The sequence below is a fragment of the Staurois parvus genome, unplaced genomic scaffold (assembly GCF_062004578.1).
Source record: "Staurois parvus isolate SC_StPar_1 unplaced genomic scaffold, SC_StPar_1.0 ptg000454l, whole genome shotgun sequence".
Lineage (NCBI taxonomy): Eukaryota > Metazoa > Chordata > Amphibia > Anura > Ranidae > Staurois > Staurois parvus.
In genome coordinates, this window is record NW_028318250.1 from 1,173,102 (window position 1) to 1,245,190 (window position 72,089).

General features: G+C 41.1%; 1 protein-coding gene across 1 annotated transcript; it reads left to right on the top strand.

Annotated features, from left to right (window-relative positions):
• The first annotated feature begins 6,141 nt into the window (after positions 1 to 6,141).
• On the top strand, positions 6,142 to 47,611 carry RRAGC (Ras related GTP binding C). Its single transcript, XM_089688784.1, has 7 exons — positions 6,142 to 6,594; positions 19,430 to 19,633; positions 23,529 to 23,728; positions 27,523 to 27,637; positions 35,074 to 35,216; positions 40,473 to 40,621; positions 43,292 to 47,611. Exons 1-7 carry the CDS (start codon positions 6,415 to 6,417, stop codon positions 43,441 to 43,443), a joined length of 1,143 nt encoding a protein of 380 aa, XP_089544910.1. The 5' UTR covers positions 6,142 to 6,414; the 3' UTR covers positions 43,444 to 47,611.
• Positions 47,612 to 72,089: the final 24,478 nt, after the last annotated feature.

Here is a 72,089-nt window from a genome sequence, read left to right on the forward strand (position 1 = left end):
ATGCCTTTCTGCAAAATCCTTGGGGTGTCTACTTTCCAATAAGGGGTCATTTGGAGGGGGGGGGTGGGGTTGTACTCCGCTGGTGTACCTCAAGAAATGTGATAAGCAGTCAGAAAGCAAAAGCTGCGTAAATTCCATTATCTATATAAACACGGGTTAACATACTAATTAGAGGTTAATGTCCCACATCTGTGGCTTTTTAAATTGTAATTAGTGTCAGTGTATAAATAGTCAATGAGTTTGTTAGCTCTTACATAGAAGCACTGACTAGGCTAGATACTGAGCCATGGGGATCAGAAAAGAACTGTCAAAAGTCCTGAGTAACAAGGTAATTGAACTTTATAAAGATGGAAAAGGACATAAAAAGATGTCCAAAGCTTTGAATATGCCAAACAGTACTGTTTAATCACCTATTAAGAAGTGGAAAGTTCGGGGATCTCTTGATACCAAGCCAAGGTCAGATAGACCAAGAAAGATTGCAGCCATAACTGACAGAAGAATTGTTTGGGATTCAAAGAAAAACCCACAGGCAACCTCAAAAGAAATACAGGCTGCTCTGGAAAAAGACAGTGTGGTTGTTTTGAAGGAGCACAATATTATGACACTTGAACAAAAATGAGCTGCATGGTCGAGGTGCCAGAAAGAAGCCTTTACTGCATCAATGACACAAAAAGGCCTGGTTAGACATGTCAAGGTGTTGTCAGGCATATTGTAACTGGGCTTTTTTGTGGCATTGGTGCAGTAAAAGCTTCTTTCTGGCACCTCGACCAAACAGCTCATTTTTGTACTTCTTAAAAACAACCACACCATCTTTTTCCAGAGCAGCCTGTTTTTCTTTTGAGGTTGCCTGTGGGTTTTTCTTTAAATCCCAAACAATTCTTCTGGCAGTTGTGGCTGCAATCTTTCTTGGTCTACCTGACCTTGGCTTGGTATCAAGAGATCCCCAAACTTTCCACTTCTTAATAGGTGATTTAACAGTACTGATTGGCATATTTAAAGCTTTGGACATCTTTTTATGTCCTTTTCCATCTTTATAAAGTTCCATTACCTTTGTACGCAGGACTTTTTACAGTTCTTTTCTGATCCCCATGGCTCAGTATCTAGCCTAGTCAGTGCTTCCAAGTAAGAGCTAACAAACTCATTGACTATTTATACACTGACACTAATTGCAATTTAAAGAGCCACAGATGTGGGACATTAACCTCTAATTGGCATTTTAACCCATGTGTGTCACCTTGTGTGTCTGTACCAAGGCCAAACATTCCAGGGTATGTAAACTTTTGATCATGGCCATTTGGGTGATTTCTGTTATCATTATGATTTAAAAAGGAGTCAAACAACTATTTGATAATAAATGGCTTCATATGATCATCATCCTTCAATAAAAGAACATTTTTTGGCATGATCAGTCATATTTTCAATATCAATGCCAAAATTTCACAATTTCTGCCAGGGTATGTAAACTTTTGAGCACAACTGTGTGTCAGTTCACACCTGTGCTGCATTTACTTCACATGTATTCCTCTAAAGCCAGCCATACACAGGTCAAATTCCAAAAGAATTTTCTTTTGAAAATCTTTTCTAAGAATTTTTGTTTGAATTTTGCACCATTAGCGGGCCACAAAAAGGGACGATTTTCGTGTGACCATCAAATTTGAGCGATCGGGCATGTTGGGAATTTTTTTAATAAAACAAATGAATTTCTAATCAATGATGGGAGAATCGTGCGAAAAACTGTAACTGAAAAAGAAATGAGCATGAGCTGCAACCTGGAAAGAAAAGAAAATTCTTGGCCACGAAAATTCTTTTCTGTAGCAACATGAGGTGAAATTGAAGGTTTGGCTAGTCGAATTGCGAAATCAATCGTGGCGCCATCAGATTAGAAAAGGCACAAAATTTCAGATTTTCTAAAGAAAATTCATTTGGAATTCGACCCATGTATGGCCTGCATAATTCGTTAATTTTTAAAAACATTTACAACATACCCAATCACTTAAATCCGATGGTCGCAAGAAAATCGACCATTTCTGTGGCCCATTAATGGTGTGAAATTCGAATGAAAATTCTTAGAAAAGATTTTCAAAAGAAAATTCTTTCGGAATTTGACCCGTGTATGGTCAGCTTTATGTAGGCCATACATGGGTCGAATTCTGAACAAATTTTTTTAAAATTTGAGAATTAGTGCGTTTTGTAATCCGATGGTTCCACCACTGATTTCAAAATTCAACCAACCAAGCTTTCAATTTTACCTCATGTTGCTACTGAAAAGAATTTTCTTGGCCAATAATTTTCTTTTCTTTTCCAGGTCACAGCTCATACTCATTTCTTTTTCATTTATATTTCCTGCACAATTCTGCCATCATTGATTCGAAATTCGTTCATTTTTAAAACAATTTCCAACATGCCTGATCACTCAAATTCGATGGTCATGCAGAAATTGGCCATTTCTGTGACCCACTAATGGTGTGAAATTTGAACGAAAATTCTTAGGAAAGAATTTTGAAAGAAAATTCTTTTGGAATTCGACCAGTGTATGGCTGGCTTTATGCAGACCATACATGGGTCAAGTTCCAAACTAATTTTCTTTAGAAAATCAGAAATTTCGTGCCTTTTGTAATCCCATGGCGCTACCATTGATTTTGAAATTCGACTAACCAAGCCTTAAATTTCACCTCGTGTTGCCACAGAAAATAATTTTTGTGGCCAAGAATTTTCTTTTCTTTCCACGTCACAGCTCATTTCTTTTTTTGTTTATATTTCTTGCACAATTCTGCCATCATTGATTCGAAATTCATTCGGATTTAAAAAAAAATCTCCAACATGCCGATCACTCATATTCGATGGTCGTGCAGAAATCAGCCAATAATGCGACCCACTAATGATGCGAAAGTTGAACTAAAATTCTTAGAAGAGATTTTTGAAAGAAAATTATTTCGGAATTTGTAAAGGAACCGTCCCAGTCTGCGCTTGGGTATTTGTATTATAATAATACTGCTTCCCCATCCACGGAAACCACCGGTGACCATACAAGACTAAACGAGACCAGTCTTGAAATAAATCAGGAAATAGACTGTATACAAGATATATACATTCAAGGGAACAATTCTCCCTTCCCTGCATAATGACACAGGGCGGGGCGATCCAAATCTAGCAACAAGAGACATCAGCAGACACCCCCCACCAAGCCAATACACAAACACATACATCCCATAATAGTTTGCTCCCAAGCAAGACACACAATAGAACAATGGGATATAACCACATGGCATTAACCATTAGCCGCCCGGCCAATGGCCGTTTGGCGGCTTCAGATGTGCCTCTTCATTCCGGGTGCACGCCATTTGGCGTGCTCCCGCACATGCGCCGTTTGCGGTAATGCAGAGCGGCGCAGCAGCGGGATCTGTCACGGGCCGTGCACCTCGGACACGGCCGATGACAGATCCGAGTACCGGCTCCCGTTGCTGGTACCATGTGACCTGCTGTGACCAATCACAGCAGGTCACATGACAGTTGTATACAATGGATGGCTTCATTCATGATGCCATCCATTGTATACTAGTGCCTAGCTGTGAATGGTCACAGCTAATCACATGCACATGTCATGTGATTAGCTGTGACCAAATCACAGCTAAGCACAAAAAAAAAAAAAAAAAAAAAAAAAGCTGAATGAATCGATTTCATTCAGGTAAATGCTTGCTTATAGCAAAGTAATTCTTTGCTATAAGCAAATTGTGTAAAAAAAATAAATAAATAAATAAAATACTGATCACTTCCCCAAAGTAGTACAGTGTTACTATGGTAACATGGTACTACTTTGGTCATAGTAAAATATGAAAAAAAAAATCTTAAAAAAAATAAAAAAAAATGTAATAAAAAAATTAAAAAAAAAAAATATATATTTTTTTCATACTGTCACCAGTCAGTGTCCCTGTTAACTGCCATGCCAGTTATATGATGACGCTGTACTGCACTGGTGACAGTATGTAAAAAAAAAAAAATAGTGAAAATAATTTTTTTAATTTTTTAATTTTTCGAAAAATTATGACATAAAAATACAACTTCAAAAAACTCGCCATGCCTCTTATGAAGTACGTCGGACTGTCTACTGTGCAAAAAGGGGTCATTTGTGGGATATCTGTACTGTTCTGACATTCTTGGACCTCAAGAAATTAGATTGGCTGTCAGTACTTCAGGATTGATCAATATTCAGATCTATACCATAGTTTGTGAACTCTATAACTTTCCTACAAACTAAAAAATACATCCTAATTTGGGTTATTTTCACCAAAGACATGTAGCAGAATACATCTCGGCCTAAATTTATGAAGAACAATTATTTATTTGTAAACTTTTATAACAGAAACAAAGAAAAATTTGTTTTTTTTTTTTAAATTTTTGGTCTTTTTTTGTTAATTTAGCAAAAAATAAAAACCCCAGCGGTGATTAAATACCACCAAAAGAAAGCTCTAGTTGTGTGAAGAAAATGATAAAATTTTAGTTTGGGTACAATGTTGTATGACCGCGCAATTGTCATTCAAAGTGTGAGAGTGCTGAAACCTGAAAAATGGCCTGGGCAGGAAGGTGTAAAATTGCCCGGTATTGAAATGGTTAAACAATGAACAACCTATCTCCTATACATGTCCACACAATATTATGACATAGCACCCTGCACCCCTAACAGGCACAGGGTGACTTACACATAGGAGGGATATGGGGAGCTGAGACAGGGGTCTCCCTCTCTAAAGCGAGCTGTGTTTCATGGGCCCCCCACCCAAAGTGACTCCCGTCACAGAATTCGACCCGTGTATGGCTGGCCATACATTGTTCAATTTTCTTGAGAATTTTGCTTTAGATTTAACAAAAACCATACAATAGGAGGTCAAACCTAAACAATACTTTCAACTGTATCCAATTAGGCAGGCCCTCACACTATTATTATTAATTCAGGTACTTATATAGCGCCGTCCATTTACGCAGCACTTTACACATATATATATATTGTACATCCACATCAGTCCCTAACCCTCAAGGGGCGTACAATCTAAGGTACATAGGTGAAGGTAAATCTAAAGGAAATTGGGCAGAAATTGGACAGAAAAGGGTAAGATAATTGTATAGCGTGTGGCCAACCTAAAGGTGCGAATACACGATTATAAAATCGACCGATTGGTCATCCGACTACCGAGAGGCGTTCATTCGTTGGTCGAAATCGTGGCCCACATTAACCAATCTAAAAAAATCGTTCGTCGAGCAATACGTAGTGTTGACGTCTTCCGTACAAGTGGAAGTGATGCAGTGTGCGTGTGACCTTGTAGCCACGCCCTTCCGGCCAGAACGAGCCATATACACAATAATTAACAGCAATGAGTATAATATAGTTTATTACATTAAATATATACATAAATAATGATACATAAAATATAATATGCAGAATTCTGGTTTCATTATCTCATTAGGCCAATCTACTTTTAACATTTGGATTTTTCGTTCGTGTTTCCTTGGACATAAACATCCGGGTCATCTTCTGTTACCACTCATGCGTGATAGCGCTTGACAGATTTTCTTTGTATGACCATCATACCACCGCATAGAAAATCATTCGTTTGTATGCGAGACCACATTTTTCCCTGTTGTTCAACCAGATTTTTTTGTTCGCAATATCTTTATCGATTAAAAAATCGTTCGATCAGGGGTTCCACTAAATTTTTCGTATGATTTTCTTGTATACAGGGCATTAGTCTCTAGGAATGTCCACTGGACTTGTTTATTTATTGCACACGTGACTATTGCTCGCCATTGTTGGTAAACCAGTAGCTCCGCTCCAAGAATCTCCCTCAGCTCTTCTTGGTGGAGAGTTTTCCTGCAGTTTGTATCAGAGGAATGCAGCGTATGATAACATAAAGCCATGTCATTGTAAAGTGAACGGCTATTTCCGCCGAGTCAGGAAATCTTCCTCCATCAGTCAGGGCACAGCTGTAGGTTAAAGGTCACATGCCACCTCCCCCCTCCTTTGCTCAGTCAGGTGACTGCTCCCCACATGACTGTGATCCAACCTACCTTGCTAGGCGCGTGTGACTGGCGAACTCGCTTCCTAGCCAATCAGAAAGCCGCAGCATTCAGCCTTCTAACCAATGAGGAGGCGTTACGCAGAAACAGGGCTGGTGCTGCAGGAAGGATTCGGTAGCTACCAGAAAGCAAAAAAAAAATAAAAAGAAGTACGGAGAAATAATCCGGCGGTGTGTAGGAGAGCTCACGGGGACCCTTCCAGGAAGAGGACGGTTGTGGAGGACTAGTGCCAGCCTGAGGGTATCAGGTGGACGCCGGGCTACTGGGGCGTCACGTGACAGATACAGCGGCAGCCGGATTATGGTGACTGGGGAATCGGTGCGGCGGTGCTAGAGACCTTCCGGCGACATGTCTATACAGTACCCCGGGGAGGAACAGCTCAGCTATGGGGTGGCCGACTCCTTCCCCAAGGACTTCGGCTACGGGGCTGACGAGTCCGAGATGGACGAGAGCTCGACCGCCTCAGATAGCAAACCCCGGATCCTGCTCATGGGGATGAGGCGCAGCGGGAAGTCTTCCATCCAGAAGGTGAGGCCACCATCCCCCCAGTGCACGTGCATTGTATCAGGGGTCGCCACCTCTTCCCTTTAAATGCGAACATATTCATTCCACAGGTTCTGGGGCTGATTTAAACTCCCCAATTGTGTTTAATGAGCACCTTAATCAGCCCCAGAACCTGTGTAATGAATATGTTCGGGTTTAAAGGGCTGAGGTGGCACCCTGCTCAGATCTCTATCATCCCTGGGCCTCCTGGTATCATCAAAGCTTGTACAGCTTCTTGTCTGATCCCTCAGCGGTCCTTGATCAATGGGGCACAGCAGGCTACAGGTGACATCCTATAGAGTGTATTGTATCCATGGCCCACCCACAGTCCATGCAGGGTGCTGGATTCCCCTCCATAGGACAAGATCCTCTGTGCACCTTCGTACTGTGATCATGTCCTGACCAGGATCTTCCAACCTCTTTTCAGTCACGGCACCCTTTAGAATCACACACAATCCTGGGGCGCAGCAGTCTAGAGGGCTCGCTCACTCAAGGAGGTGCGTCTGAGCGCGCCCTTTTTTTTTCTTTGTTGTGCTCTCACACGTTGGCTTTTTTTTAATAGGCTGCTCTATGTTTGTGAAACAGGCATCATTTTAAATCGCACCGCACCAGAATTCATAGTACCGTTATTATTATACAGTATTTATAAAGCGCCAATAGTTCGCTCAGCGCTATTGGCGCATGTGACAGAACAACAACAATGCAAAACGTGAGGGGATTGAGGGCCCTGCTCTTTCGAGCTTACAAGCTAGGAGGGAGGGGATGTTGGCACAGGAGGAGGTAGCTGTGGGGGATGGAGTGGTAGGAAGAGTGGAGGCGGTTGGCAAGTTAGCAGGGGGTGGGGTAGGCTTCCCTGAAGAGATGGGCTTTCAGGGTGCGCCGAGAGGAGAGTAGGTGATAATCTGATGGGTTGGGGCAGGGAGTTCCAGAGGATTGGTGACACCCTGGAGAAGTCCTGGAGGCGGGCACGGGAGGAGGAGACCAGGGAACTAGAGAGAAGGAGGTCTTGTGAGGAGCGGAGTGTGCGTGCTGGGCGGTACTTGGATATTAGGTCAGTGATGTAGTTCAGGGCAGTATGGTGGATGGCTTTGTACGTCAGTGTTAGGATTTTGAATTTGATCCGTTGCGTAATCGGAAGCCAGTGGAGGGATTGGCAGAGGGGGGTGGCGGAAATTGAGTGGTTGGAAAGGTGAATGAGTCTGGCAGCCGTATTCAGGATCGACTGAAGCGGGGATAGCCAGCGTCGAGGCAGGCCAGTGAGGAGGGAGTTGCAGTAGTCGAGTCGTGATATGATGAGGGAGTGGATGAGTTGTTTAGTGGTTTCTGGGGTTAGGAATGGGCGTATTTTGGCAATGTTGCGGAGGTGGAGTCTGCACGAGTTTGTTAAAGATTGGACTTGGGGCTGGAAGGATAGGTTGGAGTCCAGAATGACACCAAGTACTCTGGCCTGCGGGGCGGGTTTGATGGTGGCGTTGTTGGATGTGACGGAGAAGTCAATGGGGGGTGGTGTCCGGGCTGGGGGGAAGACAAGAAACTCGGTTTTGGAGAGGTTCAGTTTAAGGAAGTGGAGCGACATCCAGCTGATATGCATTTTAGTGGGTGCCGTTAGGAATTAATGGCACCCACATGCATCTGCAAAAGGCGGCGTTTTTTTTGTGTGATGCGGGAAAATGCTAATTTTCGCACACAGTCCCGCACTGCGAAAAAGCTCTAAGCCTTGGCTCACACCTGTGACTTTAGGTGCGACATGCGGTTTACAAACGGAACCTAAAATTGCATCTAATGTTTTTCTATGGCGCTGTCTTTAATGGTGCGATTTCAAATAGCACGATTTGAAAAATAGTTCCTGTGTTACTATTTCACCACTTCAGTGTGATTTAACCCTCATAAACTATAAGGTAAATGGCACTGAAATCACATCTGTGTCCAATTTGAAGTTGCGTTTTTAATGGGACCAAATCACACCACTTTGATATCACATTCGGTGTGAGCCAGGGCTAAAATGTAGTTTGTAAGGCAAATCCCCCACCCCCTATCCCCTGGGGGGGGGGGGGATATGTGCAGGACTCTGCAGTGTTAATTACTGCCTCCACCCATGGGACATCACAACAGGAAAATCAGTCTGTATATGCAGTAAAGTATGCTTGTTATATGAACTGTGCAACCTAAGGGGTTAATCCTCTGCATTGTGTAAAAAGGCTGTTTGATCCCGACTTCTCTGATTTTTCCTTTCTTTCAGTGCCCCCCCTCTTATCTCCTGATAAGACATGAAGACAGTTTGCACATGTTCAGTTTGGTGTGTATTGCTAGAGAGGTTTTATTTCTTGGGAGAGTGCATGTGATCAGCACAGGGCCAATCGGCTCTAGGCAGAGGTCAGGGGTCCTGCATCCTCCTAGAGCAGAAAGAAAACTCCTACTAGCTTTAACCAGTGCTTTGCTGAACACTGATAGAAGTCACAAGACTGCTCTAACTGCTAATGAGAAAGGTATTTAGCAGTTTATATTTACTAAAATAACTGCATTTCCATGTTCTGTGTACTGTGGGAGACCAGATATAGTGAATGCAGGGTCCTGGGTTTAGTAACACTTTAAGCCTAGTACACTGAATGAAAAAATCAGACCAAAGATACCGCTATCAGAGCGATTGTTCGATAGCCTGATCGTTGGTACACAGCGTTCGAGAGCTGATCATGACCGTTCATACAAAATTATCTGAAGGGATAAGCATGAACATTATTCTCGTACGATACCACAAAGACCGATTTTTGTTTAATCAGTACAGTATTCACCCAAAAATCGGCCAAGACTGCGCATGCTCAAAAAAGAGAGAATACATTACATCACTTCTGAAGTTGTAATCTGTCGTATGAGAATTTTCGTAACTTTAGTAACCTTTTCAGTTTCAATATGAGACTAGCATACAAAAAAAGCAATGGACGATGTGTACAGAGAGGAGGGAGAGAGCTCACCCTGCACCTTCTCCTGACTCTTTCCTCCTCTATGCTGTTATCTGTATTCTTGTCAGCAAAACTGAAAGCTGTACAAACCACTTGCCCGCAGTCATTGTTTGCAAAGGACTGGTCAGGCTTGCTTGTAGAGCTTTCAGTTTTGCTGGCAAGAGTACAGATGACAACATAGAGGAGGAGAGGGTCGGGAAGAGGTGCAGGGTGAGCTCTCTCCCTCCTCTCTGTACACAGATGTTAACTGAGTAACCTTCTCATGAACAGACTGTAAAGGGTCATAGGTAATTTTTCCACAGCACCCCCGGGGACTCTGTGGCACCCCAGTTGAAAGACCCTGCTTTAGGATGTATTCACACCTGCAAATGCAACCTGTCTGCAATTAGATGAGAACCCCAACAGAGGTTCTCATGATGGAGAGGCAGCCCCATTGAAAACAGTGGGAGGCTATTGACCTTGCCCTAATCACGCCCACTTGCATGTAATATCTCATGCAGTGACTACATGCAAGTGATTGACACTGGATACAGACTTCCTGTGTGAGTGGGTGCAATTAGTTGCGGGAGCCGGCATCCTCCCATTGCTTTCAATGAGGCTGCCTCTCCCAGCTAATCCTGGGAAGCCCCATGTGGGTTCTTGCATTTAATCCTAGATTGTAAGCTCCAAGGAGCAGGGCCCTCCTACCCCTCTTGTATTGTTACTGTATTGTCTCCCGTTATATTGTAAAGTGCTGAGCAAACTGTTGGCGCCATAAATCCTGTATAATAATAATCGCAGGTGGGATGCCTTTGCAGGTTTGAAAGCACCCTATGGACCTGTTTGCATTTCAATACAACCTGGTGTTGCACCTCAATGAGCTGCAGTAAAACATAGACATTTACTGCAGCGCAAGGAAAGGCTCTGCGTGCCACTGCACAGTAACACAGCTGTGCGAAGATATAGGCCTCATGCACACTGGAAGTTATAAAAACGCCAGTAGCGTTGCCATGTTAAACTTGCGAGTCTTGCAGCGCCTTGCCACTTTTTTCATTAGCATTTTTTTTCAGCAGGAAAACGCCTCTGTTGTTTTTTAAATCCTATTTTCCCACAACGCATCACTGAATAGTCATTCTGTGGTTCTTTAGTCACCATTTTCAGAGCAGAGAGAGCACTGTGTTGTTCAAAAGCTATCTTTAGTTTTTCTTGCTGCATTCCTTATGGATCCTATAATGCAGAAAATTAATGAGGCTTTGCTACTGATTCTGTTAAGGATGGTGAGGAGACAGGGACAGCTGGAGGATAGAAGCAGCCGTCGATGACTGTTCTGGATCCATCCTTTGATATCCTGTCGTGTATCCTTCATATGTCCATAAAAGGAATTTCCTATTTGCACACAGTTCTGCTAGCAGAGACAATGAAGCAGCAAAGGACATTCCTGTTTGCACAGAGTTCAGTCAGCTGAGACAATGAGGCAGCAAAGGGCACAGAAATGTTTTTGTTTGACACAGCACAGGTCAGACAATGAAAGAGCAGCAAAGCACACTGGGAAATGTAGACGTTTACTGTGGAAAAATGTCTGTGTCAAAAAATGCTCATAAATGCTGGATAGCAGGGTTTTTTAGTGTTGAAGTGTTTTTCCAGCTGAAAAACTCAGTAGTTCTGGTTTTTTTTTTCTTTCAGCCTGAAAAAGCTCCTGCATAAAAACAATGATAAAAGACCATGTGTGAATGGACACATAGGATAACATGCTGGGGAGTTTACTGGCTGAAAAAAAAAAAAACGCCTGATGCCAAAAACAGCAGCTGTAAAATCGCCCAGTGTGCATGAGACCATAAATGTGTGACTTGTGCGGTTCAAATAGTTTACAAAAAAACCCCCATAATCCCAGTGATGAGCTGAAATGCCCATCCCATCAGCCCCTCTCCTCCGCCAAAAACCAACAACTGCCCATGTATTAAAACAGAGCATAAAGCGTACACAGTGTGAACGACCCCTTAGCCTTTGTTCACACTAGGGTTTTCAGCCAGCCGTAGATCGATCAAAGTTTAGCAGGGCCTGGGCGAATTTCAATTCATGTATGGGCAGGTTGGTTGTACAGAAGTTTATCAATCAACTTGCACAGCCAGCCCGTCAGGTTTTTCCTAAATGACCAGTATCGCTGGCTATTGCCAGCATTTAACTGCACATCACGTCAGTGTTGTTGTGTCAACAAGGCGCATCGCGTTTTCTGTGTGCCCTTTCGTTGACTGGTGTTATCCAGTGTAGAAAAACGTTGGTTACCACACAGTCCTTATTTGCATGGAGCAACCTTGCAGAATCTTTAATCACTCTGACTTGATCAGGGGTCCTGCAGGGTAATGGAACATTCGCTTGTCATTTCCTCTGCTTTATGTGAATTAATGTCAAGATTATCACTAAACCAAGGTATGCTGGTAAAGATCCTTATTATTTTCCTATTTCTGATCACCCGCCATTTTGGAAAAGCTTTCATGCTGATCAGCTGTAGTAGTTGTGTTTTTTTTTTTTTTGTGTATGTAAACTCTAAAAATATATTTCAGTAAAAAATCTCCATAGGTGATACTTTAAAAGCCTTTACAGTAGGGGTGCCCAACCTACGGCCCAAGACGGCTAAGGATGCGGCCCAACACAAAATCGTTAACTTATTTAACAATGTGTTTTTTTTTTTTGTTTTTTTTTTGTAAAAATGTGTCTACGCATGCGGAAAAGTATCCCAGTCTTCACATTCACGTCTTATTCATGTCATCACTTTTCGACAGCACCTATATTTGTGGGCAACTATTTTCAAAGATGAAGCACACAAAGATTACACTAGACGGAGATTCCCAGTCGTGATATCTGAGGTCTGTTACAATCTTTATGAAGAGATTTGGGGTCTATAAGACCCCCTGACCCCTCCTCTGCCCTCCAAATCATCTGATCAAACTGAGATTGGTTTGCATAGATGCTTATCTGGCTTGTAACAACGTGTAACCTACAAACCAAAACAGAAGTGACAAAATCCTTATTGCCAGAATCATGTGTTAAAGAGGAAAGGGAGGAACAGACCTCTTTCCTTATCCTCTGTGCTCAGCTGGCCCAACAGTGTGTGGCAGTCCTGGGCTCCCTGGTTTAAGGGGAGAACCCAGGAGTAAGGGGGACGAGCGGGCACCTTCTATACTTGTAAAAGTGATCAGGCAGCTGTAGAGCTGCTTGGAGCACTTTTACAGTAAAGCTCATTGCAGAATGAAAATGTTGATACCAGGATCATGTCTGCAGTGTACAGCATATGTGCGGTGTACAGGTATGTCCTAAGGAGAACAAAATGTGAAAAAAGTTAATGCAGCCACCACATATAAGGACCAGTAAGCTGCAACACTCAATTTTTGTTCTTAATTTAGGGTTCTTCATTGCACATAAACTAAAATGAAATTATAATCTTCAACTAAGGGCCAGGTCCGATGCTGTTTACGTCATAGATAAATATTGGCCTGAGTTTTTGTCAAAGCTTAAAATGGTTGTAAATCCTGAAGGTTTTTTTCCCTAATGCATTCTATTCATTCAGGTGAAATACTTTTTCTGCCTGAGACGCTCCCCCACTTACCTGAGCCTCATCGCGATCAACAGCTGTGGATAAGAGCAGTGGCTCTCCCAGGTCTCTCCCTCCTCACATGGCAGTTCCATAACAGTGGAAGCCAGTGGCTTCTGCTGCTGTCAATCAAACTCTGTGGAAGGGCCATGCCCCACTGTCTGTGTCTATGGATGCAGGCAGTGGGGCTCGGGGGCAAGGCCGCACGACTGCCCTACAAAGGGAAGTGGCTTACTATGGGAGCACTTGCTGAAGAGGAGGAGCCAGGAGCATCGGCGAAAGACCTGGGAAGAGGAGGTTTAGCTCTGCAAAACTATTGCACAGAGCAGGTAAGTATAACATATTTATAATGCTTCAGCATTTTTTAAATTAAAAAAAAAAAAAAAAACGTTTAATGAAACAAGCTGAAGCTAGATGCTGTTTGGCTACCATACACAGCTGCACCAGCTTTTGGACTTTCCAGTTTAGTAATTCAACCCCTATGTGTCCATTCACACATAGGCGTTTACAGGTATTTAGAAGCAGAAGTAAATTCCATCACTTGTACGTTCAAGAGAGGAGCATTTTGGCAGATAAAAATGTCAAACATGCCTGATGCATGGGTAAACATGGCTAAATGCAGCCAAACGCTAGGCGTGTTTGGCGCTTGAGTGTTCATTAATTTCAGTGGCTAGCATAAATTAATATTCTGGCCAGTGAAATAATTAAACGTCCATTTGACACGCCACAACGTGCTTGTGTAAACGTGGCTTAGCCTTAAACACTTTTTGAAGCTGCTTTTCTCTTGCCAAGAGAAAAGTCATTAGAAGAGCTGGGCAAAGGCGCAGCATGCATGGGGCCATTTTGTTTTTGAAGCCACCTTTTAGTGCATCTTTTTCACGAAATTCAATTTGAAAAAACATTATTAGCTGCAAAAACTGAACTCGTCAGATGTGAACATAAACCTCCATATAAGTCAGGTGTTTCCCTAAAAAGTACAATTATTAAACGCATTTAGATTACGTTGCTAAATCTTAATCTTTATTTTGGTCTAATGCATGGACTGACGCGCTTACATCCCCTATGTAACATTGAGCCAAGAAAGATCTGTGCCCATGGGAATTTAAAGAGGTACATCTATACATTTGTTAATCATAAAATCATGGTTTTTTCAATATCAAAAGACAAAAACATTCTTCTTGTACAAGACCATATGAGATACTAAAAATATACAGAAAACTGATTTCCTTATTGTCAGTCTATTTCATGTAAGTGATCAATTGTTATATGTTTCAAAATATATTGCAAAACTCAGAATATAAAATTTACAGAATAAACATGGATATATTGTATAGAAGATCTCGAAATGCTTCATGACCAATAGTTCACTTCATCAGGAGTGGATGCTACTGAGAGGGTGTCTAAAAGGTAAAGAAACAAAGTACAAAGATGACAAAACAATAGTAAAATTTATTTATAGGGTAAGAAGCATTAGCATCATCAAAATGAGTGAGTAAACACAAATCCGATTTGAGAAATGTTTTTAAGGTCTGGAAGACTTATAGATGGTACTCGCCAAAGAGTGTTTTGGGGGCTGTGGAGAGGGGAAGGGTGAGACGACTCAGCAGGACAATGAGGGCGCAGACAGGTATGGCTTGGTGAAATCTGGTACGTGCCCCTCAACCTTGCAACAAATATTTATAATCACCTAAAACCTACAATAAATACTCTAGATTTCACTGAGCCATACCTGTCTGTGCCCTCATTGTCCTGCTGGGTCGTTGGGCAGGACAATGAGGCAGAAAAAAGAAAAACAGTGCCAACACGTTCACAAAGAGGATCTTTTGGGCATAAAAAACATTTCACATTTGTAAACTCTACACGTGCCTAAATGCTGGACATGTTTAGTACTTGACCATTCACTCCAATGGCCAGAATAAATTCTTATTTTGGCCGTAGGAATCCATTAACGATCAGGGATGTTCAACTCCCATTGCCCAGCGCCCAGAACATGCAGTTCCGAGTGGCTAACCAGCAGCTGCATCCATTTCCAACCCCCCCCCCCCCACCCTCGCTCGGGCTGCCGTCCCACCAGAACACCCAGTCAACCAGCTGACCATAGAGGTGGACAAAGTACAGAACTGCTCTGTCCGCGTCCGATATAGGAAACCGGCTGTGATGAGCGTACATCACTACTAGTTTCCCCATATGTAAATTGGCTCCATTTTAAAAATAGAAAGCATTTGATTACACCTATGTTGGTGTGATCAAATGCTTTTAAGGGCACAGGAGGGTCAATAGGAGCCCAGATCTCTCCTTAAAGGGTACCTGTCACTGCCTACTGTTGTCACAAGAGATATTTTACATAACATTTAAAGTAACAGTGTTAAAGAAAAAAAAAATTAAAGCACCCCCGTGCTCGTGCTTAAACGCGAACACACGCAACGGTCCTGCATGCATGCAGACAGTGATCGTCCCACACATACGAGGTATCACTGCAAACGTTAGATCATGGGAAGTAATTTTAGCACCAGACCTCCCGTGCAATTCTAAAGTGGTAACCTGTAAATGCTGTTAAAATGTTGCCTATGGATAGTACAATTTACGTAATTTGTTGCTATTGAACGAGCGTGCGCAATTTTAAAGCATGACATGTTTGGTATCTATTTACTCAGCGTAACATCATCTCTTTTTTTTACTGTAGAAAGAAATTGGGTTACGTATTGCGTTTTATTTGTATTAAAATTTATTGCAAACAAAATTGTGTTTGAAATCTGCTGCGCATAAAAAATTGCAACACCCACTAATATATTCTCTAGGGCCTCTGCTTTAAAAAAAAAAAATTATGTTTGGGGGGTTCTAAGAAATTTTTTAGCAAAAAAAGAAAAAACATTAAAAGTTGCCATAAAACCCCTTTCATTTTTAAAAGCCCTAGACGTTCCTAAAAGCACCTCTGCCTAATAAAAAAACATTAACCCTTATTATTTTCCATCCTGGAAAAAATGTCTTATCAGGACAAGTAGATTGGAATCCAGATTTAGTCCCTTGGACAAGTAGTTTAAAAAAAAAAAAAAAAAAAATTTCCACACCCCTGTCGCTCAAATGTTTGAGTGACCTAAAGGTGACTTTAGGCTCATTTTTTAAGCAGCTTTTCTCCTGCCAGGGGTACAGGCATTCAGGGTGTGCATGAGGCCCAAAACTGTCCACACCTGTAAAAAGAAAATTAAAATTGGCAAAGGTATAGTTTGCTGTGCAGTCTGTAATGGCACAGACATGACAATCACTGGTTTTGTCCAGTGTAATGACTAGGAAGGACAAAAGAGTGATGATGTCATTGTATCCAGGCAGACTTGTAAAGGGAAGGTTAATTACAGTTCCAAGGGTGTTGTTTAAATTGGATAGCAAGGGTCACACTTAAAACTTCTGTGTATTCCTTTAGGTAGTGTTTGGCGTAAATCCGTAAGTATAAAATATTTGTTTGAACACTTTTTTTTTTTTTTCCCACCCAGTCTCGTGTTTTACATGGATTCTTTTTGATTCTTCCTTTAAGGAAAGCTGGCAAGAACTTTGTGCACATGCCTCTTCATCTTTCATACACTGTAGAGCTTAAGAAATATACAGAGCCCTAACATGTTTGAACCATATTGCCATTTTTGGAGTTTGACCAAATGAATCCTGTTTTATTGATAAAACATTATGAACACTGTAGAACAGTGTCTCTCAACCTTTTTTCAGTCAAAGCACCCTTAAAAACGACACGCAATCTAGTGGCATCCCATTCTAACATGTAAAAAAACTAAACTTATACTTTTACATAATGCAGCAACATCCAGACACATAGGACACCCAACATAAGTGGTGATTTTATTCTTCTCCCTCAGTCAACTAGCGTAACCCCAGTACTGACGCAGAGAGGCAGGTGACAGGACCAGTGTCCATAGGTGCCCAGTGTCCTCCCTTTCAACCTACGATGTCATCGGTTGTTAGGAAGCTGCCAGCTGGCCCACACGGTGCCCAAAGTTGTAGTGGTGCATAATATAAACTTGTAGCACAGTGGCTAAATGGTTAGCACTTCCGCCTGGCAGTACTAGGGTCGTTGGTTCAATTCCCAGCCACCGCACCTCCTAACTGGAGTTTGCATGTTCTCCCTGTGCCTCCGTGGGTTTCCTCTGGGTACTCCGGTTTCCTGCCACACTCCAAAGACATGCTGGTAGGTTAATTGGATCCTGTCTAAAATTGTCCCTTGTATATGAATGTGAGTTAGGGACCTTAGATTGTACGCCCCTTGAGGGTTAGGGACTGATGTGAATGTACAATATATATATATATATATATATATATATATATATATATATAAAATGTAGAACGCTGCGTAAATTGACGGCGCTATATAAGTACCGGAAAAAAATAATAATAATTTGTGTAATGAAAAAAGGCAGGCTTCATCCACCTGCCACCAGCAATTTGTTGAAAAAGGCTGCTATAGAGATACGCTGATTAGCATGTCGGGGATCATAAGTCTTGCACATGGGAATTGCAGTATGTGGGTATATGTCAGTGTCCACGTACACCCACATAGAGCATGCAGGAGTATTTTGAATGCAGACTTTCTGCATTTCATGAGCCTTTGGTCATAAAGCTTAAAGCGGAGCTCCACCCAAAAGGGGAAGTTCTGCTATAAGCCTTTGTCCCCCGCTCCCCATTAAGGATTGGCACCTTTGGGGAGCGGGAACCCGAATTTGACAGGTTTCCACTCCCACTTCCGCTTTGATCGCCTCGGCGATCGGAAGCTGAAGTTGACCTCCCCTCCCTCCCCATAGTCTTCTGGGACATGTGACAGGTCCCAGAAAACTACAGGGCCATTCATAAAGCGCAGCTCTTCTCGCACATGTGCAGTGGGCACCTGGCTGTGAAGCAACAAGCTGTTACAGCCTTGTGCCCACACTGAAGATGCTGGCGCCAGGGAGAGAAGACGGCTGGTGAAATCAGCGGTGGTGAAGACAACGCTGGACCGAGGACAGGTAAGTGGCTGTATTTTGAAAGTCAGCAGCTACAGTTTTTGTAGCTGCTGACTTTTATTTTTTAGGTGGAACTCCGCTTTAAGTATATTAGTTCTATTATAACTGTTTATCCATCCAAAATCAATAGTATAGCTTTGATATTGACCATACAGTAGATAAATATGTACAGTATCTGTCACTTACACATTTCCCCATGTTATAAACACAGCCAGCACAGAAAAAGTGGAAAGTTGATGAGCTTGTAACTTACGTAGCACTCTGACTTTCTTGCACTGACATTTTGCTGTGCTACCAGCTTTTTCCAGCCCACCCCTATGAACTACTCCTCCCTATTTCATGGACATGTGTTGAGGTGTTCTCTGTTCGCAATCATTAGCAAGCTGCCTAGGGTGACAACCCTTCTCCTCCAAAGATAAAGTATGCGGAGGAAGCATTATCACTCTAGGACAGGAAGATTGTTTTTGGAAATACAAATAAAGGATAAACAAATAATGCAGCCTTGACATGAAATGGTTGGAAAGCTGAAATATATTACATTTTTGTTCTTATTTAACTTTAAATTGCTAAATGAATATGATTTTTAAATCTTTGTTTTGGCATAGAGTTTGTACTATGCAACGGAATCCACTTATTTGTGTTGTTTTTTTTTTTTTTTTTTTTTTAGCTTTAGACTAAAAGCATTCATGCATCAATTTAGTTGGCTTGAGCCGCATATTGTCTTGTGTAGATAAATGTTTAGGGACCCATGGGATGTTTTGTTGCATTATGATTGTATAGTGAAGCAAACTACCTTACAGGAGCACTTTTCTAAGTCCAAGCAGAAAAATATTGTGTTGACATGGTTTTTCTTGTAAATAGTTTCTTATTTGTATACAGAAGGGATTAGTCATAGTATGTGTAATTGTAGTGATTTCATTACGTACACAATTGCGCAATTTCATTACTACATGATTTGCTTATTTTAGCAGCAATTGATTTGTTTATGTGCTGTTGACCGCTTTATAGACCATTGCCGGTGCAACTGTTGAAGTCTGCATGCATTTTTTATATAGGTCTCTGGAAGGAAATCAGATTTTGCCCATATGGCATTTCAAGGTGTTTTTAATTTTAAGGCCTCTTGCACACTGGTACCTAAAACTGAGTTTTTAGGCATAGAGGCGTCGTGTGTTGTGTTTTTGTTTTTTTTGTTTTTTTTTTTATTATTAATGGCATTTAACATCTAAAAAGAGTGCTGTTTTGGCTTGTGTCATTTGTTTTCAAATTCTCTAACTTTTAACTCTTTCATTATTCTGCAGGTTGTGTTTCACAAGATGTCACCAAATGAAACTTTATTCTTGGAGAGCACCAACAAAATCTACAAAGATGACATTTCTAATAGTTCTTTTGTCAATTTTCAAATCTGGGACTTTCCAGGCCAAGTGGACTTTTTTGACTCCACCTTTGATTATGAAATGATCTTTAGAGGGACCGGAGCATTAATATATGTAATTGATGCCCAGGTAACTGCCTTTTTAAACTTCTATATCAATAAAATGAGCTTTCCCATTTAAAATTGAAAATAATTATAAAAAAGACATTCTGAGTTGTGAAATTTGTATTTTTTTTTTTCAGTTTGTATCTTTTTAAATATTTGTAAAGCGATTTATGTATGTCATCTAGACTGTTCTTTGCCGAGGTTGTGAGATAGTGAAGTCCTCCTGTATGATAGTGCTGGGTCTTCTTAGTTTTATTACCCTGAATTTCAGAGTACATAATGATGTAGATTAGTGTGTGTCTAGTATATCTTTGCAATATTTGTGCATTTTAAAATGTTTGCCCCTTTTAAATTTTTGCAAGTACAAAAATTCAGTGTGCCCTTAACTTCCTGTTTGGGCTGACAACATAGTCCTGCCTGCTGGATTACAGAACTTCTTTTCCCCACTTTTATCTTTCCCAATCCACATGCCTACACTGATTTTTGTTGCTTTGACTCCCAAGAGCCTGCCCACGCACTATGTAGGGAAAGGGTTTCTTTGAAGATGTAGTTCTTGCAGCATGTCTACATAATTAGGATGTGACTGTTCAGCTACTGCCTCTGTAAAAATTGTAAAAGTGAGAGAGTAACGAGCTTTTTCTTGCTACAGTAAAAAGGTAAAATAAGAATTATGCTGGGACAAGCTTAAAGGATAAGTTCACCTTTTTAGACAAAAATAATAAATGCAGATGTTTGTGCAGGTAAAAAAATGTGCAATTATTATTTTTGTCTATAGGAGCCTGGAAAGCATTGCAGCAGCAATCAGTAGATTGCTGATACCATGCAGGTCTCCTGCAAACCTGTCAGAATATCTGCTTGCCATACTGGATGTACAAGCAAGCAGATTTTCTGACAGGAAGCTTCAATGAACTACCATGAGGCTTCACAGCGCCATGGAAGTTCATTGAAAACTACAAGCTGACAGCCGCTAAGGCTGTCGGGACTTGCAGTTCATTCATTCACGGAAGTCTGTGAATGAATGATGTGCCCATGTGGGTGGAGCCCTGCACAGCCACGCAGGTTTCAAATTTGACAGATAGGGGGCGGCGGCTCTGGGAACATGTTACATGTTCCACCCTAAAAATGGGTGGAACATGTTCCCAAAGGTGAACTTATCCTTTAGAGAATGAGAGGGATGTATTGGTAATGCCTGGGCATACTCTTCAAGTGTCATACAATGCTGTCTCTGCATGGCTAGATAACTTATTTGCCCATTTTGAAATGTCTGATAATGCTTTATTTCCTCTCTTGGTAAACACAACCATCCAGACTCTATATGCATGGGGCAGTTGGTAAAGGCAGTTTCATGTGTTTGGCTAGTCGGGCACTACTTTATTTTGCCTGCATTACTACTTTTGAAGTTATGGGTTTGAATTCTCATTAAAGCATAGTGTATGACCAAAAAAACACCATTACCTTTTGTAAACAGTTTGGAACATAGATATTTTCTTATATGTGATATAAAATGCTACAAATTGAAAATGTAGACTATTTAAAAAGGATGGAAGAGGTAATTGTAAGTACTCTAGAAACAGGGCTCATTGCATTGCACTAGAGGTAAATTAGGGCAGTTAATTGGCTCCTCCTTGCCTTTTATCTGTCATTCGTCATTGATGCCTTTTCCATGGTGTTTAGTTTCGTGTTATGATTGGTCAGAGACACCAGTAGGAAATATACGCATTTCTGAGGCACGAACATTTTGATTCTAATTCAGGATTTCTTTTTTAAACCATCTTCAGCTGTAATGCAGCTGACTGGGTAGTCTCTCGATTGCATTCTATTGCCGTTTCTCTCTCCATGTCTACCTGGAAATTGTTAAACTATATCTAAAGCCAAAACATTTTAGGGTTAAAACATTTGTGGTTTTTTTTTTTTTGTCTTTTTAGGTTGACTTCCCTATTTTTTTTTCTGTAGATTCACCGTAAGGCGAAGGGTTCCTCTCTATTACTCTCATAGTTTGAAGAACCAGAATTTGGATTTACCATCCCTTTTATTTTTGGTGACACTGCTGGTTAGAGCTAATAAACATTCCTAACGAAGACATAGATGCTAATAAAAACAGCTGTCCTAACCCCTCACCACTCTATCCAAAACTTTGAAAAACTTTTTTTTTTTTCTTTAGCTATATCTTTTTGAAATTGGGCATTTCCCATAGTATTTAGGTGAGACAGGGGATGTAGATTGCACATCAAACCACCAGTCTTTCCCTAAGCTTACATTACATGCTGCCACAAACCAGAATAATGTTGTCAAAACTGGTAATGGAGTGATAACGGAGCAAAGGTTGCCACCATTCTCACCAAACAGGAAAGCAGAAGAACAACGAAGAAACAAATCTTTAGCCCCCAAAGCAATGTGGTGTAAAAGAATTTTGGAATACCAGTGTAATAGTCCCAGCTACACAAACTCCAGCTATGCATTTGGAGCCCTATACAGCCCTGGCCAAAAGTTTTGAGAATGACACAAATATTAATTTACCTGCAAGGAAACCCGGGCAGTCCTCATTGCTTTGCACAAAAAGGGATTCACAGGCATGGATATTGCTCCTACTAAGATTGCATTTAAATCGACCATTTATCGGATCATCAAGAACTTCAAGGAGAGAGGTTCAGTTGTTGTGAAGAAGGATTCAGGTCCCCTAAGAAAGTCCAGAAAGCGCCAGGACCGTTTCCTAAAGTTGATTCAGCTGCTGGATCCGGGGCAGCACCAGTGTAGAGCTTTCTCAGGAATGGTGGCAAGCAGCTGTGAGTGCATCTGCACGCACAGTGAGGTGAAGACTTTTGGAGAATGGCCTGATGTCAAGAAGGGCAGCAAAGAAGCCACTTCTCTCCAGGAAAAATATCTGGGATAGACTTGATATTCTACAAAAGGTACAGGAACTGGACTGCTGAGGAGGGGTAAAGTCATATTTTCTCTGACGAATCCCTTTCTGATTGTTTGCGGCATCCGAAAAAAACCTTGTCCAGAGAAGAAAAGGTGAGCGCTACTATCAGTTCTGATTCATGCTAACAGTAAAGCATCCTGAGACCATTCATGTGTAGGGTTGCTTCTCAGCCAAAAGAGTGGGCTCACTCACAATTTTTCCTAAGAACACAGCCGTGAAGAATGGTACAAAAACATCCTCCAAGAGCAACGTCTCCCAACCATCCAAGAACAGATTGGTGACAAACAATGCCTTTTCCAGCATGATGGAACACCTTGCGATAAGGCAAAAGTGATAACTAAGTGGTTTGGGGAACAAAACTTCAAAATGTTGGGTCCATGGCCAGGAAACTCCCTAGACCTTAATGTCATTGGTCAAGAGGCGGTTGAACAAAAAAAAAAACAAACCCCACATATTCTGACAAACTCCATGCATTGATTATGCAAGAATGGGCTGCCATCAGTCAGGATTTGGCCCAGAAGTTGATTGACCGCATGCCAGGGCAAATTGCAGAGGTCTTGAAAAAGAAGGGTCAATGCTGCAAATATTGACTTTGCTTAAACTTAGTGTAATTGTCGATTAAAAGCCTTTGACACTTATGAAATGCTTGTAGTTATACTTCAATCTACCATAAGAACATCTGATGAAAAGATCTAAGAACACTGAAGCAGCAGACTTTGTGAAAATTAAATTAATATTTGTGTCATTCTCAAACCTTTTGGCCAGGACTGTACTATTTCAGACTGAGTATTGGAACCTGTTGTTGCACTGTGTGGATTTTGTTTAAAACCTATTTAGTTAAATGTATTTATTACGGGTTTACTGATTAGCACGGTTTTCTGGCATGTGGCCATAGGCTGGGTAAATCTAGGTGGATAAAGTTTCGATGGGAATAGATTTTCTTATTATATTTAACAAGTTTGTGCTGTTAAAGTTTATCAATCTGTTCTTTTTGTAGGATGACTATATGGAAGCCCTAGCAAGACTTCATGTGACCGTTACCAAAGCCTACAAAGCAAATCCTGATATGAATTTTGAAGTTTTTATTCATAAAGTAGATGGTTTGTCAGATGACCATAAGATAGAAACTCAGCGAGACATTCACCAGAGAGCTAATGATGATCTTGCCGATGTTGGACTAGAAAAACTTCACCTAAGGTAGGAACCTGGCATTTTACAGTGAAGAGTTTCTGGGTTTCTTTATCCATACCTTAGGCCTTGTTCAACTGATAAACATGCATTGAAAAGTACAATGTTATGTACGTTTATGATGACATTCATTTCAATGAACCATGCATATGCACTTCAGTGCTCAGAATGTCTCTCCTTTCGCTCGCCTTTTTTAATTTTTTCTCCAGGGGTGTGGAAGGTGTGTTTTTTTTTTTTTTTATGGCTTGTCCAAGGGACTAAAGTGGTGTCCCAGTCTATTTGTCCCTCGTGAAAATCTACTTGTGCTGATAACTTTTTTTTATTTTTAACAAAAACCATATTTTAAATCCGAGACAATTTTAGGAATGTCTTTATGGCAATTTTAAACTTTTATTATTTTTAACAATGCACTGGTTATGTCCTATTCACCACCCTGCCGGTCTCCAGCACCTCACCCGGAGACTAACAGGGAGGGGAGAAACCTTGCACTGTGACTTTTTTCTTTAGAAGCCTAGAAAGCATTGCACTAGCGATCAGCAGATCGTGGGTGTAATGCAATGGTCATGCAAACTGTCAGTGTAATCTGGCTTGCCTGTACATTGTACAGTAGGCAGCCAGTTTTACACTGACAGGAAGAATCAATTAACTACCAGTGTGCTCAACAATGCCATGGTAGTTCATTGAGAGCTACAAGCCGACATCCACATAGGCTGTCAGTACTTGTAGTCGATTCATTCACAGCCCCGCACGGCCACACTTTTCAAAAAGTGACAGCGGATGCGGGAAACTTATCTCCGTACTGCTGTCATGCAGAAGGCTCAGATTGCCAAACTGCTGCAGGAGCGGGAACATGTCACTTGTTCCCAAAGGTAAACTTATCCTTTAAGCCTTTCACTGCCAGAGCAGTTTTTCAGTTTTTTGCACGTTTAAAAAAATTATTTTAGGCCTAAAGATTATATGAAACTCCAAAAATATTATATAACATTATATATTTCCAGAAAGCAGATATCCTAGAGAATAAAATAGTGGCATTTCCAATTTTGTAATGTAACACAATATCACCGGCAAGGTCTAGGAAACGCAAAATTTTAGTAAAAAAAGAAAAACACACTAAAGCAAAAATGCAATAAATTACCCAATTTTTTGGTAAAATATAAAAGATGAGCTTGTATTAAGTAGATACCAAACATGTAAAACCTTAAATTTGTGTGCTCTTGAAATGGCGACAAACTTCAATACCCTATATCTTATATAAGTGATGCTTTAAAAGCCCCCTATATGTCATCAGTTTAGCGTTACAGAGGAGGTCTGGTGCTAGAATTATTGCTTTCGTTCCTGCATGTCTCAACTGTACTCCGTTGAATGTAATGCAGTGCAGATCGCACTGCACTTTACGCACTGCATTTGTGAAGCAGCAGAGCCGCATGAATACTTCCACCTTACAAACAGGGCTAAATGTAGAAAGAAAACTACTTGCCTGGCGCCCAGAACTGCATGTCTTGGGTGTCGGGTGATAGAAATCGAGCATCCCTGTCTCTCCCCCCACCCCCATTCCCCCCCCCCCTTTTTTTTTATTTATTTCCATTCATGTTCTCTCTTCATGCTTGTAGTAAATTTTGATTGGTTGCAGTAATATATTCACTCACACTCACTCAGTTTGTTACAGTATAAAAAAAAAACTTCAATCAGGGCTTTTGTTCATGATCATCTTGCCTTGTGCCCTAGTTTAAAGTGGTTTTAAACCCTCACATATACCCAGTGAAGTAACTGGCCTCTGGTGATACACAGAGATGAAACAAATCCTCCTACATATGTTGTACCTGTTTATCTGCAGTCTTCTCTAAAGCTGTTAACATAAAAGCTGTAGTGAACACTTTGCATGAAAGATTTTGTGGTTTGAACCCAAAACCAAAAATGTTCTGTATTGTAGCATGCCAGTCTTCTGATGTGGTGGTTGTGTGTTCTATTCTCATACTTTTTTTCTGTTATTTTCACCTGGTGATTCTGCCAGTAAAATACTACATGTTCTAGTTTACAATACTCATATGCCCTGCTGTATCAGGATAACCGAAAACAAGATGGGACTATGGAACATTGCCCCTCTTGTATTTCCCATAACATAGAGGGGTGGGATTCTGTAGTTGTCTGAAAACAAGGTAATTGATACCAATCCATTTTTTTTATTTTTTTTAAAGAACAGATGTAACAAAACACTCTCGTGTGTGTAACATGCCAGATGAGAGAAGGAGTTATACATGCTTTAAGTCTTCTCTAGCATTTGTTAAGTTAATAATTATTATTATTATACAGTATTTATAAAGCGCCAATTGTTCGCTCAGTGCAGTACATTACAAAGGGGGACAGAACATGTGACAGAACAACAACAATACAATGCAAAACATGAGGGGATCGAGGGCCCTGCTCTTTTGAGCTTACAATCTAGGAGGGAGGGGATGGTGGCACAGGAGGAGATAGCTGTGGGGGATGGAGTGGTAGGAAGAGCGGAGGAGGTCGGCAAGTTAGCAGGGGGTGGGGTAGGCTTCTCTGAAGAGGTGGGTTTTCAGGGTGCGCCTAAAGGAGAGGAGAGTAGGTGATAATCTGATGGGTTGGGGCAGGGAGTTCCAGAGGATGGGTGACACCCTGGAGAAGTCCTGGAGGCGGGCATTGGAGGAGGAGACCAGGGAACTAGAGAGAAGGAGGTCTTGTGAGGAGCTGAGTGTGCGTGCTGGGTGGTACTTGGATATTAGGCCAGTGATGTAGTTCGGGGCAGTATGGTGGACAGCTTTGTACGTCAGTGTTAGGATTTTGAATTTGATCCGTTGCGCAATCGGAAGCCAGTGGAGGGATTGGCAGAGGGGGGTGGCAGAAATGGAGCGGTTGGAAAGGTCATTAAGTCTGGCAGCCGTATTCAGGATCGACTGAAGCGGGGATAGCCAGCGGCGAGGCAGGCCAGTAAGGAGGTAGTTGCAGTAGTCGAGTCGTGATATGATGAGGGAGTGGATGAGCTGTTTAGTGGTTTCTGGAGTTAGGAACGTGCGTATTTTGGCGATGTTGCGGAGGTGGAGTCTGCACAGGCTTGTTCAAGATTAGACTTTGGGCTGGAAGGATAGGTTGGAGTCCAGAATGACACCAAGTACTCTGGCCTGTGGGGCGGGTTTGATGGTGGCGTTGTTGGATGTGATGGAGAAGTCAATGGGGGGTGGTGTACGGGCTGGGGGGAAGACAAGAAACTTGGTTTTGGAGAGGTTCAGTTTAAGGAAGTGGAGCGATATCCAGTCTATGTTGCTCAGTAGGTGTGTGATTTGGGCGGAGACTGAGGTGGGGGGTTGAGAGATAGATTTGTGTGTCGTCGGCATATAGGTGGTAGTTGAAGCCGTGAGAGTGTATGAGTTGGCCAAGGGAGGAGGTGTAGATGGAGAAGAGAAGGGGCCCGAGGACGGAGCCTTGAGGAACCCCAACAGAGAGGGGGAGTGAGGGGGAGGTGGTAGCATTATAGGTAATGCTGAAAGAGCGTTGTGACAGGTAGGATGAGAGCCAGGAGAGAGCAGAATCTCTGAGGCCAAGGGAGTGTAGTTTTTTGAGGAGGAGGGGGTGGTCGACTGTGTCGAAGGCCGCAGAGAGGTCAAGGAGTAGGAGCACTGAATAGTGGCCATTAGCTTTGGCGGTTAGCAGGTCGTTAGAGAGTTTAAGTAGGGCAGTTTCGTATACATAAAATGGTGTATATTGTGTGTACTGGATACTGTATGTTCCTTTTGTGCTAATTTTGTTGTTCATGAACTTTGTCTGTTTTCTTTTCCTTGCAGCTTCTACTTGACAAGTATTTATGACCACTCTATATTTGAGGCATTCAGTAAGGTTGTGCAGAAACTTATCCCACAGTTGCCAACTTTAGAAAACTTGCTAAATATTTTTATATCTGTAAGTATTTTATTTCTGATTTGCAACTGTATTTTAGTTTTGCAGTGCGTATAAAAATGTTCTTTTGCTATGGAGAAAAAAACTTTTAGTGCTCATACCCACGGTTGTGTATTAACAACTTATTCATTTTGAATGTGCTTTTAATTCACTTTAATTGTGCTTTGGGATGCCATTCAAAATTAATGTGCATTTTTGGCCCAAAACATGACTCCACCACTGCGTTGCTGACGTCTCAGCCTTGTTGGAACAGGGTGGCCGTCCACCAACCATCCACTACTCTATCCATCTGGACCATCCAGGGTTGCACGGCACTCATCAGTGAACAGGACTGTTTGAAAATTAGTCTTCATGTATTTTTCTGCTCAATGCAGCTGGTTCTGCTTGTGAGCATTGGTTAGTGGTGGCCAAATAGGTTTATGCACAGTTGCAAGACTCTGGAGGACTCTACACCTTGATGTCCGTGGGACTCCAGAGGCACCAGCAGCTTCAAATATCTGTTTGCTGCTATGTAATGGTATTTTAGCAGCTGCTCTCTTGATCCGATGCATGGATCTGACAGAAATCTTCCTCAATGTGCCTTTATCTGCACAAACCCGTCTGTGCTCTGAATCAGCCACAAATCTCTTAGTGCGATGATCACGCTTAAGTTTTCGTGAAATATCGAATGTTTTCATACCTCGTCCAAGGCATTGAACTATTTCACTCTTTTCAGCAGCAGAGTGATCCTTTTTCTTCCCCATATTGCTTGAAAATGGTGCTCTGCTTAATAATGTGGAACACCCTCCTTTAGTAGTTTTTCCTTAAATTGGGCTCACCGGCCAATCTAATTATCACGGGTGTCCAAGATTGTTTTCAGTGATCAAAAGAGCCCTGACACACAATGCCATCCAAGAGTTACACTGAAAAACAAAATATTTAATCTTTGTGACACTTAAATAGAATTTGCATAATAATTTGGAACAGGGTGTACATTTCTCAGTACTGACCCTGATCTGCCATTTAGCTGTTATGATGCTATATCCTGTGCCAAAGTCATTTCCCTACGTTATTTGGTATCATCAGCAAATTCTGACATTGAGCCCTTAATTCCAACTTCTGTATTGATAGTAAATTAAAACAGCATTTACCAAAGATAGAACCTTGGAGCACACCACTCACAGCTTTATACCAATAAGAGAATGCGTCATTAGTCAATATTCTCTGGATCCGTTCATGTTACCAGTTTCCTATCCCTAGTCATAAGATTTCATAAACTCCCACAGACCTTATTTTGCAAATGAAACATTTATGATGTATAGTATCAAATGTCTAGATTAACTACTTATGCTGGTTGTCACTTATGATACCTTTTTTATTGCAGACAAATTTCCCTACTGTTCTCTCAGGTACCTTGATGTTAGGTTGACTGGCCTGTATCCTAGTATACATCTTAATCCTTTTTTTTTTTGTAAATTGGTATCACCTTTGCTTAACACCAGTCACTTGGCACCATGGCAATCAGTAAAGTGTCTTTAAAAACCAGAAATAGAAGCTTGGCTTGAACTATGCTATGAACTATGCTAGGTTCCCTAGGGATTCACAGATGTAAGCCATTGGGTCCTGGTGATTTGATCACTTTTAAGCTACAGAGGTACATTTTGGCCAAACATTGTTCATACTACTGTTAAGGTAATCAAGCCTGTTATTTTCATCTGTAAAAACTGAAGAGAAAAAAGTTAATATAGCTGCTTTTTCCCTGTTATGTGTGAGCTGCTTCCCATGCTCATCTGTTATGGGGTATATCTATTTTTTCATAACCTTTTTACTCATATATGTGAAACATTTTGGGGATTTGTTTTACCTGCCATATCAGTGTTTCTCCTAATCCTTCTTTTTTTTTTTTTTTTTTTTTATCCAACCTGACTACTCCTTTGTATTTCTTGTTGCTTTCCTTGTAAACCTGCATTACCACGGATGTCCCTTCTACTTTTTTACTGTTTTTTTTCTTAGGTTTTTTTTTTGTTCTTTTATGCTTGTTGCCCAGTGGAATACGGTGACTAGTGCACTTGTTTAGTGCAGTACTTTTTTTCAGTGCACCAAACAGCTGCAGTGACAGCATAGAAAACAATGCATTGTGCCTTTTCTATGCGTTGGGACTGTGCTGGAAATGTTGATTCCGTAGCTTCAATACATTTGGTGTGATCAAACTCTTCAGAGAAATTAAAAAATGTCATAAAACAATTTGTCTGTCTAGAATACTGCCAGGCAAATGGTTAAATACAGCAATGTGGTGTTGGCATTCTTAGCTTGGCTTCCAAGCATAGGCCAGAGCTTAAGCTGATCATACACTGATTGTTTGTTATCTACACTGCGCGAATGGGTGATTCACCCACTGTGCCTATTGTATCTTGAAGGCCCACAGGACCCAAATACTGGAACAGCTGATTGGGTGCCACAGGTTTTTGGCTGAAGATTTTCCGATTTTAGCTTAAAAAGGGATGTCCAGTAGGAGGTGGACTGCAGGTCCACCTACTGATGAATTTTGGCTGGTTCCTGTACATAATGATAAATATGTTTCTATGAGAAAGGGACCCTGCTAGCCCTGAAATGCTGATTTCTTAAGTCTTATATGAAGCTGTCTTTGCAATAAAAACATGAAACACATTTATTTGGAGTGCAGGTGACATCACTGTTGGGCTGCCAAGCTTACAGACTGTTAACTTTGGAGGCTCTGGTCATGCGGTTTAATCGCTGCACAGACAGGAATGTGAGCTGTCTGCAGACAGTTCACATCTCGTTAGCTGAGTCCGATCTAGTTCGGATCTATAGCAGTTTTCAATATTGAAAATGACAGCAGTCCCTTTTGTTACTGTTTTTTTTTTTTTTTCACTCTGAAATAAAAACTGGCACAGATGGTACAGATAGACCTGAAATATGTCTAACAACTTTGTTGATGTATAAAAATGGCACAGGAAGCTTGGTTAATTCCGCCCTTGGAGTTTGATACTGGGTACAGTTGTAGACCTGCTGATAGGAATGTTTGGTGGATATATCTCTGCAGAGATGTTTTTGTGTCTACAGAGGAGATTTATTCATCACAAGATGTTACACTACATTCATATTTTTTTTCAATAGTTTTTAACCACTTCCTATAGCAGAAGTACTGCTACGGGACAGGAAAGATGTGCAAAATCACTAGTCTGTGTAGGGGGCGTGTGCTCCCTACCCATGCTGCTATTGGCTCCTTGGCATGTCAATCGCCGGGTCCTGGCTGCTGATTCTCGAGATATGTTTTATAGCAGAAAGTCAAAAATTGTTTTGTTTTTTTTTTTTCTTTTTTTTCAAAATTGTCAGACTTTTTTGTTTATGGCGCAAAAAATAAAAACACAGAGGTGATCAAATGCCACCAAAAGAAAGCTCTATTTGTGGGGGGAAAAATGACAAATTTAATTTATGCACTGCAATACACGACCGCGCAATTGTCAGTTAAAGTAGCGCAGCGCAGTATCGCAAAAAAATGACCTGGTCAGGAAGGGGAGTAAATCCTCTGGAGTGGTTAAACTATTCTTAGCACAGAGTTCTTAATTTATGAACACCCCCCCCCCCCCCTTTATTTTTTGTTCCTTTTTTTTTGTGCTATATGAATTTTATTTCGCTTCAGTTGATTAGCACTATATATTTTTTCTTTTTCCAGCGGTTTCTAGTGCTGTACTAATTTTGTTCCAAGTTTTTAGCTTGCGATCTTAGGGTTTCCCTAAACATCATATGTATGAATCCACGCTTAGCCTTGGCTAAGGAAAAGTGTGTGTGTTTATGGAGATCAGTTTTCTTCTTAATGTGCTGTTTAGAGCAAACAATCAGCATTTTCTTTTTTCTCTCAGCATATAGCATTAAGAAGTTAGCATTCTTCTTTCATGGTGTTTTTCATAGTGATCAAATAGCATTATGCTTTTAGGGTCTGCAATTTGGGTCATAAAAGGAGGTGAGAGTATATATGTATGTCTCTGGTGGAGGAGCACCTAAAGGAATATATGTGGATATAAGAAATAAAGAGCCCCTGTTTGGGAACAAATTATAAAGGCACGGATCAAACACACATTATGGACTTTTAAAGATTTATTCAGTATATTCACCATTGTTGCATAATCACATGGTTTGGATGCTTTAATTCATGTATGAGGTTATAGAGATATATGCGCGGCACTATTATGACACAAAATTCAAATCATGTATAGCCAGTGCTGCCTCTCAGGCGGGCACTGCGTTTAAACGTTTGCTTTCTTTTGAAGAGCTTCAGTAGCAATTACACTAACACTTATGGGTTTGTTGGATCGCGTGCCTCCTGCTGGGCACTCAGGTTTCTCCTTCCATCCCCTATATTGCTAGAGCATGCAGCAGTATTCTAACTTGCAGACACTTCTGTAAACAATGGTCACAAATCTTTCCTGTACAGAATATTAGTAGGTGAAACTCCTTATGAATGCAAAGCTTTGGAATTCATCATACAGAAACCTTGTTGGCGCTTTTTGCCATTGAAAATATAAATACACATTTTTTTTGGTGTACTGCTAATCCGCTTTAAATATGTGCTGTAGACAGTGTTTATGGTAGCATTTTTGTTGATGACGAAAGAAAATAGGGAAAAATGCTGTGTACTTAAGACAAAACCTAGAATAGTAAATTCAGTAATAATCAAATGCTAGTTTTTGTGCTGAGTTTCATGTTTTTTCAACAATCCTAAAAAGGTCTTACAGATAAATACTGTTTTTAACTTGCTATACTTCAGTAATGATACTGAAATGCAAAATCAGTACAAGTGTTCAGCGTATGTGAAAATTGGTTGCTTCCCACACATACAATGTTATTAATAGGTCATGGGGATTCCCAGCTGAGCGCTTGTACTTCTGTAGTGATGCAGTAGTGACAAATACCAAGCATATTAAAGAATACTGTATATATTTTATACAGGAAATCGCCCTATACCCAAGAAAGAAATACTTCATCTTTTATAGGATGACATTTTAGAAAGAAATTTGTAGTTTGAGAAGGCCACTTTTAAAGTGTTATGTAAACCCAGAATCTATTTTTCAGAATGTTTGGAATCAAGGCGGTATACAGCTAAGTAAAAACCTTTTTTGGAGAATCTATTGCAAAGTAAATCCTGCTAGTAACACCACTCCTGTTACAGGCTGACAACACTCAGAATGCCACTTCCTTTCCATTAGCCTCAGCATTGTCAGGTTGTCATTTGATCTGCGCTCCTTAAGTTGGACTTTGGGCTCCTGTATCTCCTAGAACTAAAACTGGTAATGCTGCTGCTAATTACAACAACATTGTAACAGTAACATTACAACAACAACATTACAGTAACATTGTCAGCCTGGAAGTGCTGTTACTGGCAGGATCGCTACATGTAAGAAACTTTGGAACAGTTTCCAAAAAATATTTGCTTGAGAAAACCATGTACAGTGAGGCATAATACTAAAAACACTGAAAATGTAGGGATTACCGCCACTCTAGTGCACTCATGTGAAACATTTTTTAGGTAGGACTTTTCAGTTTTACATACTGGCTTGTGAAGAGGTGGCAAGAAATCAACATTCAGCCAGTTTAACAGGAATCAGCTAAATTTTGATTCGTCTGTGAGCAGACTGGTTGTACTGAAGTCGATTTATTGATCGACTTCAGTACAACCAGCCAGTTGGGTTTTTTCATATGACCACTGCTGCTGTCGCTGTCAAAATACAATAGCACAGTGGGAGGGATTCCGCCACCAACACTGACTGTGTTGATGGGGGAATCGAGCAATTTGCTTTCCTTCAACCTGTTGAAAGAAAGTAGGGATGCACCGATACCCATCCCTTTTTTTTTGTAATTGCCGAGTAGAAGTACCGATACTTTCGGTCAAGGACTCATCGATACCGATACTTTGCGGTGCGATTTTTGTCAATACAAAATGACTTTGAGCAGGAATGCAGTTCCTGTCCAAATCGCATGTGGTTTCCCCATTGCTCCTGTATGAGTCCAGGCTTGTTATAGCCTGAATTCACACAGGAACGGTGCAGGGAGGTTTCCCGCAGCGGAGAGTGGGTATATGGGATATATACCTAGTAGCAGATTCTTCATATCCCCAGTGGTAGAGGAAAGAAAGTGATGGGGATTTGATATCCCCGCCGCTTTCTCTCCTCTCCTTGCAAGTATGACTGTTCGGGCTAGAGGGCTTTTGATTGGTCAGCACCGCCACATGGATGGTGCTGACCAATCAGATAATGTCTACCTCATGCTGTCATTGCTGCAAGGAGAGGAGAGAAAGCTGCTTCATGGGTCTGGGGATTGCAATCCCCACCGCTTTCTCCTACTGCTGAGAATATGGAGCATCTGCTTCCATAGTATACATCCCCGCACACCCACTCTCCACTCAGCATGGGATGCCTGCAGGGAGGTTTCCTGCGCTACTCCTGTGTGAATGCAGGCTATGACCAGCCTGGGTTCACACAGGAGCAGTGGAGAAACCGAATGCGATTTGGACAGGAATTTGATACAAATTGCACTGCAAAGTATTGGTTTCCGGTATCGGGAGCATTTTCACGAGTACACGTGAAAATACTCTGTATCGGCACCAGTGCATCCCTAAAAGAAAGAAAATTGCATAATCTGTGGCTTGCCTTCTAATCTTAGGCAGCACGTCCACATTCAAGACTTTCCTGTGCGTTACAGCAATTACATTTTAGGACCTTTTATGGGAAATGTATAAAAGCAAGAAAAGCTGAAGTTCTGGATTTCAACATCTCCACAGCATACATGAAGCACATTACTTGGAATGTCTCATAGACATGTGACTTCAAGATCACTTGTGATTCCTGGCTTGTGAGAAAAAAGCAGATCTTTATAAAGCAGACTTGGTAACCCTAAATACAGCTTGCCTCATGAATATTGTCTGTAAAACAAACTGCTGTAAAGTCAAATAACTCATTGAAGTGTTTGATACTTGGAAAGAGCCAAGTGAGGAATGCAGCTGGTAGAAAAGACTGGAGGGGGAATTTACCTAGATTGGAGCAGGTAGAAACTGGAGCAGCTGTTCATGACAACAAATCAGAATCTATCTTTTAATTTTCAAAGCTTAAAGCAGCATTAAACACAAACCAAAAATGTAATATATTGCAGCTTACTAAATATTTAGATTTTTTTTTAGGCTTTTTCCTCTCTGCTTTCCCCTGTTATCCTGACCAGTAACACACCTCCTGTATTTTACAGACACCACTTGATGAAGGAGCATAGGGGGCAGATTTGGACAGCAGCATTGTCAGTCTGGGGGGAGGGGATAGTTAGAAGTACTGGCAGATTTAAATGAAATGGCAAGAGTGTACTTTCTCTACAACTGATTGCATTTCCTCTGTTCTTCTTTTAGAAGTTATTTTCAACAGATTTTTAATCTATTTCTACTTTTTTTTTTTCAGAATTCAGGCATCGAGAAAGCCTTCTTATTTGATGTGGTCAGTAAAATCTACATTGCCACAGACAGTTCTCCTGTAGACATGCAGTCCTATGAACTGTGCTGCGATATGATAGATGTAGTAATAGATGTTTCTTGTATATACAGGTAACTATATACATATGAGTTTGTTTTTGTCTTCCCTTTGGCATGTGAATCGTGCCATACTGTGTACTGTTTGTTGTGCTCTGTCCAGTAATTTGGGTATAATTTTGATAAATCAAGGACTTGTGTATTTTCTACTTAAAATGATGATATTTTAAGGGTAGAGTTAGGTGTGTCTAAATCTACCTTTCTTCGGAAGCCTGTTCTGTCTTTAGATCAATCTTCAGAAGTGTTGGAAGATGGTGAGAAGGTGATGTGATGCCTCCTCACCGCCTGTTTAAACCCCATTTTTTGCTGACAAATGCACCGCAGCTACATACATTGCACACGGTGGTGAGCCGTTTGCAATGCTTACCCTTTTGTGTTCCGTTCAGGCTTGGTACCTTCCAATCACTACATTTCAGGTAGGTTTTGCAAGGGCACAAAGCGAAGCTCTTCTGCATGTAAACACCCCCATCCACTACCTGTTGCAGCTTAAGGGTCAGTGGTGGGAAGCTGTAAAAATGCAGCTGAATATCTAAACGTAGTCTAAATGTATAGCAGTCTCAGTTAAGAATGATGTTGCTAAATATAAAATAGAAACCCACATGCAGCTAAATAAATATACAAATGGCTAAACCACCAAATCAATGAAAAAATTCAACCACAAAACAGGAAAAAAAGAAAAAAACGAAAAGCTGCCCACACCTACACACACATATAAATATGCTACATAACATAAACCACACAATAGCAGTACCGCGCTTTTCTCATAACGTAATTAGAACCACTCAAAGGTGACCTAAAATAATTTCCCCAATATAACTGAATTTGTGAAAAAATACTTAAAACAGTGTGCCAAAATTTATTGGAATAGTTCAGTCAATCAAGGTTCATAATCTTTCCATCAATAGTCCATATCATCTTTTTTCGATATGCAGTGCACCTCCACCATCAATAACTCCTGCTGTGCCCTCACCTGGAACTGTTGACCTCACAGCTAAGTTTGGTCAAAAATAGCTTGTGTCCTCTAGGTGGACATATAGTGATCGTATAACATCTATCGAGATCCTCCTTCCGTGTTGGTTAAGCTCCCTCTTGTAACGCCACTCAGCATACATGTAGAAAATACATACAGTCAGGTCCATAAATATTGGGACATCGACACAATTCTAACATTTTTGGCTCTATACACCACCACAATGGATTTGAAATGAAACGAGCAAGATGTGCTTTAACTGCAGACTGTCAGCTTTAATTTGTGGGTATTTACATCCAAATCAGGTGAACGGTGTAGGAATTACAACAGTTTGCATATGTGCCTCCCACTTGTTAAGGGACCAAAAGTAATGGGACAATTGGCTTCTCAGCTGTTCCATGGCCAGGTGTGTGTTATTCCCTCATTATCCCAATTACAATGAGCAGATAAAAAGGTCCAGAGTTAATTTCAAGTGTGCTATTTGCATTTGGAATCTGTTGCTGTCAACTCTCAAGATGAGATCCAAAGAGCTGTCACTATCAGTGAAGCAAGCCATTATTAGGCTGAAAAAAACAAAACAAACCCATCAGAGAGATAGCAAAAACATTAGGTGTGGCCAAAACAACTGTTTGGAACATTCTTAAAAAGAAGGAATGCATCGGTGAGCTCAGCAACACCAAAAGACCCGGAAGACCACGGAAAACAACTGTGGTGGATGACCGAAGAATTCTTTCCCTGGTGAAGAAAACACCCTTCACAACAGTTGGCCAGATCACGAACACTCTCCAGAAGGTAGGTGTATGTGTGTCAAAGTCAACAATCAAGAGAAGACTTCACCAGAGTGAATACAGAGGATTCAATTCAACATGTAAACCATTGGGGAGCCTCAAAAACAGGAAGGCCAGATTAGAGTTTGCCAAACGACATCTAAAAAAAGCCTTTACAGTTCTGGAACAACATCCTATGGACAGATGAGACCAAGATCAACTTGTACCAGAGTGATGGGAAGGGAAGAGTATGGAGAAGGAAAGGAACTGCTCATGATCCTAAGCATACCACCTCATCAGTGAAGCATGGTGGTGGTAGTGTCATGGCGTGGGCATGTATGGCTGCCAATGGAACTGGTTCTCTTGTATTTATTGATGATGTGACTGCTGACAAAAGCAGCAGGATGAATTCTGAAGTGTTTCGGGCAATATTATCTGCTCATATTCAGCCACATGCTTCAGAACTCATTGGACGCCGCTTCACAGTGCAGATGGACAAAGCATACTGCAAAAGCAACCAAAGAGTTTTTTAAGGGAAAGAAGTGGAATGTTATGCAATGGCCAAGTCAATCACCTGACCTGAATCCGATTGAGCATGCATTTCACTTGCTGAAAACAAAACGGAAGGGAAAATGCCCCAAGAAGAAGCAGGAACTGAAGACAGTTGCAGTAGAGTCCTGGCAGAGCATCAACAGGGGTGAAACCCAGCGTCTGGTGATGTCTATGCGTTCCAGATTTCAGGCTGTAATTGACTGCAAAGGATTTGCAACCAAGTATTAAAAAGTGAAAGTTTGATTTATGATTATTATTCTGTCCCATTACTTTTGGTCCCTTAACAAGTGGGAGGCACATATGCAAACTGTTGTAATTCCTACGCCGTTCACCTGATTTGGATGTAAATAACCTCAAATTAAAGCTGACAGTCTGCAGTTAAAGCACATCTTGTTTGTTTCATTTCAAATCCATTGTGGTGGTGTATAGCGCCAAAAATGTTAGAATTGTGTCGATGTCCCAATATTTATGGACCTGACTGTAGGCAGACCAATAGTGCTTTATTGTTTAACCGCTTCCCGTCCGCCCTATAGTAGAAATACTGCTACAGGGCGACACGGGTGTGCAAAATCACGTGTATATATACGTGATTCGCGCTCCTGCAGATTTCACGTCCCTCCCAGATATCTTCAGATGGGGCCCGCCAGTACACCAGTAATCACATTTAACCCCTTGATTGCCAGGAACATGCTCACATACACAATAAACCTCCATTGCTAGTATATTGTCTGAACGTATCAGTGTCTTTGATCAGATCAGCACTATACCAGCGTTCACATTAGTTTAGTGTCCCCAAAAATGCAGCATTATTGGGATCAGCCCTGGCACATGCCAGCACCTGTGTTTAGCTTCTACGCTTACCACCCCCCCTCCCTTCTCCCCTAGCAAGTGCAGTGTCAGTAGGTCACTGTCACTTTGATACATTGCACACAAAACCGCAGTGTTCACAGAATCAGGCCTGATCTCAGATAGCACTTGGCGGTAAATTTTTTTTGTAGCAGTTCAAGCAGTCCCTGACAGCCAGGTGCTCTTTTTCCCATCAGTCGCACTAGGTACCTATAAATGTAGTGGCCAAAATGTCAATGGAAAGCAACTCTAGTGAAGAGGCCTACAGGATTCTGAGCATGTAAGATGAGAGCGAAGGGGAAGACTTACTGACTCAGTCAGCCTCAGAATACAAACCTGTAGACAGCAACGGCACCCTGACAGCTCAGACAATGCAGAAGAGGTCCCTGCTAAGATCAGGCGTACCCGACCCCGTTCCCAGGTAGTTGAGATGTTCCAAACGCATGATGACTCTTATATGCAGCAGAGTGCCACATGCCCTCAACGTGTTGATGGGGACAAGGGCCTCTTCTCCACAACCCTGGGCTGTGGTTGTGAGAGGTCAGCGGGTGGGGGGCTTATCGGAATCTGGAGGCCTCCAGATCCCCCCCACGTGAATGAGTATGGGGATGTAGCATGAAAATTTCTTAAAAAAGGAAAATAAAAGAATGTCCCCCGAAGATCCAACATCAATCACGATGCTCGCCGCTGCCCGCTCCAGGGGAAAAAAAAAAAAAAGGCTCTGTTCCTTGACGCTGACCCTTGACCGTCTGCCTCTGAGCTGGTTTGACAGTTCTTAAATATGTAAGGGGTGGGGCCATCACGTATGTGACCCCCTCCCCTGTGTGACGTCAGTGCCCAGCATGCCGTGTTCGATGTCACACGGGGGCGGGGTTACACAGGTGATGTCACCAGGTGTCCCCGCCCCTTACATATTTAAGAACTGTCAAACCAGCTCAGAGGCTTTTTTTTTTCTTTTTTTTTTTGTTCTGGGATGGCGTGCATCGTGATTGACGTTGCATCTACTTCAGGGGACATTCTTTTATTTTCCTTCTTTTAATAAAGGACTTGTCAAAGAATGTCTGCTGTCTTTTTTCACACTACAGCTTTTTTTTTTTTGTGAATGGGTAGCGGTACCATGTACCCCATACTCATTCACATAGGGGGACGGATCTGGGGGCCCCCTTGCTTCCAGATTCCGATAAGCCCCCTGCCCGAAGACCCCCACAACCACAGCCCAGGGTTGTGGGGAAGAGGCCCTTTTCCCCATCAACGTGGGGACAAGGTGCTTTGGGGGGGGGGGGGGAGCTTCCCCTCATGTTGAGGGCATGTGGCCTGGTATGGTTCGGGGGGGGGGGGGCGCTCACGCTTGTTCACCCCCCTTACCTGACCTGCCAGGCTGCATGCTCTGATAAGGGTCTGGTATGGATTTTGGGGGGGGACCCCCACGCCGTTTTTTTTTGTTTTGTTTTTTTTAAATGCTGGCAATTCTTTCTTTTACATTCAGCTGTCAGTGGGTACCCCGCTGATAGCTGAAACAATAATGCATGCTTTTCACTACTAAAATACCGAATGACTTGATAAAATAACTTATGTGGTATTTTAGTAGCCTTTTTTAGTGGATTCAAATGGGTTTTTTTAAAAAAATGCTATGCAGTATTCTACCGCATACTCTGATGCGGAAAGATACCGCTTAGCGAATTGTGCCCTGGATATGGACCAGTCAAAAACCGGTTCTGAATGCAAATGCTTATAAACGCGGTTAACCGTGTTTACAAGCGTTTGAAACGCCGGTGAAATCTGTTGCTGAACGCAGTTTTGCTGCGTTCAAAAAATGACTGTAAACTCAACTGCCTGTAAACGACTATAAATCACTGTGTACATGGACACATAGGAAAACATTAGGGAGAGTTCAGGGGCTGCTGAAAAAAACGCAGAAAAGCTCCTGAACTTGAGTTTATTAGCTGCAGTGTACGTGAGCCCTTACACTGATTGGGCAACTTCTTCAACTACAGGTGTACTCTCCTGGTGCTGGTGAGCAGTTTCTATTTGTATTAAATTCATGCTTTTGTACTAGACATTCAATTTTAGGCAGAGAGCCTCTCTAATCTTCTCTTATTTTATCTTGCCTAACTAATCAAATTATTGTTTACACAGTTTGCATGCTGAATGTAATGGGACTGCGTATGACAAGGAGTCCATGGCAATTATCAAGCTAAACAACACAACAGTACTTTATTTAAAAGAAGTGACAAAGTTCCTATCACTCGTCTGTATTCTTAGAGAAGAAAGCTTTGAACGAAAAGGTGAGCATAGTGGTCATTTTGTGATGGGAATGAGCTTTGTTTTGGCTTTTCATTACTACAGCAGACCTCTTTGCGAAATGAATATTTTAAGGCAGTGGTCCAGACAGAGAGATCTTTCAGCAGATTTATTATTTTAATATGTGTGTACCATCTATGCCTGTAGGTGCTTAATAGTACTTCAGGACATGAGTAGGGAATTTTGCCTAAAAGGTTATGCTTTGCAGACTTCCATGTAGGAGTTATTCATAAGTGATATGGTAAAAAAAAAAAAAATGTCCAACTTTTTTTTTTTTTTGTTTTGTAAAAGTCCTTATTGCTTCTGGTCTAGTTGACATATGTCAGACAGGAGCTGAATTGATCTCCCCAGCATTCCTGTAAAGAGCTTTTTTCCCATTTATAATTACCTGGGTAATCTGGTGGGTATCTGGACCCCGTCTTCTCTAAGGATGAGAACTCCGCGATCACATGTCCTCTGAGTTCTCCTCTCCACTCTGAGCAGAGAGCGGTGACTGTCAGTCACCGCTGTCTGCTTGTAGCCCCCCTGCTTTCAGGTAAAGAAATGTTAATAGATTTTAATCAATTAACAAGATGGACAGTAAATGAACAGAAGAGAAATCCATATCAAATAAATGACCATCCTTTGCCTTCAAAAGACCATCAATTCTTCTATGTAGATTTGCACACAGTTTTTGAAGGAACTCGGCAGGTAGGTTTGTTCCAAATATCTTGGAGCACTAACCAAAGATCTTCAGTGTATGTAGACTGCCTCAGAAACTTCTGTCTCTTCATGTAATCCTAGACAGACTTGATGTTGAGATCAGGGCTCTGTAGAGGGCAAACCATCACTTCCAGGACTCCTTGTTCTTCTCTACACTAAAGATAGTTCTTAATGACATTGGCTGTATGTTTGGGGTTCTTGTCCTGCTGCAGAATATTTTTGGCGCCAATCACTATCCTCCCTGATGGTATGGCAGGATGAATAACTATCTTGTATTTCTTAGCATTGAGGACACCATTGATCCTGACCAAATCTTCAACGCGCAGGCACCATTTTTTCTATTTATAGCACGAGTATAGCGTCCTTTGACTGTATGTAGACCCCCTATGAATACGTGCCATCGCACAAAACGCGTCAGGGAGGGGCTACAGCACTAGGACGCATTTTGGATCACCATACTGGTCAGTGATTTCTGTTCATTCATTTATCTGGTTAATAAAGCACCCTCTGTTCATACGGTATCGCGCTATGGACCTCCTTTTTTCCTGAGCTCCTTTGAGCTTCCACTATCTACAGAGGAGGTGAGCCATCCATGGACGGCTGATGTCGATTCCAGAGGGACACCAGACCTGACCAGACCTTTAAAGGGGATACCCTGTTACTTTGAGATTGATATCTCTAAATGCGCAGTGTGATTGCGCATCTGGTGAGCGCGCAGTCTTTACACTTTCCCTTATCACCAACCGTTTGAACCAGTCATTTGGATCCGGAAGACCCATAGACACCTTATTATTTGGACTATACCTGACACCGTGCACATGGCGGGTCACTGATTAGTGACGCAATACACTTTTATATATGTATTTGCACTATGTCACTTTCTCACTTGTTTTTAAGGATTGTTATTTTATTATATTGATGTTTTAATATATTTATATGCTGCCTATTAGGCTTGACATATCATACGATGCATGATTTTTAAGCGCTACACCCTTCTATTATATTGTTTACTTTTGAAGGTTGTTGGTACCTTTTGGTGTTTAGCTGCTCTCTGACTTTTAGTGCTCACTTCTTCTTATTATTGCTTCACTCATTGTTGTTTTGCTCTCCAGCCCTTTGGTGAATAAACTGCCTCCTGCTACAGCCAAATATTTCAGATTTTGACTCATTGGTTCAGAGCACCTGCTGCCATTTTCTGCACCCCAGTTCCTATGTTTTTGTTCATAGTTGAATTGCTTAGTCTTGTTTCCATCTCGGAAGTATTGCATTTTGGCTGTAATTCTTCCATGAAGACCACTTCTGGCCAGACTTCTCTGAATAGTAGATTTGTGCACCTGGGTCCCGCTGGTTTCTGTCAGGTCTGTGCTGATAGCGCTGCTGGACATGTTCTGATGTCGAAGAGAAGTAAGTCTGATGTGTCTCATCTTTTGCATTAAGTATCCTTGGCTGACCACTGCGCTTATGGCCCTCAATGTTTTCCACTCAGTGGTGTCCTCAATACTGATAAATACAGGCAGAACCTATCCATTATGCCATACCTTCACCCAAAATTTTTTTCTGCACAAGGACAACGATCCCAAATGTACAACCAATGTCATTAAGAACTATCTTCAGTGTAAAGAACAAGGAGTGCTGGTAGTGATGGTTTGGCCCCCACAGGGTCCTGATCTCAACATCACACAGTCTGTCTGGGATTACATGAAGAGGTAGATGGATCTGAGGCAACCAACATCCACAGAAGATCAGTGGTTGGTTCTTCAAGATGTTTGGAACAACCTACCTGCCGAGTTCTTTAAAAAACTGTGTACAAGTGTACCTAGAAGAATTGATGCTGTTTTGAAAGCAAATGGTTGTCAAAAAAAAGTTTAACAATGTGGTTTAATGTAAGATGTCATAAATTCTGCTCTGTTTACTGCACATTATTGGTCTTTAATTGTTACCCTTCTCTGTAGGTTTAATAGACTACAATTTTCACTGCTTTCGAAAAGCCATCCATGAGGTATTTGAGGTAGGAGCTGCCACGCATCGGACCTTCAGCCATCAAGCCAGCAGTCCTAACCTTAATGCAGTGACTCACAATGGCACTCCTGCAAATACAGTCTAGACTGAAAACTTACAGACTCTTCAAAAGTCAGTAGCCCAAGAACACTGCCCGCCACATGGAATATGTCACCTCAGACAAGACCAGTGAAAGAATTACAGGGTACCACATATGGAACAAACTTTGCAAATTTTCATCATTCAGCATCCTAGAAGCATTGGGGTCATACCCTTATGCTTAGTTCTTTCAATGGTTCAACTGTGTGCCATTTGAAATGTATCCGTTTTGGTTTGGAGCACAAATCTCTGAGCCAGTGCTCATGAAAAAATTTGCACCATGTATTGACTAGCACAGATCTTCTCTGGTAAATAGTTGACTGATTTGCACATCGTTGGCCTTCAAAGTGTACAAGATACATGTGAGAGAATGCCAAAGCAATACTCCATTTGGGGTTATTCAGCTTTGCAGATTACACCCTCTAAGACCCTAAAACATTCCACAAAAGGATACAAGTGCTCATCTTTTATGTCTGGAACTGGCATTCATCAGGTGACTCCACAGAGGCGGGAAGTGCATTATCCTGCAATGCTTCTAAGTGCTATTCAAGAAGCAGAAGACTTGCAGGTAACTTGGGAAGCTCCGCCATTCCCTTCTTTAGAGACTTGTGACGACAGCTGGATATCAATGAGTAGTTTTTCACTGTATAGCTTTTACTCTAGCTGACAGATATACCATTTCTGATTCTCTTACAAGTTGCTTAATTCCAAATGCCTTTTTTGGGCAGGTGCCTATATATATATTGAGAAAGTTTATTAGATTTTTCAATTGGGTTTGAAGCTTTGATGTGGGATAAAGTGCACATTAAGCAAAATGGTGCCATACCGGTGTTGAATGAATATTTAGTGTTTTACAGCTGATTGAAGAAAGTTTTGCTATCAATAGGAAAATGTCAATGATTTATTTGCATAATTGTAAAATTCTGTTTAAAAGTAAACTATGGTGCAAGAGAATTTGTGTGAGCTGCTAATTGACTGCACTGATATATGAACTATGTGGCGAGAGCGTGAGGTAATAAAATATTTTGGGATGTTTACAAAATAAGTAACAGGCTTAAAACAAGGCACCAACTGCACCTTATCTTAAAGCTGAAGGCAGACAGCTAAGATACACAGATGAAATACATTTATGGGACTGCCAAAGGACTTCTATTTCTTTTCATCCAATTGTGAGATTTACATAGCTCTGTCACACTGACAGCTGACCTGAATTTTCTCTGCTACAGTAAAGCTGGGTCCCCAGCCAGTGATAGGATGGCGAAGAAGCAGCACCTTAAAGGTAACTCCACTTTTGTGAGAAAAATACAGCAGATATAAAAGGAATCTGTAACAATGTTTGGTAAAATCCTTGCAAATCTACATTGATAACCCAGATGGAATTGGGTGTTTTTTTTTTTTTTTGTTTTTTTTTTTGTTTTCCCTCAACAAAAGTGAAGTCACTCTTTTTTTTTTTTTTATTCTCTGCTTACAATGCTCTCTCCTGCCCCCATGTTCTTGCCCGTACACAATTGTGCAGCAAACCTGATTTTTTTAAGTGCTGCTTCGAGTCCTGCTGTTCACAAGATTAAGAGAGGCTGATACCAAGTCAGATTTACATTAGCTACATTTAAAAAAAAAAAAAATACATGTAATTAATATCTGCATTAATTTGTGTTTTTTATTATCTGCCTAACTTTCAGCTTTAAAAGAAATTTATTTTTTGTTAATTCTTTGCTTGGCCAACTATAAGGCCCTGTCCACGTCTGTGCTGTGTGATACCACTGAATTCTATATAATGTGCGTTTTAATGCAAGCACATCAAAAATGCCACAAGCAAATTTTTTTTTTTTTTTTTGTGTGTGAATGTGGTCTAAAACACAAAAGCTCATCTCCAGGCAAAAAAGAAAAAAAGTGTTCCTATGCAATGGGGCTGTTCCCGCACTGTAAGAGTTAATAGCACATTTTGTCTAAAGGAAAGAAGAAAGGAGATTTACTTATCTGATCCTCCCAGCACAAGAGCGGTCTTGGCACTTTCTGGCTATAGCGGTCTTGACTTGTGGGCTGGACGTCAGCAAGCCCAGAGCAGGCTCCTTAGACCAGGAACAGACCATGGGGGAGAGCGGTTTTCCAGTGGAATGAAGGATCGGGCGAGTATAAGCTTCCTTATTGGCCCTAGACAAAAGGAATAGTTGACCCTTGCAGTGCCGGCACTACAAACTTTTTTTTTTTTTTTTATTTTCTCCCTGGAGATGGAAAATTGCAGAAAGGCCGAAATTGCTTGTGCTAGGGTTTTTTTTTTTTTAAAATGTCCCTCCTTTTCCTCGATGTGGACAAGTGTTTCTGATTCCAGTCCCTGGACACTGTAATTTTGTCATTTTTACAAGACATCCAGATAGTACAGGTTACATTAAGTGGTAAATAAATCTCACTATTTATTTCAACTCATTAACTTTGGAAATCTGGTACGCACTGCATTAGTATGTCCAAAACTTCTCTCACTTTGTAGCCTACCCTCTTGGGGTAGGTCACTTTAAGGTGAACCTGTGCTGACTTTTAAGTGGCATTCTGCTTCCAAGGATAAACAAACATCCTTCGATATCTTACTGGGTGTCCTGGGAGCCCTGAAATCTGTGACGTTCACTTCTGCAGATACTGTCTTAAGCTCTGAAGTGCCGCTTTAGGCAGCCACTTACCTCAATATGGGTCAGCAAGACCATGCATCACATTGTGGAACCAATAGTGAGGAAGCCAGAAAAGGTGGGCCAAAGCTGTGGCTGGGCACTAAAGCCACTGTTTGTATAATTGATTGGCTCAGATTTTTGGTGCACCTGGGGTACTTTGGAAGATATCCAGGTACATACAGACCCCTTTACCCTCTGCATTACTTTTCTAATGGCAGTTAAGAAAATTTAATGTAAGTGCGGGTTCATTTTAAAGTATCACAGACGGGCGGACTGACCATTTGGAAACTCGGGCACTGCCTGAGGGCTCGGGGTCAGTAGGGGGCCCCATGAGATGCCCCTGGTACCTTTTTCATAGGCTTTTTTTGAGTTTGGGCAAGGACACAGGGGCCCCATGATCCCCTATTGCCCGGGGGTCCAATGAGTTGTCAGTCTGCCCCTGGTTACAGATAATATTGGGGTAAACGTCTTTTGGTATGGGGATCCTACTTTAACAGTATATGTATAATGTGTGTTTATTGTTCTTTTGTTTATTACTAATGCACCTGCAGTAACACTACCTTCCTTGTTTTCAGCATAATTCCCCCAAACTCTGAAAATTCATTGTTGGGTGCTGTTTGGTGGTTTTCTGCCTGCTTTAACAGTCATAAAATCATCTGGATTAAAAATATATATTTTTTTCCCCCACTAAAGCTGCCATTACATACATATCCTAAATGGACCAGGCCCAGATTACCACATTCAGCATTACATGGTAGTAAAAATAGCAGTTTACCCAGCAACCTACCTGTTTAAAGGTGTACAAAATCAGCCTGACAAACTTCTACCAACACTGAACTTTCAGTCTTATGCAGAATTATCTTGTGTTTCAATTCAGTCTTTTATAAATATTACTATGACTATTCTTGAGGTTGTCACTTGCTTCAGTTTGTGTTTTCCAGGTCTAAGCCGGAGTTCCACATAGTTTAATCCACGGTTATATATATATATTAGTATGAAGGCTATTCTATTCCACGGTGTTGCACCTCTTGCTGTACCAAAGGCTCTTATGTGCTGGATAATTGCAAAACTGTGTGCCCTGTTTGTGTATGGACCTCTTCTACTCTGCATGGTTGGTTAGCCTGACTTGAGCAGCTGATTTACTGGGTATTCATATGTTTGAGTGAAAGCCTATAGAAAGTGGAAAGAATGCTTTTATATTTGACTTATGTATAACAAGGGTTCTCAATAAACATATTTACCCATGGCAGTGTCTGCATCTCCCCAACAGCATGTATTTCAACTATTCCAGACCATCACATTATTGCCTTTTAACAATATATAAATTATGGTTTCACTATATTATGATTTTTTTTTTTCTTTTTTAAATTCTGTCTGAATGCACGGTTGGTGCCCTCTAGTGGTGGTCCAAGTCACCTAAAACACATCTTCATAATTGTGGTTCTTATATATTTTTGGTTTATGCTTTTCAGTAGTATTCTGTAATTGATGTTTCTAAATAAAAATTAAATTTAGTGTTTGTTTCCCAGTTTTTGTCAACGTTGTCTACAGCTTCTGACATTAAATTTATAAATGGCATGTGTGAACCAGCTCTTTCTCCATTTAGGGATGAGGGAGGATATTACAGAGAAAGTGATGAGCAATTTTTTTTCTGTCAAACTAAGGTTTGTAGAAAATATGGGGAACTGTTAAAGGGATCCTTTTGGACATCTTCACTAGTCTGCTGGCCTGAGCAGAGATCCTGTCCCCCACCTTCCCTAAAGTTATTCTCTAATGGACTTGGAGCATGTTTTTTTTTGGATGTGTTTAATCGTGAATACTGCCCTTATTTGGACTTGTATAGCCTAAATAAGAGAATTTGGATCATGTTGGAAAAGGGCTCTTCTTTCGTGCTGCCTTCCTTAAAAAAAAAAAAAAAAAAAAAAAATTTTTGAGTACTGCTTTTATGCCATAAGTAGAGGACAAAGCAAACACAGGCAAATAATGGTTTAGTGTGCTTATTAATATGTTTTTCTTGAGCTTACCTTGTTTTATGTATCTCTTCTTGAATCTGACACTTTAGGGAAATTTGTACTGCAATACTGGCGCATATATTAATTCAGTAGATATCTTTTCTCTCTAGATCGGATGAGGAAAATTAAGAGTTTTTGCGTTTCTGACATTACTGTGAAATTCCACCTTTTTTAGTTAACACAACTGCAGTAACACTACCATTCTATTTATAACGTAGGCAGGAGGAACTGCAGAGTGCAGCAGATACCTAAAACACCTTGATATGTTTAATACCAACAGTTCCCATAGATCTTAAAGAGAGTGATGTTTTATGTACTCCCCCTGGAAAGGTAGGGATTAAACGTCTTCTTTTACGACGTGCCTGCAGTTTAATCTTTACTCAAGTGCACCTTACAAAAATGAGTTTTCCAATAAAGCTGTTAGGTTATTTGAATCCAGTCTAAATTGGCCCTAGTATGTGTATGTATGAATGTGAATTAGGGACCGTAGATTGTACGCCCCTTGAAGGGTTAGGGACTGATGTGAATGTAAAAATATATATGGAAAGCACTGTGTCAATTGACGGCGCTGTATAAGTATCTGTAATAATAAATATCAACCTCTAACGTGAGCCAGCTATTCCTCAAATCGATTAGCTTCTGCTTCCTTGGTATACCAGTTGCCCTTCTTGTTCCTTGCCTCCTAACCCAAAAAAAAAAAAAAAAATCTCAACTGCATGATCTGCTGCCATATGCTACCCACACCCTTTTCTGATCAACATTTGGCTATCATTCTGCTTCCTCTTTCTGGTCATCTTTTGCTCAGTGTTCTGCCTTCAGCAGGGAGATTAATTGTGTTCTCCCCGCAATATTGAATTTGGCCGTAAGATAGAGCCTGGAATAAATTTACTGTTTTGAAAAAAACTAGAAACTGTTAAACAATAAAAGCTCCCATCATCCTTCATTCTAAGAAAAATAAACGGGTGCATCCTGGAAGACCAGACTCCATTTTAAGAACTGAGGTAGAGTAAACCAGCCATTATCCCTGAAGCACATGTTATGGACTGAACTTACATCCCCTACAGCCAGCCTTGCTGATGAGCATTGACTTATTGTCATCTGCAGCCTAGTTATTTAATTATGTTTTGTATGTTTCTTACATTGTATGCAATTCTCATTCGGTTTTCCCAATCGTTTTACCCCCCCTGTTTTGTTAATAAAGCTTTAATATTACATTTAGTCTGGCCTGTTGCAGAAGAAGAGGGTTTAGCTGCAAGTTGATTTACATACAGGGAACTGTGTAGTGAGGATAGAACAGTGAAACAGCGGCTACCCAGAAAGCCGGATACTACAGAGACCTGCTACACTTTTAGTGCAGCCACTTGCATTTGGCAACACCGCAGTCTACACAGTCAAACACCTCCACAAATAACATGTTACAGAGTAAAAGCCAGTCCTTGTAAGTCCCCTTCAGCTTTGGCTACCTGAAGTTTCATTAGTCACTTGGTTCCCCGAGTTTCTGATAGACCTTGTTAGGTATCTTAAGAAAACAATCAAGCATTTTGAATAGTGCACTTTCTATTGGTTCTGCTGAGCCATAACATTTGTCAAGTCTATCCCAGCTTATTTTAAGGCCAATGATGCAGTCAGAGGTATCAACCCCATTGTAAAAAAAGCTACCCTATAAACGTACAAAAGCAGAAGAGCAGTGGATCACGCATGGCTGTAAATATAATGGACAGTACATTGTTCCATTCCCCCCCTTTCTCTGTTTTTGTGGACTTTGTAAGCCAGCAAGCTAGAACAAGAAATGATCCTTGTTTTGACTTCACGTTGGCATGTGCCGTTCCTACAGTTCTGAACCCTTGCAACCATTCAGAAGCAGTACACAAAACTAATGTAACTCCTCCAGATTCTTTTCACAGGTTTGCCAGCCCCTCTAACACAGAGACAAAGGTCAAAGATCCTGGTAAGCAGTGTTTTTTTTTCATTGCAAGCCACATCCTCTTCTAAAATGCTGAACTTTCAGAGGAAGTCCACTGTGGATCACACAGCCTTCCTGAAGGAAAACAACAGCTACTACAAGTGCTGCTCATTGGCATCTCACTTTGCTAAGGATTGTAATTCAGAATGTGACAGCTCAAATCACAACTTCACACACAGGGCCAGCCCCATGGACTTTACAATGCACTTACAGCACTAGTGAGTACAGCAGGGAGGAGAAACACACTGCTACAACCACACTAAAGATCACTTCACTTACTGAAGTTCAAACCGAGCATCAGAATGGTGAAGAAAGATTTGTGACTTTGAACACAGCATGGATGTTGGTGCCAGACTGCCTGGCTTTAGTATTTCAAAAACTGCTGATCTACTGGGATTTTGACACACACTCACCCATCTCTAGGGTTTACAAAGAATGGTCAGAAAAAGAGAAAATGTCCAGTGAGCGACTTGTTCAAGATGATAAAAAAGCCAACATTAATTCAAATAAATACTCGTTACAAGTAAGATATGCAGAATACCATCTCTGAATGCACAACACATCGAACCTTGAAGCAGATGGGCTACAGCAGCCAGAAGACCACACGGAGTGCCACTCCTGTCAGCTAAGAACAGGAAACGGAGGCTACAATTCACACAGGCTCACCAAAATTGGACAATAGAAGATTGAAAAAACGTTGCCCGGTCTGATGACTCTTGATTTCAGCTGCAAAATTCAGATGGTAGGGTCAGAATTTGGCATAAACAACATGAAAGCATGGATCCATCTTGCCTTGTATCAATGGTTCAGGCTGCTGCTGGTGTAATGGTGTGGGGGGATATTTTCTAACATTAGCAAAGTGTACCTAATAAAGTGGCCAGTAAGTGTAGGTGGCAGGTCCTGCTCCAAAACCTGTCTAGTCAGAGTTTACCCAGCAGGACAAAAAAACAAAGCCTTTAAGCTTCGTACAATCTTGACGATACAAAGTAATAACTCTTTAGCCAGCTAAACCTTTTTTTGACATATTCGGCATTAAAGGTTCCAATATTCCCTATTTCTTAAGAACTTGTGCGAGAGTAGTGGAGATGGTGGGGAGGAGAACATCTGGCTACCTAGTCGAGTCTATTGATGGACAAACATGTCTGTCCTTCCCAACTCCTATTGAATGCAGTTAGATCTCTGATCTCTGATCACAGATCTGAAATTTCTACACCAGATGCAGAAGTTCATCCCCCACACTTGAAATGCATAGCACACTTGACACCAGAACTTGATCCTCAGGCTCAGGCAATCCTACTCCTTTGAAGAGATATCTTACGAGTTCATACAGCAAGAGCTCAAATTAATGGTCCCCAAAAATGCTCCCTATGCCCAGATGTTAGACCTAGGATGGGTCATTATAGGAAATGTCTGTCTAGGAAAACACACAAACCTACCACTGTTAAAAGCATGCTTACAAGTACATTAGAGAATGGATGTTCATCTCTTTTCCAGCCATACCACAACCACTTACTCATAAAGGAATTGCCATACACTACCCACTTGCCTTGTCCCTTAATAGGCTCCTCTAGTGACAACTTTTCCTGTGACAGTGACCAAGACCAAAAACAAAAGAGGACAATCCGGTGGTAATGTCTATTGAGGACACACTCTTCTTGGAAGTAATGAAGCAGGGACTAGTTAAAGATGACACAAACAGCTAAGTTGCTCCTTTTCCCTTCAGACCACAGAGGTGACGCCTACCTAATAATCGAGAACAAGTACAAATGCGTTTTTCTTCTCTTCGATGTCAATTTTCAAAGAAAGTCAGAGATGAGACCACTTCTTTTCTTTCATGGAGAAAGTCTTTGAGAATGGTCATGCAGAAATAGCTCCCATCCTTAAAGAATCTGAGGAGTGCTGGTAGCTACCAATATTTTGGAGTACACCACCCCAGGAAGCTGGAACAGATCAGAGTAATGTTTGACTGTAGTTCAAAATTTGAGGGTGTCTCCCTAAATGATTTTCTCTTGACAGGTCCAAACCTCAATAACAAACTTGTGGGGGTGCTCTTATACATTTGCAGAAAGCTCAGGAGGGTGAGCCTGAATATGGCTCAGATGCTAGATAATTCGTAGAAAAGGACTTTTATGTAGATGACTGTTTAAAATCTCTACCTTCTAATGAGTCTGCAATTAGTCTCCCAAAAAGAGCACAGCAAATATTAGCCTACTGCAATCTTAGGCTTTACAAGATTGCTTCCAACAGTAAAGGTGTAGTGGAAGCTCTCCCTTCCCAAGATCACACTTATAATCTAAGAGACTTCGGGACAGACTCTCTACCTGTACAACACAGTATTGGTTTTGGGGCTTGAAATCAGATTCCTTTACCATCGAAATAAGGAAAAACCTTTCACTCACAGAGGTGTCTTGTCCACAATTAATAGCCTGTATGATCCATTAGGATTTGCAGCCCCTGTCACCATTAATGGTAAAGTACTGCCTAAAGACTTAACTTGTAAAAACATCTGACTAGGATTCTACACTGCCCGTTGATAAAAGAAACTCTTGGGTAGAGTGGAGAAATTCTCTGACAGCTTTATCCGATCTGCGTGTTTCACACTCACACTATACAAAGTCAAAAACTTTGCATATTCTCTATTGCTTCTGTCAAAGCAATAGCTGCTGTTGCCTACTTAAAAACTGTAGATATTAAAGCACAGCCGCACATAGGATATGTCATGGGCAAAGCAAAACTGGCTCCACACCCCGAGCACACTATACCTAGACTAGAATTTTGTGCTGCAGTATTAGCTGCTGAGCTAGCTGAACCTATTGCATCAGAAATTAACATTGACCTTAAAGATACAGATCTCTACACTGACAGCAAGGTGGTGTTAGGTTATCTATAATGAGACTAGATTAGTGGTCTCCAAACTGCGGCCTGAGGGCCAGATCCGGCTCTTTCCTTTTATCTGGCCCTTGGATCACCATTTCATCCACTAATACGAACAACTGGGCATAATTCCCCCCAACTCACACCAAAATGGGCACAATTCCTCCCAACGACACCAACGATAGGGCACAATTTCTCCCAATGACACCAACAATGGGGCCCACTGACACCAACGATAGGGCAGAATTCCCCACTACTGACACAAATGATGGGACACTATTCCTCCCAATGATGCCAACAATGGGGCCCAATGACACCGCTGATGGGGCACAATTCCTCTCACTGACATCAACGATGTGGCACGATTCTTCCCACTAACACCAAAGATGGGGCATTGTTTTTGCCCCACTGACATCGGGACCTTTTCTACTCTCAAAGGTCACAGTCCGGCCCCCCCTTACGTTTGAAGGACAGTAAACTGGCCCTTTGTCTAGAAAGTTTGGAGACTCCTGGACTAGATGATTCTATGTTTATGTCAACAACAGAGTGCTAAGGATTAGGAGATCCCCCTGTCCAGCTCAATGGCACTATGTATCTACTGATCATAACCCTGCAGACCACACTACAAGAGCTGTTGCTGCATGTCATCTTAAGGGTACAACATAGTTTACCAGACCTCCATTCTTGTACAGCACAGAACAGCTCAATTCTGATAGTGGCACAATTGAGCTAGTAGATCCAGACTCAGATGTTGAAATCCACCCTGAAATCTCCACACTTCTGACAGTGACTCCAGACAGTCAGCTTAGATCCCACAGGTTTAATAGATTCTCAACCTGGAAGTCACTCGTTCAAGCATTTACTCACCTCATCCATATAGCTCATTCCTTTATACATGCCACCCATGCAAATGACTATGACTGTACAAGCTGGCACCACCGTCAAAAGACTAGTTCAGCAGTAGAACGCCAGCAGTCTCATCATCCATGCTTTGCAATACAAAACTTATGTCAGGGAGATTGACTGTATCCTAAACAAGAAATCAATTTCTGCTGACAGAGCTCAGCAAACACTTGACCCATTTCTTGATCACAATGGCCTTAACACCAAAACTCTTCCAAGTGATGATGGGAGAGTCAGAAATGTCATAGGAAAAGTCCACCTTTGGTTACATGTAACATCCATATTCAGGGTATAACATGTAACATGTTATGAAAGGACCGGCCACCGCCTCCCCCGATCCCCTGTTTTGACAGTGGGGATCTTCTCCCCCCACTGGCTGTCACAATTTTTTAAAAAAGTGTCCGTGGGGGTTCTGTCTGCCTGGCTGCGTCACTCATTCACAGTATTCTGTGAATGGGAAAACTACAAGTTCTGAAATAGTATGGTAAAAACAAATTGCGACAAAATTACCATTCCCTGAGTGGGAAACCAGATTTTGAAATTGCTGATTAAATCACTGATTTACCAATGTTAGTAAGGTGGGGTCCTCAAAAACCAAACTTGAACCAAAAGTAACTAGGAGATCAGTAGGACCCCCTAAAAAAGAGTTTTGAAATTGAACCAGCAGAGATATAATAAATTACACCGCTGTTGGTTCTCTTTCAAACCTCTTTTTTTAGGGGGTCCTACTGATCTCCTAGTTAAATTACACCGCTGTTGGTTCTCGTTCAAACCTCTTTTTTTAGGGGGTCCTACTGATCTCCTAGTTACGTTTGGTTCAAGTTCTGAAAGCCTGTGTAGCTGTCAGCTTGTAGTTCTCAGTGAACTACCACGGATCTGGTGAGCACCATGGTAGTTCATTGATTAGCCAGCATCCCTGAAGCACATGTTGTGGACTGAACTTACATCCACGACAGGCAGCATCGCTGGTGAGCATGGACTTATTGTCATCGGTAGCCTAGTTATTTCATTGTGTTTTGTATGCTTCTTACATTGTATATATTTCCCATTTGTTTTTCCTAATAGTTTCACTCCACCCTGTCTTGTTAATAAAGCTTTAAGATTACATTCAGTCTGGCTTATTGCAGAATAGGAGGGTTTGACTGCATGTCGAGTTACAGGGAAACGTAGCTAAGACAGAATGCTCTGCCTCTTCCAGTGTTCCAGCTCTTACTCTGCATCCTTTACCCATACATCTTATTGCCTAGGGAGCTACAAGAATTGATGTTGCTCTGCTCCGGCGGAGACACCGGGAAGTGGTGAGAACAGTTGAATGGTGGAATGGACCAGCCTTGCACTAATCTGTAGTGCAGCCAGCCTGTCATGATAATAGGCTGTTCACCCAGGTGCAGGGCAGAATGCACAGATTATTGTGAGTGCATAAACTGATGTTTTTTTACATTTTTTATAAAGTGTTTTAATAAAAGTGTTTTACGCTATTAGAGTTTCTTTCCCCTTGGATTTTATGATGTTCCTGGTGACAGTGTAAGTAAGAAGAGCTGGACCCCTGGATGTGGTATACCCCCCTGGGGGAAAAAGCGCATATAGACTAACTCTTAAGTGGAAGGTCATGGCTATCTGGTGAGTTTTCCAGCGTGGTGGTGGTGCACAGAGATGGAACGAAGCACAGAAGGAAGTACTGAAATAAAGAATTGTCTTTTGCACTATTTTGCATGGAGCACTTTTATATTATATGGAAGAAAAGAAGCTATAATTTGCACAATTTTGTACGGAGCACTTTATGTATTATATGGAAGAAAAGCTATATCCTATATGGACTTTCTCTAGCACTTTAATGAGCTTGTGAATTATGTATTTGAATTTTTTACATTTATTTGTATATGATTTGTTATAGGAGCGCTGCACTGTGAGTAATACAGATTTAAGCACTTACCACTCTCAGACAGGCAGGCTCAGCAGGTATTTACTGGACTTCACAAGAGGACTAGAAGAAAACTATGTACAGATAGACATAATTAAAGTGATTGTAAACCTTTGGATTTCATTATTTAAAAATAACGAACATGTTATTCTTACCTGCTCTCTGCTCTATGGTTTTGCACAGAGCAGCCCTGACCATCATCTTCTTGGTTCCCTTGCTGGCGCTGTCCGCTTCTCCCCCATGCTGAGTGCTCCATGAACAAACCGCTTACTATAGAGACAGTTGTGCAAGCAGCTCCCAAGCTGGCTCTGTGTGTCCATTTAGGCTCAGAGAAAGTATTAGTTTTCTGTCTGTATTCTGTTTTATTTGTATTTAAATTGTCCTTTAGGTATGTTTCTGTGAGACTCATTCCTAGTGAAGTAATTGAGGGGTATTTTTTGGGTACAAGGACTGTGAACCAAGCCATGGCCAGTGCTCAATGCAGTGTAGCCATGCCCACTGTTGCCCCAGCACACCATGCACGCCGTATGTCTTTTTTCAAGATAAATTATCCCAATTTATCAAGATCCAGGGTTGCAAAGTATGAAAGACACGTGTTGTTCTGCCCATCTGTGGCTGAGTGATACTGTATGTGATTTTATCTTCATTTTATTCTTCAGTTTAATTGGAATTTAAATGTGGTTTAACCTGTTGTTTATCAAAAGGGGTCTTTCTGTTTTGGTAAGTGACGTTTTTAGATGGAAGTGCATTTACATATGCCAATTGAATTTTTGACATACTAATATATACACCTGGGATTCTAATCTGAAAGCTCTGACTGCTTGATAACATGCTGAATTTATTAATGTCCCATTTTGTTCTGTAGTGATTTAACAACAATTTTTAACGAAGCTAGGGTCATGAATATTATGTCCTATTCAGCTCTAGCAATTACAGTACAAAACATTAAACTCACCTAATTCAGATGTGTTTAATTAATCTGTACTGGACAAGAACAGCGCTAGGGAAAATTTAGTGTAGTCTAGTTTTGGTATTTTTGTACATGTCCACTAGATGGCAATATAATACTGCGTGTGTGTCATATACTTAGTGGCAACTAACATTGATGGAATAAGAAGAAATGCTGATTTTGCTTTATTTTTTTTTTATTTACCTATATATTTGCATGTAGATCTGCCTTTTCTGGGGAAAATCGGGAAACTCAGAAACCCAGGCAATCATATTTTTTAAATTGTGTGATTTTCTTTAAAAATGCAGAAATCTACATGTATATATTCCAGTAAATTAAAAAAAAAATCACTGATTCGAGTTGAAACCTCCATATTTTTGAACTTCCTCATGTTTTCTTTTTTCTGGTTCCTTTTCCAATGCTCTTCCTTACCTCCCCATCCCCACCCTTGTCCTTTCCCTAATGACTTTTTTCTGAACAAATGTTTGTTCCCAGTTATCGGAATGTGTTGTGCTCAATCCTAGCTCCTTAGTCAGGTTTTACAAGTGTCTTATGTACTATGTGCATGATGATCAGAAACTACACTGTTCATGCTGTCTACTGTCTTACTATGTACCATATGTAATGTAAAGTTTCTGGAAATTTTGAAACCCTTGGGAAAATTTTTTTTTTTCTGTGAAAACAATAGACATTTTTGGAAAAATTATTAAAAAAAAAAATAGTGAGTCATTGAGTCATTTTGTTACACTTTGCTGCTTTGCTCTCAGCACAAATTGCACTGTGGAAATGTATCCAAACTTTAGATCAGGGTTTCTGAACCTTTTTACCTTTGTGGAACCCCTGGCAAAAAAGTCAGAGTTCTATGGGAAACCCCTGAAATAATTTTCATATGTATAGCTCATGAAACATTGATGTGAGCTGTAGATATAACAACAATTATTCTTAGAGCCTTAAACAATAGGATAAATATTAAAACTTGCCTCCTTAATATAAAACTTGTTCTTGCATTTTTCTTTTTTTTTTTTTTTTTTTAGAAGAACAGATCCTCAATTCTGGGTCAAACTTGTGATAAGCAGTATACAGGAGGTCAGCAGGGCAGAGCACAGGAGATCCAGGAGGGAACACTATAGGGGGCCAGGAGAGAACTGTATGGGGGGTGGGGGGCAGGAGGGAAGAGTATACAGCGAAGGAAATAAGTATTTGATCCCCTGCTGATTTTGAATGTTTGCCCACTCACAAAGAAATGATCAGTCTAAAAATCAAATGGTAGGTGTATTGTAACACTGAGAGACAGAATAGCGACAAAAAAATCAAAAGAAATGCATGTCTAACAAATGATGCACTGATTTGCTTGTCTTCAGCTGAGAGAACTTTACAAAATGTCTCAGAAATCTTTCATTCATGTTTTATAGTTTGAATACCATGTCAAACATATTCCACACTTTTTATTTTTTCCTCCATTTTTTCCAGAAAAAAACAAAAATGGCTTTGGAAAATAATGGAAAAAAGAAACATTGTTTTCCACATTTTTCCAGTTTTTTCTCCAGGCCTTCCCATCTTTAGTATTGTCCTTGTTTAAATACATGAAAGATTAAAAGTTTAAAAGAAAATGACTTTAGCTGCTTGTAAAGGGATTCCCTCATCACTAGCAGTAACTGACATAGTTATCATTCACGTTTACACATTAGTTTAAGGCTATCCATGTTTGCATTAACATTTATTGTAAGGTAAGTTGCTCAGACCCTGTGATGGGACAAGGTCTTCTGGCAACCAAGGTGAAAATGCCAAAGTTACTCACATTGGCTGGGCCAGTGCAGGGTACAGAAGTGACAGTAGCTGTCCATTGTCCCTCAGGGATCAGTGTGATTAAACCTGTCCTTCTGATTACTCTTAGAAAAAGTGAAGCTCTGCTGTGTACAGAGCAGGTGACTGTCACACAGGCAGTGGAGCTCCACTGATAACTAGGAGAGCTGCATTCTCCAGTGTAATCTTCAGGACTGAGCTGTCAGTTTGACAGCTGGAACCGGAACAGTGCAGGACAGGTCCAGGCACTGCAGAGGAAAGGGAGGCCCAGCTTCACACCTCAGCACAGAACCCAAGACCAGTGCCCAGGCCCAGCCCTACATTGTGCAATAACTCTGCTTTGTTGTATTGTACCTGCTTTCCCCAACAATTACCCCTCGTGTGCTGTTTGTAGTTGCTGTACTGTTTCATGTATTGTCCCCCCCTCTATTGTACAGCGCTAAGCAAACTCTTTGGCGCTATATAAACTCGATGTAATAATAATAACAATTAGGCCAGCTTCTAAATCCATTGGCAGTTGCAGGCAGAAGTTGTAGACATTGTTCCTCTAAATGAAATGCAAAGTGAAATCTTTCTTGACAGGTATTTAAAGTGGTCACATTTTTTTTTAGCTTAATGCATTCCCTGCATTAAGGTAAAAAAAAGCCCTGCTACCTGTCCTACCCTCCCGCAGCCCTAAAAAATACGTGACTCCTGTCCCAGTTGCAGCACGTCTCTCTTCACTTTCTGTTCTCACAGGAGACACTGAGTGCATCAGGAGCCTTAAGCTTCTTTTGCTGTCAGTCAAACTCCTGTGAGGAGAGAATGGGGGATAGGCTTACTGGTGCTGTGTGTGTCCAGGGATGCATACAAACTGGCTCAGGAATGTGTGTGCACCTGGGTCCCCTTAGCACCCAGGTTGCTAAGAAGGCACATGCAGGCAGGAGGATTGGAAAGCGCTGGCAGATAGAAGGTAAGGGACTGCTCTGTGCAATATCGTTGCACAGAGCAGCTAAGTATTTTAATAGTGAAACCTTGAGCAGGGGCCTGAAAAAAAGGTCTGCACCCGATGAAGGCTCCTGCCGAATGACATCCTCTCCGCCAAATAAACTAAGGGACGGGGCCACCCAGTGATATTACCGGGTGGCCCCTGCCCCCTTGTGATGTCGACCCAACATATCTCGGTCAGTGACATCATAAGGGGATGGGGCCACCCAGTGAGATCACCCGGTGCCCCCGCATCTTCCTTTGTTTAGTGGTGAGAGGCAGTGGAGCTGTCATTTAGCGGGAGACTACATCAGGTGAAGACCTCTTTTTTTTTTCTTCAGGTCGTCAGATGGCGTTAATCGTGATTGATCCCGGATCTACATCGGGGGACAAGTGTTTTATTTTTAATACATGATTTGTCAAAAACTGCCTCCTGTCTTACACTACACTTTTTTGGTGAATGAGTAGAGGTACTATGTACCCCATTCTCATTCACATGTGGGGGGGGTGGATTTGGGGGCTCCCTTGTTAAAGAAGGCTTCCAGGTTCTGATAAGCTCCCCCCCACCCGCAGATCCCCACAACCACCAGCCAGGCTTGTCTTCATCAATATGGGGACAAGGTGCTTTGGCGGGGGACCCCCCCTGCCCCAAAGCACCCCCCATTTTCAGGGCATGTGCCTTGGTAGGGTTCAGGAGGGAAGGGCCGCTTGCCCCCCCCCCTTCCTGACTTCCTGACCTGCCAGGCTGTATGCTCAGATAAGGGTCTGATATGAATTTCGGGGGGACCCGTGCCATTTTTTTTTAACTTTGGTGTGGGGTTCCCCTTAAAATCCATACCATACATTTGTTTATTTCCTTTTGTGAATTGACTCCTGTTTCATGCGGTATTTACCGAGCATTTTTACTTTATGTGGTAAATACCACATAAAGCAATAGTGAATACTGATTTATAAAAAGAATTTCCCTTTACCTGGAATAAAATTGAATTAGGATATCTGGGAGTAAAATTAACCACTTTAAAAAGTATGTATCAAACAAATTATATTCCTCTAATAAATGAAATTAACCTCCCTAGCAGTCTGATTATGTCCATATTTCTGTGCTCAAAGCGGTAAATTTTTTTGCATGGAAATGTGTATTTTTTTTATTGTAGGCCTGTAATTTTTAGGAATAGCTCACTGAAATCTGTCCGAACAAGAGTCTAGTAAACATCCCGGGTATGTTAAAATTTGAAACACGAAATCATAAATTAAAATTTAATAAATAATCATAAAAAATAATAATATAATAATAAATTTAATTCAATAATATAATCAAACCAAAAACACTAAAATTTGAAAAAGAGCGCCAAGTTCGCATATCACTGAGCAAAGTCGCAAAATCGTTTTTCAGTGTCTGATGACGAGTTTCCACACGAATCATTATCACTCAATTCTGCAAGTAGTTCTAATTTACTATCACTGTTCTCTAGCTGGTCTAAAACCAATTTTGACCTAAAGGGATGCTTTTTGGACGCCATGGACGATTCTTAGTTTCCAGGCAGAAAGAACAGTAAAAATGCAGGCAGGACACAGAACAAAGCACTCGGGACAAAATGTATGTGAAACGGTTTGATACAGTAATGTTTTACTATGTGATTTTAGTGTACTTAGTGAATGTCACTTTTTGTAATTTTTACATTTCCCGCCGTTCCGTCCCCCATACATCCCGACGTTGCAGGGGACGGAACCCAGAAGACAGATGCCGGCATCCGCCGGAGGACATTACAGGGGACACTGCAGGAGGGACATCGCGAGAGCGCAGAGCAAGGTAAGAGAAGAACAGATCCCGGAGCAGCGCCGCATGGTAAGCCCGAGTGTAGCTCGGGGTTACCGCTTGTGGTACTGAAACTTTACCCCGAGCTACACTCAGGAATACCGCCAGGGAGGTTAAGGAAGAATTGAGAAGACTTTTGAAAGGAGGAGCCTCTTGGATAGGCTGAGTAAATTTGGTTAAGATGGTAATACAGCCAAAAATTTTATATAAATTTAATATGCTCCTGATATATCTTCCAGGGTCCTTTTTTGGGACAATCAAAAACTTGATCACTAAATTTATTTGGGAAAATAAGAAACCAAGAATAAGCTTTGAGGCTTTGAGTAGAGCATTTGAGATGGATAAATGTGAGGATTTATTATATAGCAATAATTTTATCATTAGTAGTAGATTGGACATTTAATGCACAAGGGAAGAGATGGGTAAATATGGAAGGGATATTAAGTAATGCTCAATTAGAGAAGATTATATGGATACCACATAAATATCGCACTTTGGATGTAAATATTAGTTCACTGACAAGGATAGTATTGAGCACATGGGATAGAATAAACAGTCAAAAAAATTGGAAATTTAATTCACTGATGATTCCATTGGGGGGAACAGAGTTTTTTCCCCCAGGAAAGGACAAGATAAGTGGGAATTGGATAAAGGATATGAATGCACATTTGAAAGATATCTTAAATGATGGGAAAATACACACTTTTCAAAAGTTAAAAAAAATAAAGATTTATTTGTTATGTTGGATGAACTGTGGTATTATCAGCTTAACCATTTTGTTGCGAGCCTCCCACAACCGCTGAGGACATTGGAGGATGGTTACTCATTTGAAAAATTATTAAGTGGAGATAGGTGGGGAGGGAGGTTGGTGTGGAGGGAAAGGGAAAGGTAAGGGGATAATGGAATATATGTGAAATGTATTGTTTTTATGATGGAACTGATGTCTCATTTTTTTATATACGAAAATAAATAAAAATTTAAATAATAAAAAAAAAAGATCCCAGAGGGACAGTACTGAACAATCGGGATGGGGGGGATGTGAGCAACTCCCTGTCAAAAACCTTAACTAGATTGTGAGAGGCCAAAGGTCTCTGAAGCAGAACGGCCAAAACCAAGATTTGTCCTTTCAGCTGTCCTTAGCTGGCTAATCCCATCCATACATATGAGGTGGATAAGGGAATATTCCCCGCTGTGCTATTGTATTCTGACAGCAGGTACTCCCCTGTCCTCAGAATACACTGATCAGCTCTGCATCCAAAGTAAAATTATCAAGCAAGCCTGTTCTAGAGGAGTCAGTTCTTATGCAGGCCATAGACGGGTCGTTTATTGGCCGAATTTTCGTCCGCACGAAAAATTGGCCGATAATCACGCCGTTAGTGGGGCCAGCTCGTCGGCCGTTTTTCACGGATCTCCTCATTTATTTTATCGGTCATGCTCGAAAATCCACGAAAAACTAACGTTTTTCGTGGACATGGATGGCAGCAACGGCAACGGGGCCAACCGATTTTTCGTTTATCGGCCGAAAATTCGGCCGATAAACGGCCCGTCTATGGCCTGCCATAGACCAGCTGCTCTCTCTGGCCATAGATAGATCAAAATGAAGCTAGTTTAGCAGGGACTGTCTGAACTTTGATCCATCTATGGCCAGTTGTAATGGTACACAAGTCCACATGTTGGTCCATACCAGACTGGAGAAGAACATAATGGGCTCCATTCACTAAGGCAGATTATATGAGTTATTTAGGTGTCTGGACACATCTTACCTAAAAATCGCATGCGATCTTGAAATTGTCAATTCTCTATGCTGTTTTGCAGTACTTACTGCAAAAAGCTACAAAACGCTCAGTAAATACCGCATGAAAAGGGGTTTAAGTCAATTCACAGAAAGAAAGAAATAATTAAATACATGAGGTAATTAAGCAGTGGTACAGGCCTGTGGCATTTAAGGAATGTAAAAATATAATAGCCAATTTTAAGTAGTCTCTGCTTTTTTGGATCAGTTCTCTCAACAGTAGTGCATACAGTAACCCTAAATTTGGAAACCATTGGGATTGATTTACTTAAAGTATAACTAAACAAAAAACTAAACAAAAAAGTGTAGATGGATTAGAACACGTTAGGTTTTTATTGTTGTCTGTGCCCCCGTTAGGGAGATTCACCCTCTCTATTTGTCCTGTTTACCATTATCATTAAAAGTAAAAGAAAATCCAAAATTTTGGGTTGTCCCCAGAAAAGTAATAGAGGGGAAATTTTCCAATGGGGACACTGGTTCTGGTGATCTAGGAGGCCCCAGGGGCTTCCTTTAATTTGTAGGGATTTCTGCTTGCTTCCTGTTTTGGCTGTGGGACAGGAAGTGAAAGGAAATCACTACAGATGGCAAAAAAAATCTTGCAGGGGTTATAATCCTCCCTTACTCTATCCAAAATGAAAAGAAAAGTTTTTCCTATAGTTCTACTTTAGAGCAAATAGACTTTGCAAGTTGCTCCAGAACTTAGTACATGAGGTAAAGCTTCACTTTACAAAGAATACCCAATCACATGCAAGGGAAAAAAAACAGCATTTTTGCTTGCATGTGATAGGATGATGGAAGTCAGCAGAGCTCCCCCTTGTTTACTAAGCTCTGGAACAACTTCACTTGCAAAGTGCTCGGCCTATGTGCCTTTAGTAAATTCATTCCATTACATTTAGCAAATTCACCCCATTACATGTAGTAAAATCTGCCTATTTTCTCTTGTTATTTTGCCAGATTTTGAAAGACTTTTTTGTGTATATACAAGCATATTCATCATTTGCTTCAAAAAACCTTCCACTCACTCCACACATAATACAATGTACATGCATATCACAATGGTCTAATTCCTTGTCAGAACATATGCCATACGTAGTGGGGATTTTACTTTTTCACAACTATTTTTGGAGATTTCTTCCCACTGACATCATTGATCGCTTTAGCTATCTATAGGGGGTTAAATCTTCTCAGTGACCAAAAGTGTAAGGAGCATTCTTCCCACTGACCATCACACTAATGTATCATGAGTTGTAGATATACTGTAGTAATTTTTAATAGGAGTTCATTGAGACTGGAAAGCTATTCAAGTGTTCCTCTGTGTTGAAATAGGCTGCTTGACAGTGTCAAAAAACAAAAAGTGAGAGGAAATCCCAGCAAATTAAGGGGATCCCCTGGTTACCAGAACCAGTGTCCCCATAGGAAAAATTTCCCTCTACTACTTTTCTGGGGACAACCCAAAATTTGGGATTTTCTTTTAATTTCACTTTCAGTGATAATGGTAAACTGGAAAAATAGAGAGGGTGACTCTTCCTAAATGGGGGCAGACAACAGTAAAAACATAATAGGTGGTCTGATAGCTCCCTACCCTATCCAAAACTGCAAAAAAAAAAAGTTTTCCCTTTAGTTATATTTTAAGTAAATACAAAATATCTTAACCTAGTTGTTTTTGATACGCCACATGTGTCCTGTGAAAGCAGCTTCCCTTTGGCTGGTATTCTAGTCACTTTTTTCTTTTGTATTAATAAATATGCTGCAGGTACCGCACTAACTTAGTGAGTTTAAACCACTTTACCTCTCTATTAGCAATAAAAACTGATAGGGGGTCTAATCCTTTTCCATTGTATTCATCCCGCTTGATATCGCATGAGATAAAATACTGCATGGTTTCATGAGATAAATACTGCATATTTTGGAAAAATATGTTTTTTTTGAATGTCAAAAAAGTTTTTGAAAACCACTAAGCGGTATTTTACCGCATTTCTTAAAGCGGTAGATACCGCTTTGTGAATGGAGCCCAATATGTCTTATGGAGTACTTTTCACTATGAAAATTACTTGACTCGCACCAAGAAAAGTTGGCTTTCAATGCGCAATAGTAGCCTTTATAAGAAGACAGCTCTCTAGATTTCAAAAGGGTAGGGACTACTGAATCCAAAAGGCCCTTGTCCTTCAGGACCATGGCTTCAACAGCCATGCTGTTAAAGCCAGTGACTGAGAAGCAGGATGGAATACTGGACCTTTGGACAGGAGGTACAGATGATCTTGCAGGACCTATGGAACATGTGCTAGGAAATAGATTATGCCTGATAACCACATCCACCTGTGCCAAACCAGTGCAATTAGGATCACCCTAATACCCTCCTTCTAGAACTTGTGGAGTAAGTGAGGGAGAATCTGGAGGGGCCGAAAGGCTTCCACTGAAATGGCCAGAGGGTCCCCGAACCTGGCAACAAACCTGTTCAGTTTGTTGTTGAATCTGAACTCCAGAAGGTCCCCATCTGTCATCCCCCACCTACAGTCAGGGCCAAAAAGTTTGACACCCCTGCATTTCTGTCAGATAATGCACCACTTTGCCCAGAAATATTTTTGGCATTCTCATGTTTATTTCTTTTGTTTGTATAGGTATGATGCTAAAAAGTGGAGAAACAAAAAGCCAAATCTGACACATTCCACACAAAACCCCAAAAATGGACTGGAGAAAATTATAGGCATTCTCAATTTAATATTTGGTAGCATACCCCTTGGAAAAAATATTTGAAATCAATCGCTTCCTGTAACGATCAGTGAGTTTCTTACACCTCTCTACTGGAATGTTGGACCGCTCTTCTTTCATCAACTTCCTTTTCAAATCTGCTGTTTTGAGATCTCTCCACAGGTGCTGTATGGGATTGAGGGTGCAGGAATGCCAATATTTTTGGCCATGACTGTATTTGGAATATTGTCTGACCTTACCCCTAAGGTGGCCTTTCTGTTGGCTATCACCTCTGCAAATCACAGCTGGCTTCCCATAGTTAGGAAGCCCGTGCAGGGGACTGAAGACTGATGGAGACCGGCGCGGATGAGCACAGTGCTGGATCCTGGAACAGGTTAGTGTCTACAGGGCTGATGCAAGGATTTTTGTCCCCAACTGTCCTCATGGCACCCCCCTCCCATCCACAACCCCCCCACCCTTATATAGCATACATTCTATTTGTACTTAGAGTGTGTCTGTTGCTGCAATTATAACCCCTGCATTGATGTCAGTGGCTGCAATAATAACCCCCAGCATTGGTGTCAGTGTCTGTGATAATAACCCCCAACTATGGTGTCAGTGGTTGCAATAATAACCCCAGCACTGATCTCCATGGGCACAATACTAACTTCCAGCATCAGCTTCAGCAGCCCAAGCACTGGTGTCAGCCCCCCCCCATTGGTGGTCAGTGGCCGTGCCAATCAACCTCCCCCCATACACACTGGTGGTCAGTAGAAGTGCTATTTAACATCTCCACATTCCCGTTCCTCAGTGGTAGCCAGTGTTTTAAACATTTCCCCTACTTGTTTGTCAGTGGAGACAGTGAAGCATAACTCCTTTGTAATCACCTACCTGATCGCACTCTCTTGGGCTGCTCTCCCTCTCCCTGAAGGCTGGTCTTTCAGTGGCGGGTGCTGCCTGGAAGACATGGAGGGAGATCCCAGATCCTGGTTAGGAGTTCATAAGAGTAAAATCATGGGACCTGTTATGTAGTGGGCTGGTGATTGACCCCCTCCCCCCCATCTCATACAAAGCTCAGCACTCATTGTTCTGAACCCACACAGCCCGGATCGGTGGGCATACAGTGGTGAGAAAGGCGACCTGAGAAACGATCCAGTGGTGTGGTGTCGGCTGGTCACAGAGGCGATGAAAGACTCTATTGTCTCTGATCGCCTGTTTGGCCTTGGAGGACTGGAGCGACTTCATGGATGTAAGGATGTAACAATTTTTTTTTTAAAGCAAAAGATCAAAGAAATTTTGGCTTTTAAAGGTAAACCCCAGATCTCTCCTTAAAGAGGACCTGTCATCCTTATTTCTATTACAAGAGATCTTTCCATTCTTTGCAATTGGAAAAAAAAATAGTGTAAAAATAAAAAATAAAATAAATAAGAAAAAAAAATGATCGTGCCCCCATCCCTCCGTGCTCACGTGCAGAAATGAATGCATGCGTAAGTCGCACACACATATGTAAACAGTGTTCGCAAGAACAAAAATTGTAGCACTAGACCTCCTCTGTAACTCTAAACAGTAACCTGTAAAAATGTTTAAAGCATCACCTATGGAGATTTTTAAGTACTGTTGTTTGTCGCAATTCCATGAGTGTGTGCAATTTTATAGCGTGATGTGAGCATATCTATTTACTAGCCGTAACATCCTCTTTCATATTTTACAAAAAAATAGGGTATAAATCGTGTTATTCTTTATTTAATTCATTAAAGTGTATTTTTTCCATACAAATTGCATTTGGAAAACTTCTACGCAATATCACATAAAAAATTGCAATGGTTGCCATTTCATTCTCTAGGGTCTTTGCTAAAAAAAATATATATAATATTTGGGAGTTATAAGTAATTTTCTAGCAAAAAATACTGATTTAAACTTGTAAGCAAAAAGTGCCAGAAAATGATTGGTTATTTAACCACTTGCCCTCCTCAGGATTTACCCCCCTTCCTGGCCAGGCCTCTTTTTGCTATACAGGGCTGCACTATTTCAACTGGTAATTGCACAGTAATGCAGTGCTGAACCCAAACAAAATATATGTCCTTTTTTTCACACAAATAGAGCTTTCTTTCGGTGGTATTTGATCACCTGTGCGCTTTTTTATTTTTCTGCAATAGACAAAAAGTTTTGTAAAAATGTATTCTGCTACATGTTTTTGGTAAAAAAAAATCCCAATAAGTGTATATTGATTGTTTTGTGTGAAAGTTATAGCATCTACAAACTTTGGTATAGATACTGCATTTTTGCTGTACAGCGCTGCACTAGTTTAACTGACAATTGCGCGGTCATGCAATACTGTACATAAATTAATTTTATGTCCTTTTTTTCACACAAATAGAACTTTCTTTTGATGGTATTTGATCACCGGTGCGGTTTTTATTTTTCACGCTATAAACAAAAAAAGACCGAAAATTTTAAAAAATGCAATATTTTCTCATTTCTGTCATAAAAAAAAATCCAAAAAACTCAAAATGTATTCTGTATTCTGCTACATGTGTTTGGTAAAAAATGCCAATAAGTGTATATTGATTGCTTTGTGTGATAGTTATAGCGTCTACAAACTATGGTATAGATCAGGGGTGGGCAAACTTTTTGACTTGAGGGCCGCAATGGGTTCATATATTGGACCCGGGGGCCGGACCAAGAGTAGATGAATGATGTGTATATGTCATCCATAGTAAGTATAGTAATATTCCCCCATAGTATCCATAGTAATTCATCCCCCATATAGTAATTCATCCCCCATAGTAATTCATCCCCCATAGTAATTCATCCCCCATATAGTAATTCATCCCCCATATAGTAATTCATTCCCCATATTAATTCATCCCCCATATAGTAATTCATCCCCCCTATAGTAATTCATCCCCCCTATAGTAATTCATTCCCCATATTAATTCATCCCCCATATTAATTCATCCCCCATATTAAGTCCCCAAGTCCCCCCTGTGTCAATTCACTTACCTTTGCTCCGCGCATTCCTCTCGCCGTGTTCCCGCGCCGTTCCGGTGTAGCATGAAAATCTGTCTCCTATGAGGATCTGTCCCCCTCGACGTATCTGCGCATGTGCCAGTTTCAGCCATTAGCAGCCGATCGGCGATCTCCGGCACATGCGCAGATACGTCGAGGGGGACAGATCCTCATAGGAGACAGATTTTCATGCTATACCGGTCTTCAGGGCAGACTGTGAGAGGAGCCTAGCGGGAGCCTAGCTCCGCGGGCCGGATTAAAAGGTCCGCCGGGCCGTATACGGCCCGCGGGCCGTAGTTTGCCCATTGCTGGTATAGATAATGGAATTTACACAGCTTTTACTTTCTGACTGCTTATCACATTTCTTGAGGTGCTAAAATACCAGGACAGTACAAACACCCCCAAGTCACCCCTTTTCAGAAAGTAGACACCCTAAGCTTTATGCTGAGAGGCATATTGAGTCCATGGAAGATTTATTTTTTTTGCACAAGTCTTTGGAAAATGACAAAAAAACTTTTTTTTTCTTACACAAATTTGTCACTTTAATGATATATTGCTCACACAAGCCATGGGTATATGTGGAATTACACCCCAAAATACATTCTGCTACTTCTACTGAGTATGAGGATACCACGTGTGAGAATTTTTGGGAGTCTAGCCACATACAGGAGCCTGAAATCCAATGACCGCTTTGAAGGCCTGAAGGTGTGTAACTTCCTCATTTCACTTCCTCACTACCTATCACAGTTTTGGAGGCCCTGAAATGCCAGGATAGCACCAACCCCCCCCAAATGATCCCTTTTTGGAAAGTAGACATCCCAAGGAATTTTAAAAGAGGCATGGTGAGTATTTTGCAGATCTAATTTTTTTCTCACAAGGTTTTGAAATATAAAAAAAGAAAAGAAAAAAATACTTTTTTGTTTTCTTTCTTCATTTTCCAAAAACTTGTGACAACAAACGAGATCTGCAAAATACTCACCATGCTTCTTATCAAATTCCTTGGGGTTGTCTACTTTCCAAAAAGGGGTAATTTTGGAGGTTTGGTGCTATCCTGGCATTTCAAGGCTTCCGAAACTGTGATAGGAAGTGAGGAAGTGAAATGAGGAAGTTACGCACCTTCAGGCCTTCAAAGTGGTCATTGGATTTCAGGCTCCTGTATGTGGCTAGACTCCCAAAAAGTCTCACATATGTGGTATCCCCATGCTCGGTAGAAGTAGCCTCTGAAACTGTGATAGGTAGTCAGGAAGTGTAATGAGGAAATAAAGCTTTTTAAAAGCCTGAGGGTGCTTATTGGACTTTGGGGTCCTGTACTTGGCTAGACTGCCAAAAAGTCTCTCAAATGCGGTATCCCCATACTGGGTAGAAGTAGCCTCCGAAACTGTGATAGGTAGTCAGGAAGTGTAATGAGGAAATAAAGCCCTTTAAAAGCCTGAAGGTGCTTATTGGATTTTATGGGTCCTGTACTTGGCTAGACTGCCAAAAAGTCTCTCACATGTGGTATCCCCATACTCAGTAGAAGTAGCAGAATGTATTTGGGGTGTAATTCCACATATACCCATGGCTTGTGTGAGCAAGTTGCTCACATAATGAAAAATTCGGTGCTGCAACTAAATGACATATATGCTCTTTTTTTAACTGTGGATGAAAAATCTCATCCAACAGCACTGCACACAGCTACTTATGTATATTCTGAGAGCAAGACCCTGTTGCTGTCAGAATAAACACGTCAGTGCTGCAGCTGAATGACATTCCTGCAAAAAAAAAAAAACAGCAATGGTTAACAATAAAACAGTAACTCATTAAACAACTTTTTTTTATTGAAATATGTGCCAAAAAATATTATACAATATATGCCAGAAAAAGTGTGTGGTATGCCCACCATTAGAATATACCACCCTGCATCCACCCACTTCTAATGGTGGGCACACATGAAATGTGCCAAAAATATTATAAAATATATATGCTGGAGCATAGGGGCCATCCACCCACTGGCCACCCCAGGCCCCCATGCTTTGGCATATATGCTCTTTTTTTAACTGCGGATGAAAAATCTCATCCAACAGTGCTGCCCACTGTATTGTGCTGTACTGTATACTAATACTCCACTAGTGTATGGTAGCGACAGAAGCAGTCCTTGAGGCGGAGACCAGGTTGGCTAGGACAGGAGGGACAAAAAAGCGGGTGTTGCGTCTTATTCCGTGTCTGCTACAGACATGATATCTTCTTTGAGGTGACTTTTGGTTTGGGGTACCAGAGAAGACATCCGGAAAATGCCTCTCATGCAGCTGACTAACTGCATCTGGATTTCATTATTGGGCCACAGCACCTTCTGGATACAAAAGAGCCGTGATGATCTCTTCCTGGGATTTTAGGAAGGATCCACTTCGTCCAGTTGCTTTGTAAATTACAAAAGTGTTATATATAGCCAATTGAAATAAATAAATAGACACCTTTTTGTACCTAGCAAACTAGGTACGGATTCATCATTTGGTCATTGAAGCCCACTCCTCCCATGTTAATGTTATAGTCGTGGACACAGAGGGGTTTCTCAACAATGCCAGATACCGTGTTAATTTGGACTGTCGCATCTGCGTGAATCAAAGACAGGACGAAAACATCACATTTGTGCTTCCACTTCACAGAAAGCAATTCATCATTCCTCAAGCAGGCTTTATCCCCCTTTCTAAGACAGGTATTTACAAGTCGTTGGGGGAAGCCCTGGAGATTAGGTCGCATGGTGCCACATGAGCCAATTCCAAGATTGTACAAATGTCTAAATAGTGGAACACTTGTATACAAATTGTCCACATATAAGTGGTACTCCTTACAGAACAAAAACGACACCAAGTCCCAAAATATCTTGCCACTGCTCCCTATGTAGTCTGGGCAGTTGGTGGGCTCTACTTCGCTGTCTCTTCCCTCACAAAACCATAAATTTGTACGTATAGTCTGTGGCCCTCTCACAGATCTTATACAATTTGACCCCATATCTGGCACGCTTGCTGGGGGTGTACTGTTTGAATGCAAGGCGGCCAGAAAAGTGAATGAGGGACTTATACACATCTTCAAATTTCTCAGTGAGGGGGTTTATTAGGTGCCGAATTTTGTAGAGCCTGTCATCTTCAGGGTCACCCCGAGGAGTGTGTTATCACTGGAATGCATGAAGCGCATTATCGTCTCATATCTATGCCTGGTCATGACAGCAGAGAATTGGGTCTATGGACCAATATAACCGCAACTCATTCTTTTTTGTAATGCCCATGTTGAGGGTTAGGCCCAAAAAAGTTTTAAAGTCGG

Bases quoted from the DNA above. Each gene is read 5' to 3' on its own strand.
- RRAGC (XM_089688784.1), top strand. From the start codon at position 6,415: ATGTCTATACAGTACCCCGGGGAGGAACAGCTCAGCTATGGGGTGGCC. The intron at 19,634-23,528 runs GTAACTGCCTTT...TTCTTTTTGTAG, and splicing joins TATATGTAATTGATGCCCAG to GATGACTATATGGAAGCCCT. The intron at 27,638-35,073 runs GTAAGTATTTTA...TTTTTTTTTCAG, and splicing joins TGCTAAATATTTTTATATCT to AATTCAGGCATCGAGAAAGC.